This window comes from Lissotriton helveticus, assembly GCF_964261635.1.
Source record: "Lissotriton helveticus chromosome 1_1 unlocalized genomic scaffold, aLisHel1.1 SUPER_1_unloc_19, whole genome shotgun sequence".
Lineage (NCBI taxonomy): Eukaryota > Metazoa > Chordata > Amphibia > Caudata > Salamandridae > Lissotriton > Lissotriton helveticus.
In genome coordinates this window covers 3182224-3254312 of record NW_027611658.1, presented here as the reverse complement: position 1 = coordinate 3254312, position 72089 = coordinate 3182224, and the positions used below count along the sequence as shown (strand labels likewise).

The following is a 72089-nucleotide window of genomic DNA, read 5'->3' as shown; positions in this document are numbered from 1 at the left end:
CTAGGGAGGATTACCTCTCCCCTCTTAGAGCAGTGAGCACAAAAGGTGGGGGCCAGTCAGCCTCCGCTAACAAAATATCATAAGTAGATGTTAAATCTCGCCAAAATACCCCTTTTACAGTACGTTGCATGTCTCCTATGTTAATAACAATCTCAAAAAGCCTTTCAGGGGGTCCTACTCTAGTGTCAGCTGTCTCAACAACAGCAAACTGATCAGTCGCTGTCACCTTCAGTAGTGGACGCAGGCTTACTCAAATTATGGTAATCTCCGCTGTGCTGTCCAACAACGTCAGGGCCCGTGTCAGATTCCGAAGCTGCGTTCTCATTATCTGTGGCATATCTCGCTGTTAAAACTGCGACTTTCTTTTTCTGAAACTGGGGTCTTCTCGGTGTAGAATCGTCCTGCTTGCCTTTCCTGTCTTTCGGGCAGGGCTGGTCGCGATTCTGTGGGCCACCCCGACCTCTTCCGCCGCCTCCACCACCACCGGTTGATGAGGCCAATGTGTCCTGTAAAGAACGAGGAGAATGTTGATCAGCAACTTGAAATCGATCAGATAACTTAATCGTAGTGCGGTCGCGCAAATCATATACTCGTTCAGGTGATGCAGGGTGTGACTCCTGTTTCTGTTGCTTACCCGTTTTTTTGTTTTTAGTCCAATTTTGTTTTTGAGATTTAGGCTGTTCTGAATTATCAGTCAACTAGGAATCCCTGGGTATACACTCACTATCCTTTCATACCACGATAGGTTAACATACACACTTAGGCAGGGAATACTGGTACAGTACACTAAGTAAATATTAATTTCCACAGCAAAATTGGGACGTTCACAGTCTAATTTTAATAAAAACGTGTACATAAAAAAAATATTTTTAGCGCTTTACAACACAATTTAAAATTTTGAAAGAAAGGGCTCTTTGAAAAGGGTAAAATGCGTCGACGCGTTTCGGTGCAGTTCAAAGGATGTTGTGGCACCTTCTTCAGGACTTTCGTTTTTGGGGTTATTCGTTATATGCTCACACATCTTGTTCGTAATAAGTGATATCCAACCATTTCTCTCCCTGTAAACCTGCAGAGAGGGTGTAAGCCACCACGCATTGGAGCGAATAACCCCAAAAACGAAAGTCCTGAAGAAGGTGCCACAACATCCTTTGAACTGCACCGAAACGCGTCCACGCATTTTTTTACACAGAGAATCCAACTAGGTCTAGTGAACAACTGATATACAAGCACTACTGTTACTGTTGTTAATTTTTGTATAAAACTATAGGCCTTTGGATCTATATACGAGTAGTGGCAAAGATAGCAAAGGGCCACAGTTTATTGAGGGGGTTTCTCTTACTTTTACCAATAGGTGTTTGACAAACTGTTTTCATGTGTATTCTTTGATGTGATGAAGTGGTATGTATGTATCTCTCTTTTGCCTCTTAATCTCAATTTGAATTTGACATGTTTATGTAATGAAATGTTATAATTAAATGCTGTAATTTTACCCTTTTCAAAGAGCCCTTTCTTTGAAAATTTTAAATTGTGTTGTAAAGCGCTAAAAATATTTTTTTTATGTACACGTTTTTATTAAAATTAGACTGTGAACGTCCCAATTTTGCTGTGGAAATTAATATTTACTTAGTGTACTGTACCAGTATTCCCTGCCTAAGTGTGTATGTTAACCTATCGTGGTATGAAAGGATAGTGAGTGTATACCCAGGGATTCCTAGTTGACTGACTGTCACTGTACCCTGTTCCCTGGAAGCTAGTGGGGTACCCTCTCTCTTGATACCTGTTCTGAATTATCAGACTTAGCAGCCTGTGTTTGTTTCTTCTCTTTAGTAGCGAAAGGCTTCACACCTAAACTATTACGTCCACGGTCTTATAATCCCCCGTAATTATTCTCGGCAACTGTATGGGTTTGTCGGCGTCTGGAACAGTCTGCAAAGCATTCGCCACTTGAAAGCTTACCGCATCTCCCTTGACATTAGCAAGGACTAGATTGGAAACTACATCAAATGAGCCACAGAGCCTCATCCCCAACTCAACCGCAGCCACAGGTCCATGTTCATCTTGAACACGCTTAATGACAGTTAGCAGGACAGTCCTTGGCGGTGTGCCGAAACACCTCTTATAGACTGCCGCAAAGATTTTACCCCAAGATTCACAGTCACCGGCTTCGGGCACCAATTCCTTGGACAAATATATTGTAAGAATCCTGTGTTTATTTAGTTATTTTTATTTATTTATTGGATTTGTAAGGCGCTCAGCTACCCAAAAAGGGTTTCCCGGCGCCATAACGGACGTGGATCAACATCTCGGGCAAACAGTATGAATTATTGATTAAAAAGCCAGGTCTTAAGTGTTCGGCGAAAGTGGACGTAGTCAGTTTCTTCGCGAATGTTAGTGGGCAAGGCATTCCAGAGAGAGGGGCCAAGGTAAGTAAAGGATCCATCTCCCATTCTGGAGAGTTTAACTCTGGGTACTAAGAAATTGCCCATGCTACTGGACCGTAGGTGACGAGAGGGAAAATGGAGAAGAACAAGCGCTTGAAGGTAGTGAGGGGCAGTGCCGGCCTTGATCTTAAACATGTAGCTCAGGGCTTTAAACTTAATCCGGTTCTCCACCCTGAGCCAGTGAAGGTTGCGAAGATGTCCAGAAATGGGGGAGGCCCTGGGAATTTTGCAGAGAAGTCTGACTGAAGAGTTTTGGACTAACTGAAGTCTCCGGATCACAGCTTTGTTTGAGCCAAGGTAAAGAATCTTGCCGTAGTCAAGTCGAGATGTGACTAGGGCGTGGACCACTGTTTGAGTGTAAACATGTAACATCCATAGTATTTTCCTGAGACATTTTAGGATAGTAAAACAAAGCGCGGTTATTTTGACGGTTTGTTGGTTCATAGAAAGCGTGTCGTCGACAATGACGCCCAAATTCCGAACATGGCTGCTAGGTGTGGGGAGGTTTCCCATCTCTGCCGGCCAGTGAGCACGGCACCAAAGGTCTTTCTGCTTGCCTAGGATGAGGACCTCCGTTTTTTCACCGTTAAGCTTCAGATGATTCTGCGTCATCCAGTTGGAGATACAACTGAGACCATGTTTAAGATCGGAGGGTGCAAGGGGGTCTGAGTTGGTAAGGGAAAAAATAATCTGAGAGTCATCCGCATAGGTGAAGAGGGTTAGACCAGCCTGTTCAGCAGTATTGAGCCCTGAGGCACCCCATACGGGGAGGTGAAGGTTTTAGAGCATGCTACAGTCGAGGTAATTTGAAAGGTACGGTTGTTTAAAAAGGAGGTGATCCAATCCAGGGCAGCACCACATAAGCCAGACAATTTCAGAGTTTGAATAAGTACTTCATGGGAGATGGTATCGAATGCTGCACTGAGGTTTAACAGAATGAGTGCTACAGTTTGTCCGGCATTGAGATTTTGACGAAGCCTCTCAGTGACTCCCAAAAGTGCTGTCTCTGTGGAGAAGCCAGTACGGAAACCTGACTGCGAAGGGTGGAGAGAATTATTGGTTTCAATGTACTGTGAAAGAGTAGCATGAACATGTCTTTCCAGAATTTTGGAAAAGAGGGGCAGAAGGGAGATGGCTCTGTAGTTGGCCAGAACTTTAGGGTCTGCCGTAGGTTTTTTCAGAAGCGGAGTGACCATCGCATTTTTCCAGAGTGATGGCACAGATGAGTTTATCAAAGAGGTATTCAAAGTGCTGAGAATAATCTGCAGATGGGGAGTATCTAACTGTTTCATAATGGAAATAGGGAGGGGATCTCTAGGCGAGCCAGATTTGATGTTACCTAAGATAGTTACTAGTCCTTCCATATTTAATAGAGGCCAGTGGTCGAGATGGGCTGTGGAAGTATAGGTGAGTGCCAAGTTAGGGGGGGTAGAGGTGACAGGTGGGTCACTGGTTGAAGTAGTAAAGGGGTCTTGTTGTGGTCTACTTAAGTTGGTTTTGGCTAATTCCTGCTGAATTTTTTCAATTTTTCCAGTGAAAAAAAGGGTGAGATTATCGCACTGCTGTTGGTTGAGGGGAGGAGGGCTAGCGACTATTTTAGAGCCCGCCAGCTCTTTTACTACACCAAAAAGTGTTTTAGGGTGATTGGTGGCTCCAGTAATTTCTCCACAGGAGACGTATTGGGAAATACTGCTTCCAGCTGATCAAACTTTTCAGCAAGCCAGAAAGGCATATCATCCTTATCCTGGGGACGCTTGCCCATTACTGCATTAACCATCACGGGACTGAGCGTCAAACCGCTCGATCCTACTGGAGGAGCCTGCACACCAGGAGCCCCACCCTGGACGTTGTGGCTAATAAATTGCACTAAGTCCCTAATGACCGCAATTGCGACCGTATGTAGGCGCCTTAACTCAGCTACTGGAATCGCCCCCGCATTAGGATGCAGCGTTAATCCAGCTAAGACAGGCCAGGTTGCATCTGGTATCGATAAAGGACCTAATCTAGGTGCCAATAAAGTGTGGGGTAGGGCGCCATTAAACCAAACTCCGAGCTGCCAAGCATTAATTGGAACTTCCTGCGTCCTATACGGAACATAATCCGCCGCCACGACTGTGAGAGTGTTAGACCTGTCAGCCCTTTGGGTAGTCCCTCCTATTTTTAGGTCTCGCCTGTCGATGCGCATGCGCATCGAGCAAGCGAGACTATAGGGGCTCATCGACTCTTTATCTAACTTGCAAGGAATCGTGGCGATTCCTTGCAGTGCCCGTGACTTTTAAGCTCAATGCGCATGTGCATTGAGCTTAAAAGCGCGTGCACAGCCGCCCGCATTCCTCCGACACCTTTGAAGTGAAGCTTAGCTTCACTTCAAAGGCCCGGCTTCTTCACACCCACATGCCGCTCTGCCCCGCTCCGCCCCCTCCCCTGAGTCATCCTGCCTGCCCCTTCCCGCCGTGTCGCATTTCTCCTCCCCCCTCCCCTCTCTTCCCTCCGTCTTGTTATCCCTCTATTTGGCACCTTCCCTACGCACATTAATTTCCTGCAGATCTGCGTGTGACTCGAATCGCACTGCTTCCCTCGGGGTCACACAGACTTCTCTTTACCCGTCGTAATGTATTATTTAGGTCGGACATCAAACGAGTTTCCTGCTAATATATTTTTTCACAGCTGCTTGGCCGCTATCTTCTCCATCGTTTAACACCCTTGCCGTCTGTTGACCTTGTTTATTTACCCGTGAGTGCCCCCAGGCACCTAGTGAGAGGGGACAGATGCATCTCTCAGTCCTCACCGACGCCCCGCGCTCCCCCCGCGTCGTAGGGTCGTGGCGGGTGCAGGGCGAGGAGCCCCGGGCTTCGTCTTCACCTCCCCAGTGTTTGCGCTTTCAAGCCCCCCCTGGAGAGATTCGGCTGTTTACTCACCTGGTTTGAGCCCAGTCGAAAGTCATGCCAAGAAATAAAGCAAAACACGTAATATTAAAGAAAACAGGCTCTTCTGACTGGGCTCGTTCCAGCCGGTTCCATGAGCAGTCTTTACCGTGTCTGCATCCCTGCCCAGGCAGCATTGGAGGCCATGGGGTTGGCAGCATGCAGTGCCAGTTGTCTTAGAGCCTGGTAACTACTCTTTACCATCCCTGCACTGGAGCATCGGGGGTCAGAGGGCTGGCCGGGTACCTTCCCGCTTGCCTAGTTGTCCAGTAACACCCCTTCACAGTCCGTTTTCAGGCAGGACAGGAGTCCTAGGTTTGCCAGTACACAGTGACGCTTGCCTCGTAGCCCAGTACCGGCGTTTCCTGTCCCGGCCCATCGGTGGTCTGTGAAAACACTGTCACTTGCTCATATCTCAGTACCAACCCCTTACAATCTCTTTATTGGAGTGTATTTAAAACGCTGCACTGGCCATGTAGCCGCAATAACAACCCTGGGGTCGTCTCCATTAGAATGAATGCATAAACATTCAAAGTGTCATTTCACAAGCATTACTGAGTTTCACCTCCACTCCCGCTTTTCCCAAAATCTTGGTCAGGCTTGGAAATACCAAAAACCCTTGCAGTAGAAACAAGCATTTGCAATGCAATAGGTCTCGCTTTCACACGAGTTTGAGCTATTGACATTGCAAATAACAATGCCTTTTATTTCTGTTTTTGTTTTAAAAACATAAATAGAAGGCATTGTCATTTACAATGCCAATAGCTTAAACTCCCGTAAATGCGATTTATTGCGATATATTAGCTGTCCTGTGTGCTTCAGCTTGCTCGTCTCCTGGGCAGACTCATCCACCTCCACCGCCCTGCTTCTTATTTCAAGGAGCGTGCCTTTTAACACTCCAGCTGGCTCGTCTTCTTCGCTACCTACTCCTTCCCCCTGCTTTTATTGCGGTGAATGTGCCTTTCAACAACTTCGAGAAGGGATTGCACACAACTGCGGCTGGCTCGTCTCCTTGGGTGCCTCCTCCCAGTATGTCCAGCACAAAGGAGCAACCTAGCCTGGTGCCATGTGACCTGCAGCCAACCGGGTGTACATGAACTGTGCCAGAGGTTTACGGGTGTAGGAGGGCTAGCAGAGGTTACTGCACTGAGGAACATGCAGAAAAATATTGCCTCCCAGTGGGGTTTAAGGCCAGGTCTCCACACAGTTTAGGCGTCTTTATTTCACGGCTCCGACCCCCCCCCCACCCACCCACTCCAAGTCCCCTCAGATCATGTGAGGTTCCCGCCTCCAGCAGCTCGGCCCCTTCTCTACCAAGACGGCCCCCGGGGTCCGGCGCACATCAAAGGTGCCGCTCCAAATTCCAAGAGCAGGTTTCAAAAGAAGCTCTCGGATTGCAGCTTGGCTCATTAGCACAATAAACCTGTAGATGAAACTGTTCAGCTTCTTTTGAAACATGCTCGTGCAGAAAAGAGTGGGGATAATTATTTGTTTTATCTCTGTGCGCAGAGTGACGTCTTTCAGTTTCACCATTTCAAGAGACAAATAAGCGCTCAGTTTCATCTGTGTATGACCTGCCGGGATCTAGGCGGAATCCTAGCATGTCGTCATAAACATTCATCTTTCCAATGTCGGTACATTGTTCAGGGCTCTCCACTGAATAAGATAAATGTTGAATAAATATGTTTTATGTGAAGAACTTTGGATTACACGATAGTAATGTAGTTGAGCTCCTCCTGTGTGGCAGCATATATCCCGGTTGGTGCAGACTTTGACTGTCGTCATCTGTGCATGCCATGCAGCACCTCTCAGGTTTTCCCCATCTGACTCTCTCCCTCACACACGTTTGCACCCGCCCCCTGTGACGCCACGTCTCACTCTGCAGACTGCAGACCTGCATGGCCAGGCTCCTCTGCTCTTTAAAACTTGACCTTGCTGAAGATGGCATCTGCCAACACCCGCTGAAAGGGGGTGCGCACTCCGAGCAAAGGTATCACTTCATCGCCACTGTTTGCAGCAAATGGACACTTTTTTAAAACTCCAACCCCAGAAGGGAAAAGAAATGCATTTTTTAATCTTATATAGGTCGTGTAACTTCTAAAGAAATGATATAAAAGCTTGTAAAATAGGAAACAAGTAATGCTGGTGTTGATGAAAAATTAGAACATAGCTGCAAGCGCATTCACCCTCACTCTCACTCACCCTCACTCACCCTCACCCTCACTCACCCTCAACCCCTCACCCTCACACAGTGCAATAGGTCTCGGAGCATTTGAGTTAGAGCTTTTAGATTTGTTTATGGCTTTTTTTCTTTGTAATTCTTTAGCATTGCCTACAGGAAACAAAAATGCTAAAGATTTAAAAAAAAAAACCCATAAACAATTCTAAAAGCACTAACTCTAATGCTGCGAGACCTATTGCATTTCCAATGCTTGTTCCTTTTTGCCTCCTAATTTTTATTTTTATTTTTTGTGTCCACTACAATTTTTGGTGTTGTTCTTAGAGCTCTGGGTGCCTTATTATTGTTTTTTACACCATGAAGGGGCACAGGTGCTCTTTTAAAATGGAGGTGATGGAGTTGATCTTTTACAAAATGGTGCCTGCCAACTGCCAAGTGCTACCTCAGGGCTTGGGGCCATTGGGTAATATGAGTCCACTCTAGACCCTCTGGTCCTAGGTTATAAATATTGGAATGTTGTGCGGCCATGATGTACCGGGTCTTAGCTTTGATGAGGACGCAATAGCTGAAGCCCTTAGGGCAGCCCCTAGCATTCTCACCACCTCGGCTACCTCTGCCTCTGGTACCTCCAATGATGACTGGGTCATATTAACTGAGATGAAGAAAGAACTGATAAGGATCACGATACATGGGACAATGATGACTGAATATTTGAGAAGTAACATTGCCCCACAGGGCCTAATTATCAACATCATACCCAGACTCTTCTTGGAAGATAAACAATTTAAAGTTGATTGGGTCCAGGTATCCTGGAAGTGCACCAAAGAAAAGACTTGCTCTTTTTAATTGTGCAAACCTCGAAACGATTGTCCGATGCCCTAATGGAGAAAATTACAGCCATAGAAGCGACAATGAGGAGCGCAGTCAACAAGAACAATAAGTCTAACTTCACCACGAAATTAGCTGATATCAATCAGGAAATGGCTGACCACCATGAATACCTTCTGAATCTTAAAACAACCAAACTACAGAAAGATATCGCAAAATTCGAAAAGGAGAAAGTATACCCATACTTGAAGGATGGCTATAAGAATAAAAAGACCAGCTACTCCTCGGATGAAAACTCGGACAACAACAGTAGACGAGGCTCCAACAGCAGTGATTCCAGTGGTGGATATAATCCAAAGAACAATCGGGTCCCACAATGCCCCAACTGGCAACCTGGCTACCACCAAGGACCCGACTTCCATGGGCCCCCACATATGGCACCCCCGTGGCAGTACCCCTTTTTCCAACAGGGTCCACCACAATTTTTCCCTCTGAACCAGCCACCTTTTCAAGGCAGAGGTTGGGGCAGAGGAAGAGTGCGAAAGCGAGGCGGACAGAAAGGGGTCCAGTGGCAAGACCAGCCAACACCACAGACCACTGTGGAAACCAGGAGCACAACCAGAGGGAGAAGAGTCTGACGGTGAACCTCTCGAAAAGGACTTTGACCCCCAGTGAAAACAAAGTCTTAGAAAAAGGACTTGGCTTTGCCCCAACCCCAACTCCAGATAACTTTCAAGAAATGATTGAAATCAAGCAGCTCTTTAGAAAAATACGCCCGCGAGCTTACTTCGATGACAAACCTGAAACAGAAACTCTAGACACAGGATTACGGAAACCCTCTACTTTTACTCCGACGGATGGGATGGTCCCCCCGGAGATTCTGGCTTTTGAGAGAGCTGTCTTAACCGGCCTCACAAAGAAACCGTACATCAACCAATTCAATAACTTGACCAAAGCAGAGAGACAAGCCGCTCAAGCCTTAGGCAATGACAACACGATCGTCATTAAACAGGCGGATAAGGGAGGAGCCATGGTCATCCAAGACTATGAGGAATACGACCGGGAATGTAGACGACAACTATCAAACAGCACTCACTACAGACCCCTCACTATAGATCCTACCAAACGTTTGACGACTACCATCATGAATCTCGTGATTGAGGGGGAAACTAATGAATGGCTAACAAAGAAGGAAGCAGAATTCCTCATTACAGCAGAGCCGGTGACCCCCTACTTTTACACACTACCAAAGATCCACAAGGGAGTCACTCCGGTGCCAGGCAGGCCCATTGTTTCTGGAGTAGGATCCTTGTTGGAACCCCTATCCCAATTCTGCGATGTATTCCTAAAACCGATAGTAAAGAAAATTCCATCCTTTTTACAGGACACTAGAGATGTCCTACGTTTGCTTGATGATATGGATGGCAGGGAAAATGTAGATCTCATACTGACATTGGATGTGGAAGCTCTATTCACGAATATTCCACAGCAAGCAACTCTGGAAGCAGTAGAGTCTGCCTTGAGGACGGAGGAATGGACATCACCCATCCCCATCTCATTTATCATGGCTTTAGCAAGTATACCTCTGACGGAGAACTTTTTCAGATGTGAGTCACAGATGTACCATCAGATTCGTGGGACATCTATGGGTTCTAATTTCGCGCCAAGCCTGGCATGTATTTACATGGCCACTTTTGAGGAGCTCTGCATTTACTCCGCGGAGACCAATCCTTTCCTTGAACATCTGACCCTATGGCGTTGCTATATCGACGATATTTTGGTCCTCTGGCATGGAGACCGGGCCAGTTGTGAAGCCTTTTGCTTCTGGATTAATCTCCAGATCCCATTCCTCAAATTCACAGGTACCATTTCCGAACAATCTCTCCCCTTCCTCGACCTTACCATCAGGTTGGACCCTACAGAGATCACCACCACTCTCTACAAAAAAGAGACTGATAGAAACAGTCTCCTCCTTTACCAGAGTCACCACACCAGGGCTTTGAGAGAGAACCTACCCTTTGGACAATTCCTGCGGATTCGCAGGAATTGTACGTCAGTATCTGACTACAAACAAGAGGCCAATTAATCAGAAGGAGGGATAAGGGATCGGGATCTCCGTTTCATTCCCCAAGGTTCGTTACTTAGTTATCAAAAAGGAAACGGACACTAGTTACACCTTATGACCATTAGCATAAGAAATAAAGGTCAGAGTAGCCTCAAAAAACTCTAAGTAATGGTTGGAAAAGGTGCGGTATATCTGATTCATCCGCCCCACATTAGAGTTGTGGCAGTTATCATAGGCTACTCCGAAGTAGTGAATTTGCCGGCCTCACCCGAGGCGCCTCTGGTCTAGGGTGCAGTGTCCAGAGAATTCAAGTGAAATAAGGGGAGTGTAAAGAAACTGTGCAAAAAAGGAAAAAATTGTTAAAAATGGCAAACGACCCAGAAGTTCTTTAATGAGGGTTAGTTTTTACCACGTTAAAAAATGGTGATACGATTTTTAGACCGAGTTATTGGGTCCAATAGTATAATTAATAAGGTACGTCGACATGTTTCAGCTCCTTGGGCCTGGAGGGGTCTATGGAGCTTTAGTCAGGACTAACAAACATCAAATAAATTGTACTTACACAATTTGTGTAGTGGTATTTCACATATAGGTACTCTTATTTTGGTTATATGATTCGGATATTCTCCTTCAAAATCTGCAATGAGACGAGATAATGTACACAGATTGCACACACACACACACCTTTCTTATCTTCTTATAACATATCATTAATTATGATCTTGTCTGGTTAAACGACATTTTCCTTTTACCAAAACATCTTCGCTTTTCTTATATATAAGGCAATACACATGGAGAGTGGTAATGCTGGTATTGTTAGAGGTTAAAAGATACTGGTCTACGGCGCAGGTTTGAGTTTCATTTACAAATGTACAGAATTTAATGGCTTGTAGATCTCATATTACACAAAGCCATCCACAACATTACAGGGATCAGAAGCCTGTAATACTCATATTGTTTACATAAACGTTAGGACGCGCTGAGCTATTTGTAATATGCCGCATTATCAAGTATTCTAATGCAGTTGAAAAGAAAGAAAGAAAATTGTAGTGCTTATGATTCCTCAGTCGCTCGAAAGTCGTATTTTGTTCAGATTACATACATCCAAGCGTTTTTTACAAGTATGCTCCGGCGTTTGTTAGAGTGGGAGGGAGAGAGGTGCTGGCAAACGCATTAAGCTGTGCAACAATAAGTAGAGATATGCAACGATCGTTTATCGCCTACCTGAAACCAAGAGCACTCCTACTTCACCAGGGTCTCGCTTGCAGTATCAAGCACAGAGCTGTTTGTAAAGGAGATTCCATTAGGCTACTGAAAGGCGTTCATCTTACCGGAATTACAGGAGCTCAAGGGTGCCGGCGCCATTACCCGCGTGTATGGAGGATTCCTGCCTTGTGCTGGCTCTGCCCCCGGGGTGTGGCTCAGGTTGTGAGCCCTGATCTTTAAAGGGCCATGGGCAGCCGTAAAAAAGTGACGTGTTTTTTCTTCTTTTTTTCATATTTTCAACAGCGTCTAGTTAACTTTATTTGTCCATCTCAGGCATTTTGACTAAGGGGAGTATACTTGTGGGCTCAATTAGCGTTGTGAATATGAATTAGGGCAGATATGAGACAGGCACCAAAGGTATATACAGTTATGCATAGTCTTATTATGGTTCATAAGGATACAAGGTTACACACAGTTATTTCCATGAGAGTCAGTTAGCAAATCGGTGCCAAGGGATGGCATCGTTCAACCCCTGGTCGCATGTTTTAAGGCGGTCCACCCACCTTTGTTCTTTTTCGAACAACCTGCGTTCACAGTTATTGTTTTTTTCGGCAAGCATTTCGAGTACTGTCCAGTGGAGCTCTTCGCAGGAGTGGCCTATCTCTACAAAGTGGGCACAAAGTTTGGTGGTATTTTTCTTCAGCCTGATGTTACTTTTATGCTCACCAATCCTGAGCTTAATTTTGCGACAAGTCATCCCGATATATTTCTTGTTGCATGGGCAACTGACCATGTAGATGACGTGTGTGGAGTTGCAATTCGTATGCTGGCGCTGTGTCCATACCAGTGTGTCCGTCAGCTGCAATGTTTTTGATGCTGTAGTGGTTTTACAGGCTACACAGGAGCCACAGGGGTAATGGCCAGTCACGGGGTTCATGGTCACATCCCTCGTGGTTAAATGTTGTTGTTTCCTCACTGGGCGAGTATGGACCAAAACGTCCTTGAAGTTCTTCGTTCTGCGATTTGCAAATCCAGGCTTGGGCCAGTTGAAGACTCCAGTATTCAGGATATGCCAGTTTTTTTTGATCATTTTGTTTACCTCATATGTTGATGGGCAAAAGGTGGTGACACAGGTAGTCAGATCTTGTATTTGTGTCTTGGGATAACTTTGTAAGAGGCACTCCCTGGGTTGATTGCTTGCTCTGTTTTTTACAGTACTTCACTGTTTTGGCGGTGTAGTTCCTTTGTAGCAGCTTATGACTTAGATCTTGTGCTTGAGTCAGATCATCTTCATTTCTGCTGCAGTTACGCTTCAGCCTCAGAAACTGGCTGAAGGGAAGATTGTCCCTTAAAGGCTTGGGATGGTAGCTCTGATATGAAAGCAAACTGTTCTTGGCAGTGGGGTTTGTGTAAGTTTTTGTCTGGAGGGTGTTATTTTCCACAAATATTGTAAGGTCCAAAAAGTCTAAGCTGTTGTTGCTTGAAGAGTGGGTGAATTTCAGCCAGGGGTCAAGATGGTTAAGCCAGTGTATGAAATGTTCCAGATCGTCTGTGGTGTCCCAAATCAGGATCACGTCATCTATATATCTCTTCCAGTAAAGGATACTGGAAGAGAAGGTGGTCGCTGCGTTGTGGATAAACTGGCGCTCGAAATTGCTCACATACAACCCCGCTACCGACGGGGCAAAGGCACTGCCCATCGATGTGCCGTGTGTTTGGAGATAGAGGTCTTGCTCATAAGCGAAAAAGTTCTCTTTCAAAGCTAGTTTGCAGCACTCGAGGATGAAATGTCTCGGAGTATTGTATTGCCACTCTTCAGAATAAAGGATATCTTCCAAAACTTGCAGTGTGTCATCTTGCGGCAAACTAGTAAACAATGATTCCACATCCAAGCCCACTAGGAGCATTGTTCCTGGATCAAATTTTTTGGCTTGGATCTGTACCAACAAGTCTCGGGTATCCTTTAAATATGAGGGCGTTTGTTGTACTAGAGGTTTTAAAAATTCGTCCGCAAATTTTGAAAGCGGCTCAAGGACTGACCCTATTCCAGACACTATAGGTCTCCCCGGAGGAGGGGACCTATTCTTGTGAGTTTTCGGAAGGGAATAGAAGTAGGGGATTTTTGGTTCTGGCGTGATCAAGTAATCAGCTTCTTTTTTGGTTACCCATCTCTTAGTCTCTGCTTCATGGACCATAATCGATATTGTATTTTGCAATCTTTGTGTAGGATCAGTACTGAGTTTTCTGTAGAATCTTGTATCTGACAGGAGGGTAAGGCATTGATCATTATAACCGTCTTTACTTAAGATTACAATGCCCCCCCCCTTGTCGGCAGGTTTTACCACTATTGACTCATTCTGTCTCAAAGAGTCAAGGGCTGCACGCTCCTTTTTGGATAGATTTTGAAAGGTTTTTTTTATCCTTATCAAGTTGGTCCACTCCTTTTATTAGGGATTGCTCAAAAGTGTGGAATTCTGGAGGGACACTAGCATGTGGTGGATTAAAAGTAGATTTTCTACGTAATGTAGTGTCTCCTTCAATTTGGCTGTTAGTAGTATTGTGAAAGAATGCTTTCAGCTTGAGTGTCCTACAGAATTCTGCTAGCTCACTTTTCAGTTTAAAAGTATCCAGTCGAGGTGTTGGCACAAAACTTAGGCCTTTATTCAGGATTCCTATTTGGTCTTCATTCAATTGTAACTCAGAGAGGTTCACTATGAGGGATTGGTCTTGCTTGTTGATGGTTGAGTTGCTGCCATGCTTCGGGTCTGGACGTTTCTCTGTTGATCCTGCCACCTTAACGACTTTTTTCGGCCCCTTGGTTGGTTTTGGCCCCTGGATAAAAAAGGCGGCTCTTGTTGGTGCATCCACCCTCCTCCATATTGTGGTACAAACGGCGGATAGAAAGGCATGTTAAAGCCTGGATAAAACGACCTTTTTATCCAGGCTTTAACATGCCTTTCTATCCGCCGTTTGTACCACAATATGGAGGAGGGTGGATGGACCCTTTCAATCATGGCATACAACAAATGCCTCAGCTGGGAGAACAACAAATGGCAGCAAACCCCAACATGCACCAACAAGAGCCGCCTTTTTTATCCAGGGGCCAAAACCAACCAAGGGGCCGAAAAAAGTCGTTAAGGTGGCAGGATCAACAGAGAAACGTCCAGACCCGAAGCATGGCAGCAACTCAACCATCAACAAGCAAGACCAATCCCTCATAGTGAACCTCTCTGAGTTACAATTGAATGAAGACCAAATAGGAATCCTGAATAAAGGCCTAAGTTTTGTGCCAACACCTCGACTGGATACTTTTAAACTGAAAAGTGAGCTAGCAGAATTCTGTAGGACACTCAAGCTGAAAGCATTCTTTCACAATACTACTAACAGCCAAATTGAAGGAGACACTACATTACGTAGAAAATCTACTTTTAATCCACCACATGCTAGTGTCCCTCCAGAATTCCACACTTTTGAGCAATCCCTAATGAAAGGAGTGGACCAACTTGATAAGGATAAAAAAACCTTTCAAAATCTCTCCAAAAAGGAGCGTGCAGCCCTTGACTCTTTGAGACAGAATGAGTCAATAGTGGTAAAACCTGCCGACAAGGGGGGGGGCATTGTAATCTTAAGTAAAGACGGTTATAATGATCAATGCCTTACCCTCCTGTCAGATACAAGATTCTACAGAAAACTCAGTACTGATCCTACACAAAGATTGCAAAATACAATATCGATTATGGTCCATGAAGCAGAGACTAAGAGATGGGTAACCAAAAAAGAAGCTGATTACTTGATCACGCCAGAACCAAAAATCCCCTACTTCTATTCCCTTCCGAAAACTCACAAGAATAGGTCCCCTCCTCCGGGGAGACCTATAGTGTCTAGAATAGGGTCAGTCCTTGAGCCGCTTTCAAAATTTGCGGACGAATTTTTAAAACCTCTAGTACAACAAACGCCCTCATATTTAAAGGATACCCGAGACTTGTTGGTACAGATCCAAGCCAAAACATTTGATCCAGGAACAATGCTCCTAGTGGGCTTGGATGTGGAATCATTGTTTACTAGTTTGCCGCAAGATGACACACTGCAAGTTTTGGAAGATATCCTTTATTCTGAAGAGTGGCAATACAATACTCCGAGACATTTCATCCTCGAGTGCTGCAAACTAGCTTTGAAAGAGAACTTTTTCGCTTATGAGCAAGACCTCTATCTCCAAACACACGGCACATCGATGGGCAGTGCCTTTGCCCCGTCGGTAGCGGGGTTGTATGTGAGCAATTTCGAGCGCCAGTTTATCCACAACGCAGCGAACACCTTCTCTTCCAGTATCCTTTACTGGAAGAGATATATAGATGACGTGATCCTGATTTGGGACACCACAGACGATCTGGAACATTTCATACACTGGCTTAACCATCTTGACCCTTGGCTGAAATTCACCCACTCTTCAAGCAACAACAGCTTAGACTTTTTGGACCTTACAATATTTGTGGAAAATAACACCTCCAGACAAAACCTTACACAAACCCCACTGCCAAGAACAGTTTGCTTTCATATCAGAGCTACCATCCCAAGCCTTTAAGGGACAATCTTCCCTTCAGCCAGTTTCTGAGGCTGAAGCGTAACTGCAGCAGAAATGAAGATGATCTGACTCAAGCACAAGATCTAAGTCATAAGCTGCTACAAAGGAACTACACCGCCAAAACAGTGAAGTACTGTAAAAAACAGAGCAAGCAATCAACCCAGGGAGTGCCTCTTACAAAGTTATCCCAAGACACAAATACAAGATCTGACTACCTGTGTCACCACCTTTTGCCCATCAACATATGAGGTAAACAAAATGATAAAAAAAAACTGGCATATCCTGAATACTGGAGTCTTCAACTGGCCCAAGCCTGGATTTGCAAATCGCAGAACGAAGAACTTCAAGGACGTTTTGGTCCATACTCGCCCAGTGAGGAAACAACAACATTTAACCACGAGGGATGTGACCATGAACCCCGTGACTGGCCATTACCCCTGTGGCTCCTGTGTAGCCTGTAAAACCACTACAGCATCAAAAACATTGCAGCTGACGGACACACTGGTATGGACACAGCGCCAGCATACGAATTGCAACTCCACACACGTTATCTACATGGTCAGTTGCCCATGCAACAAGAAATATATCGGGATGACTTGTCGCAAAATTAAGCTCAGGATTGGTGAGCATAAAAGTAACATCAGGCTGAAGAAAAACACCACCAAACTTTGTGCCCACTTTGTAGAGATAGGCCACTCCTGCGAAGAGCTCCACTGGACAGTACTCGAAATGCTTGCCGAAAAAAACAATAACTGTGAACGCAGGTTGTTCGAAAAAGAACAAAGGTGGGTGGACCGCCTTAAAACATGCGACCAGGGGTTGAACGATGCCATCCCTTGGCACCGATTTGCTAACTGACTCTCATGGAAATAACTGTGTGTAACCTTGTATCTTTATGAACCATAATAAGACTATGCATAACTGTATATACCTTTGGTGCCTGTCTCATATCTGCCCTAATTCATATTCACAACGCTAATTGAGCCCACAAGTATACTCCCCTTAGTCAAAATGCCTGAGATGGACAAATAAAGTTAACTAGACGCTGTTGAAAATATGAAAAAAAGAAGAAAAAACACGTCACGTTTTTACGGCTGCCCATGGCCCTTTAAAGATCAGGGCTCACAACCTGAGCCACACCCCGGGGGCAGAGCCAGCACAAGGCAGGAATCCTCCATACACGCGGGTAATGGCGCCGGCACCCTTGAGCTCCTGTAATTCCGGTAAGATGAACGCCTTTCAGTAGCCTAATGGAATCTCCTTTACAAACAGCTCTGTGCTTGATACTGCAAGCGAGACCCTGGTGAAGTAGGAGTGCTCTTGGTTTCAGGTAGGCGATAAACGATCGTTGCATATCTCTACTTATTGTTGCACAGCTTAATGCGTTTGCCAGCACCTCTCTCCCTCCCACTCTAACAAACGCCGGAGCATACTTGTAAAAAACGCTCGGATGTATGTAATCTGAACAAAATACGACTTTCGAGCGACTGAGGAATCATAAGCACTACAATTTTCTTTCTTTCTTTTCAACTGCATTAGAATACTTGATAATGCGGCATATTACAAATAGCTCAGCGCGTCCTAACGTTTATATAAACAATATGAGTATTACAGGCTTCTGATCCCTGTAATGTTGTGGATGGCTTTGTGTAATATGAGATCTACAAGCCATTAAATTCTGTACATTTGTAAATGAAACTCAAACCTGCGCCGTAGACCAGTATCTTTTAACCTCTAACAATACCAGCATTACCACTCTCCATGTGTATTGCCTTATATATAAGAAAAGCGAAGATGTTTTGGTAAAAGGAAAATGTCGTTTAACCAGACAAGATCATAATTAATGATATGTTATAAGAAGATAAGAAAGGTGTGTGTGTGTGTGTGCAATCTGTGTACATTATCTCGTCTCATTGCAGATTTTGAAGGAGAATATCCGAATCATATAACCAAAATAAGAGTACCTATATGTGAAATACCACTACACAAATTGTGTAAGTACAATTTATTTGATGTTTGTTAGTCCTGACGAAAGCTCCATAGACCCCTCCAGGCCCAAGGAGCTGAAACATGTCGACGTACCTTATTAATTATACTATTGGACCCAATAACTCGGTCTAAAAATCGTATCACCATTTTTTAACGTGGTAAAAACTAACCCTCATTAAAGAACTTCTGGGTCGTTTGCCATTTTTAACAATTTTTTCCTTTTTTGCACAGTTTCTTTACACTCCCCTTATTTCACTTGAATTCTCTGGACACTGCACCCTAGACCAGAGGCGCCTCGGGTGAGGCCGGCAAATTCACTACTTCGGAGTAGCCTATGATAACTGCCACAACTCTAATGTGGGGCGGATGAATCAGATATACCGCACCTTTTCCAACCATTACTTAGAGTTTTTTGAGGCTACTCTGACCTTTATTCCTTATGCCAATGGTCATAAGGTGTAACTAGTGTCCGTTTCCTTTTTGATAACTAAGTGTACAAACAAGAGGCATCCACCCTGCAACATAAACTTCAAGAAAGAGGCTATCCGACGAGACTCCTCAAACAGTCAGCTAAAAGAGCACTTAACAACAACAGAGAAGCCCTTCTGGAGACACACACAAAGGCTACAGATGATGTCATTACCTGCGTAACTACCTACACCAAAAATTCAACCTTCATCAAAAAAACGGTAAATTCACACTGGGGAATCATCACTTCCGCTGGCTTGGAGATTCCACGGCCACGATTTGCCTTCAAAAGAACTGCCAACTTGAAGGATACTTTGATCCATACTCGACCCAAAAAGACAAGCACCTTGCCTCCAAATACACTTTGGGATTTACCACCAGTCGTGGGCCACTTCCGTTGCGGAAATTGCACCCGTTTGTCCCCAGTCTTTACAAAGTAAAACCATCAGGCTATCCGATACCTTTACTTGGCACCTCAACAAACATACCAACTGCAATAGCAGTAGATGCATCTACATGTTCACATGCCCCTGTGGGCTTAACTACATAGGCATGACGATGCGCACTGTCAAAGTGCGCATCATTGAACATAACAGCAACATTCGCTGTGGAAAGACACACACGCGACTTTACGATCATTGTAAGCAAACTGGCCACACAGCAGAGAGCATGAAATGGGTGGTGTTGGAGTGCCACCCCTCCATTAATCAACAAGCCCTCTTTAGAATGGAACAAAGGTGGGTGCACCGACTACAACTAGACACCTGTGGGCTCAACGACTCAGTTCCTTGGAACCAAATACCACGATAAGTACTATAGTACCCACATCTTACCTGCTGAGTCTCCTTCAAATCCCTTGTAGCGTTGCTGCTGCTACTACATAGCATCCAATAGTTATACCCGATAGAATCAGGTAGATTCCATCATTTAAAGCGCAGGCTCCATCCCCTGAGCGTAGGGCACCCTGCGGGCTTATTACCTCCAAGACTGACGTTACCCGCCTATCCATGGGTTAAATTAGGCCAACTCCACTTGACTCCTTATCCACCGATATCCCCAATAAAACTCTGCACCTCCGGTGATGTATCATACTTCTTGCATTAGAGAGGTGCCTTTTCATAGAGCTGTCATCTGGTTCATTCAGAATCCCAAATCACGAATTGTTGGGACCCGGGTGCCTTAAGGTGAAAACAACCTTCCAACTTTGCTCCCAGTCCCTCAGATTTTATGGAGACTATTGGCTCCCACTCGCCTGATACCAGTGGCCTCACTGGCCGATTTACGAGTGATGTCATCAGGACACGCCCCCCCCCGCACCACAACGGAGACTGACACGCATTATATTTTAATCAGAATCCCACACTACGTGTCATTGGGACCCAGATACCGCAGAGTTACAACATCTTGCCACCCCGCTCTAGTGAGGCACTTTGCCCTCACTCCCTAACATTGCAGGCAGCCTATCGACCTCCACTCGGGATTGCCTGACACCCGAGGCACCTCATTGGCCGGTCCACGAGCAACGTCATCTGTACACGCCCCCCTATAGAGACGCTAACGCCGTATACTTAATGGCGGCGGTCTCTACAACACATCACCGGCTGTTCCGCGTGTCAAGTACACGCCGAAGTGTGGGGGTAGGTTCTGACCGGCAGTGGCCTCGCGCCTCTAAGGTAAGCCCCGTGGTCGGGTTCAGGACTCCAACCCTGATGAGTGTTGGACTCCCGAGCGAGACCATATGGGTCTCGGTCCTCCGCCGGGCTGCAGCCTCTTGGAGGCTGCCCTTGCCTGGCCCCTCGGCGCTGGTTGTTGGATGGTTAGCGCTACCAACTGGGACCCTCGCCTACCAGTTGCCGGCACAATTGAGCCCCCCTACGATCCCAGTGTGGATATGCGGCAGCTGCGGGCAGCGTCGTGGGCCATGGCGCGCGGCATGTCTTTCCGGACGGGGCAGCCTGGTGGGACAGTGCTCCATGTGGCTTGCTGGCTGTACCTTTACAAAGTTCTTTTTAAAATTCCTTTCTCAGTATCCAGGCTCCAATTGATCCCTGATTCGTACATCCCTTAGGTAATTACCGCAAAGCGCAGGCCCCACAGGAACGAGCCGCGTGGTCCTACTGAGGGTTTACAATGGTAAGCCACAATATTCTCTAGGCAGTAGTCTATTGTCTTTTCTCCTTCCTAACCCGGGGGTAATTGGCTCCTCAGTGAAAGCATAACAATGATCTAACCTTAGAAGTCCTTGTATTACTTAGGAAACAGACTTCCTCTAAGAGTTAGTTCTCCATTATGTTCCCGAAAACATTTTGTTTTCACATATTCACTTAAGTCACTCACAACATCTCTCTCTCTTTCACATTTTCACCTCTGTATCAATGAGCACAATAGATACCACTGATGCTCGGGTGTTATATATATCTAAACTTGGGAAGGCAGCAACATACAAATTACTTGGAATGTAAACAGATTGTTTCTAATGCCTCTATTCCTTCCCTAGGTCTGACAGGAACGCAGGACTACCAGCTTGCCCCAGCAATAGACCTACCAGGTTGTATACTATATACACTAAAGCCCTTTCCCGGGCCCCTGATTAGTATATGAGCACTACTAGGTCCTGAAGAATTGCCCTTAGGGCATGAAACATGTTGACCACACTTGAGGGTTGAACCGAGACCAACCTAATTCTTTTTTGGATCTCCATACCCCTCATTGCACTTTTTATTAGGGTGGCTTACCACATGAATAAAGGTTACTTAGTGGACTAACCAACCCTTTTTAAAACTCACTCTACGCTCACTACCACTTTTTTAAGTCCCTCACACATCATCAAGCCACGGCAAGGAACAAAAGATCTCCACAAAAGTGTAACACTTGCTGTTACCCGTCAGGCATTGCAGCGCCAGCTTGACGCAGGAGCAGGAAGCCGATGATGATACAACACCACAAGGGCTTAATGAAATAAGTCATCTAGCCTATTAGTTGTGTGAGGTTTCTTAGTTCCGACAAGGGACCTGACTGGTCCCCTGAATACCGGCTACATCAGTCAACCTAGAGAGAGAGATACCCCCCCCCCCCCTTTTATAAGATGCTTCCCAGGGGAACTTTGTACAACTCTTTGGTTACATGTTGTTAGGACAGGTACACTGGACCCCTTTAAATATTGTCCCCATTCTGTCCCCCTTTGTTGTATACGTAATATGAGGGGTTCCAGAACTTTCTGGTCCACTCTAGACCCTCTGGTCCTAGGTTATAAATATTGGAATGTTGTGCGGCCATTTTGTAGAGAGAGCTGAGCTGAGGAGAGGTGGTACTCAGGTCAAGGGCGAGCTGGAGTCCAGACTGAGGAGCGAGGAGGTGGGCTCGCGGTAGAGGGTCTAACAGACTCTGGGGGCTGCTTCCTCTTTACTGTCTGATACCCCCCCTCAACCGTGGATCTGACCCGGCAGAGCCGTCTCCTCACGACATACCTGAGGTACCAGAGAAGAGAGACTTTCCCCCAGTAAGGATCGCTAGAAAAGATCTATGTAGATCTGAAAAGTAAGCGTGTCTGGGACTGCCTTATATCGGGGATTACCACAAAAAGAACTCCCGTGTAGTCAATTCCCTACCTGGTGGTTTCTAAAGGCAGGGCATAGAGATTCCCCTCAGCGACTGTGAGCCTGGCCAGAATCTGCCCCCCCTCTCTCCGTGGCTGTAGACTTACCAAGGCCGACCTGAGCTCCCAGTGAGAGCCGTAGGTGAAGTAGCCGAGGGCGGGTGAGAGACGGCCCCGTGCGAGACTTGATCTCCGACGGAGAGAAGCCTTCGAGTCCGCAGGATGTTCTGTCATCGGAGCTGACCCGGCGCTGAGGATTTGAGCCCGGAAGGGGAAAGGCAAGAGTGGGAGAGGCCGGGAAGGGAGGAGCCCGGACCTCCGAGGGGCGTGGAGAGGAAGGGACTCACAAGCACTGAGGCACTCCAGTTACCACGGACTCTCCCTGTATGGATGTGGCCGCCTTTAGCATACCGGGCCAGAATTAACCCCTACACTCCCCGGTTTGTCGCCGTGATCCCTCAGACTGCTGGCATCGGCCGGATGGTCCGGTTGTAAAGTAAGCAGGGTAGCAGGCTGGGAAACAGAGGGTATTGAATCCTCTCTGAGAACTCTCCCTTCACGCATAGCAGGCCGGAAAACTGAGGGAGAACTGTGGCATCATCATAACACAGTGTTAGTTAGGGAAAAAGAACTGAATGTAGCAGTGCTTTCAAGGGAGGAGGGTTAACACCTTTGAATGTACACTAACTTTGACAACCCTCTCCCTACGCTTATGTGAAAGTGAGAAGAAGGTGAAACTAAAAGGGAAACTGCATTGAGGGTGCCATGTTGTTGCAATCCACTAATGTCATTGGGGACTTTTCTTTGATGTATGCTAGCGGCTAATATTTACTGACTTTGGCTATGGTGCTTTAGCAATGGACAGTGACGAAATCTCCCACTAGCCTGAGTCAAACTTGAGTAAGCCAATACTTGTATGGGATGTGGTTGGAACCGTTTTGCCCTGACGTAAAACAAGGGCTAAAGGGAGATTCTTAGTAAAATGAAAGTTGGAACATGGGGTGTAAACTCAGAGTCAAGTACACTATGAGTAAAATGGTGAGATGTTAATGTAAAATAACTGCTGGAAGCCTGAAGTGCCAAGAGTTTCCCTGAGTTCTTTTGTATTTGGTGAATAAGTGTAACATGTAAGACAAAACAAAGTGGTGCTCTATTTATGCAAATAAGTAAAGGTGGAAGTGCTTAATGCATTATAAGGTTGAACTACTGAAGGAGTAAACCTATCAAAAGATTTCTATAAAGCATTTCTATTTTTCTAACAAGGTGTGGTGTCTTCTTTCAGTGGATGGGCGCTGGGTTACTGTGATAAGTGCGACGCAAGCATAACACGATTGCCTTTGAGATAAGTCCTTTCACTCTGTGCCAGGCTACCCTATGTGGACTGGTGACCCCAGGTCCAACATATTGGTGTTCAGTGGTAGGATAGAGCTTATGCTTGCATCCACTTAGCAGTAGCCTAGTGTGCTCCACAAACCTACACCTTGAGTTTTCTCCTAGCGGACTCCCTAATTACAGTTTTGCTTTTCCAAATTCTTTCCTGGTGGTGGGTGGAGGAAGCCCTCACGTGATACCCTTCCTTGAATTCTTATAAGTGGCTGTTTGATACCCTGTTGGCAAAATGGAATTTGATTTGGAAGAGTTGGAGACCTATACTGCGGCACAACTCAGAGAATTGTGTCAGAGAAAGGGGGTGTTTTTCAAGCGAGGTGCGAAAAAGAGTGAACTTCAAACTAGCTTGAGGGCATGGGTGGAAGCACATTCAGATGGGAAGAAGGAGGAGGAAGAGGGGGATTGGGACACTGTCATCGGAGTGGATGAATTGTACCAAACCGAAAGGGGGAACCTACTGCAAGGTCCTAGGACACTTTCGAGGGAGGTCAGCAGTGTCTCTGTGAGGAGCTTAACCGAAGCAGAATTAGCTGACCGAAGAGAGGAAAGGCAGTTGAAGTGGGAGTTAGCTAAGATGGAGAAGGAGAGGGAGGAACAGAGGCTGGCTCATGAATTGAGTTCAAAGGAGTTATACCTCAAGGCCCTGCAAATAGGGACTCCTAGTGCTCTTGTTGGTGGCAGCGAACCCAAAGAGATAGCCAGGGAACCCCGACCCTATTTGCCAAAAGACGTAGTCGCCAGCTACAGTGCAGGGGACGACATTGCGAAATGGTTGGCTGCCTATGAGGTCTCGCTAAGAGCCCATGGGATATTGGAAAGACACACGGGATGGCCTGTATAAATATATGCCTCCCGCAGGAAGGGATGCGCTTCTGGCCCTAGAACCGGAGGAGCAGACTAACTACCCCACCATGAAAGTGGCACTGATAAGAAAGTTTGGGCTGACCCCTGAGAAGTACCGACAAAAATTCAGGAACAGCCACAAACTGGCTACACAGAATTGGGTGGATTTCCTAGATTATGCCAAAAAGGCCTTAGAGGGTTGGGTGCAAGGCAGAGAGGTGGGGGACTACGAGGGGTTGTATGATCTAATCTTAAAAGAGCACCTACTCGAAAAATGTTTTCCAGAGCTGAGTCACTTTAGTGTCCCTGGGAGATCGGGAGATGGTTCCTAAGATCCAGGTGCCCTCAAATACCACCAAGTATGGGCAGTGGGTCACCATCAATGGCCAAAGAGGGGAAGCTCTGAGAGACACAGGAGCCAGTATGACTATGGTAAGGAGTCATCTGGTGTCTCCAGAGCAGGTGATCCAACATGTACTCCACCCGCCGCGATGGCTGACGGTAGAATGGGTCACTACCCGGTGGCCGAGGTTCCATTTGAGTGGGAAGGGGTTGCAGGTCTACTTCGAGTTGCTGTAAGCCCTGCCGTGCCAGTTGATTGTCTGTTGGGGAATAATATGGAGCACAATGCTTGGAAGAAGGTGGAATACCGGACTCATTCTGAGATGCTGGGTACACCTGACTGGGCCTGTGCCAGCACAAGGTCCGTGACTACCCGGAGGGGGAGTTCGCTTGGGCTGGAGCCTGGGACAAAGGCACAGCCAGCTGCCAGAAAGGGAAAGATTCGGGGACAAGAGAAGCCTGCCTCGGCATCCACGCCCGTGAGACGGATAGGCCACCTGCGGTGATGGACCAGGAGTCCGCGGAGGGGGAGGTTGTCTCCCTGGAGAACCTACCTATCCCTGCCGAGTGGCATGTGGAAGGAGGACCTACCAGGGAGGAGTTTTGTCAGGGCCAGAAGGAGTGCCTTACCCTTGAGGAACTGAGGCGACAGGCCGCAGCCCAGGCAGCGGGTAACACTACGGGGAACTACCATATTTACTGGGAGGATGGTCTCCTCTACAGTGAGCCAAAGGCACCAGTGCACGGTTCGTCACGGGCCTTGGTTGTCCCTCAACGTTACCGAGCCTTTCTTTTAGAACTGGCTCATGAGATACCCATGGCAGGACACTTGGGTCAGGACAAGACCTTTGCCTGGCTTGTCCCCCACTTTTATTGGCCTCAGATGAAGGTGGCGTCCGACACTTACTGCCGGACATGTGTGTCGAGCCAAGCCAGTGGGAAAACAGGGGTAAAGCTGAAAGCTCCCCTGGAACCACTTCCTGTCGTTAGCGCCCCCTTTGAAAGGGTGGGCATCGACATTGTGGGGCCATTGGATCCACCAACTTCCGCTGGTCACAGGTTTATCCTGGTTCTGGTGGATCACGCCACACGGTACCCAGAGGCAATCCGTCTGAGGACCATTACTGCACCTGCAGTGGCGAGGGCCCTGATCGGGATCTTTACCCGAGTGGGTTTCCCCAAGGAAGTTGTGTCCGACAGGGGGACCGACTTCATGTCAGCTTACATGCGGGCTATGTGGAAGGAGTGTGGGGTTACCTACCGGTTCACCACTCCTTACCACCCACAGACCAATGGCCTAGTGGAAAGGTTCAACAAAACCTTGAAAGGCATGATCAGAAGTCTGCCTGAGAGCCTGCGTAGGAAATGGGACGTCCTCCTACCCTGTCTGTTGTTTTCCAACAGGAAGTGCCACAGAAGGGAGTGGGCTTCAGGCCCTTCGAACTTCTGTATGGGCACCCTGTGCGTGGACCTCTCAGCCTGGTGAAAGACGGATGGGAAAAGACTCCCAGGAAGCTTCCCCAGGATGTGGTGAGCTACATGCTGGCCTTCCGGAGGCAAATGGCTAAGTTGTGGAAGCAAGCTTCTGACAACTTGGAAGCCAGCCAAGCAGTGATGAAGGAGTGGTATGACCACGATGCTCACCCTGTGGAGTTGGAGCCTGGCCAGAAAGTGTGGGTGATGGAACCTGGAGAGCTTAGTGCCCTCCAGGATCGCTGGGCAGGCCCCTTTGAGGTGATGGAGAAGGCAACTTACTCAGTGGATATGAAGACCCCCGGCAGCCCCTGCGGAGGCTCCATGCTAATCACCTCAAACCCCACCATGAGAGGCCCAAGGGCATTTTAATGATGGTGACCGATGGAGCAGAGGAAGAGGAGAGTGAGCCTCTCCCTGATCTATTTTCGTCTCAGGAAAAGGATGGGTCGGCGGAGGGAGTGATTCTCTCCCCATCCCTAACTCCTGAACAGCGGGAGGACTGCCGCCAGGTCCTGGAGCAGTACTCCTCGCTGTTCTCCCTTATCCCGGGAAGGACCCACCTGTGTACCCATGATGTGGACACAGGAGACCGCCCACCTGTGAAGTCTAAGACCTACCGGCTGTCAGATAAGGTAAAGGCCAGCATCCACAGTGAAGTCACTAAGATGTTGGAGCTAGGAGTAATTGAACCTTCGAGTAGCCCCTGGTCCAGTCCGGTGGTTCTGGTACCAAAAGCTGCCCCACCGGGCACCACTCCAGAACTAAGGTTCTGTGTGGATTACCGGGGGACTGAATTCAGTGACCAAAACTGATGCTCATCCGATCCCTAGGGCGGATGAACTCATTGACCGGCTGGGAGCTGCCCAATATTTGAGTACCTTTGACCTCACTTCCGGGTACTGGCAGATCTCCCTTACAGATGGAGCAAAGGAAAGGTCAGCCTTCTCCATGCCTGAGGGCCACTACCAGTTCTGTGTAATGCCCTTTGGGCTCAAGAATGCTCCTGCCACCTTTCAGCGGCTGGTGAACCAGGTCCTCTCCGGGATGGAGGCCTTCTCCGCTGCTTATCTGGATGACATTGCCGTCTTCAGCAGCGGTGGGAGGACCATTTGTGTCATCTACAAGCTGTTCTCCAGGCCCTGAAACAGGCTGGCTTGACAATCAAGGCCAGTAAATATCAGATCGGGCAGGGGTCGGTGGTGTACCTAGGCCACTTGGTGGGCAGGGGAATGGTGCAGCCCCTCCAGGCGAAGATTGAGGCTATCATGGCCTGGGAGCCCCCAAGACCCAAACGGAGGTCCGAGCTTTCCTGGGCCTCACAGGTTACTACCGTCGCTTTGTAAAAGGGTATGGCACCATTGTGGCACCCTTAACTGAACTCACTTCCAAGAAGCAACCCCGACGGGTAGTCTGGACAGTGGCTTGTCAGCAAACCTTTGACACCTTGAAACCAGCAATGTGTGCTGCTCCAGTCCTCAGGGCTCCTGATTTTTCCAAGGTATTCATTGTCCCAACAGACGCATCAGAACATGGCATTGGGGCAGTGTTATTGCAGCTCAATGAAGAGGGTCTGGATCAACCTGTTGTCTTCTTGTCCAGGAGGCTGCTTCCCCAAGAATAGAGGTAGAGTGCAATTGAGAGGGAAGCCTTTGCGGGGGTATGGGCTCTGAAGAAGCTGCGGCCATACCTGTTTGGCTCGCACTTCCTTGTGCAGACCGACCACCGACCTCTTCGTTGGCTGATGCAAATGAAGGGAGAAAATCCCAAGCTGTTGAGATGGTCCATCTCCCTACAGGGAATGGACTTCCGGGCGGAACATCGGCCTGGAGTGGACCACGCCAATGCAGACGGTCTCTCTAGGTATTTCCGCCTTAGTGAAGAGAACTCCCAAAGGGTTGGGTAGCTCTCCCCACTTTCAGCTGGGGGGGACGCGTGTTAGACCGGTCAGCCCTTTGGGTAGTCCCTCCTATTTTTCCTTTTTGCCTCCTAATTTTTATTTTTTGTGTCCACTACAATTTTTGGTGTTGTTCTTAGAGCTCTGGGTGCCTTATTATTGTTTTTTTACACCATGAAGGGGCACAGGTGCTCTTTTAAAATGGAGGTGTTGGAGTTGATCTTTTACAAAATGGTGCCTGCCAACTGCCAAGTGCTACCTCAGGGCTTGGGGCCATTGGGTAATATGAGTCCACTCTAGACCCTCTGGTCCTAGGTTATAAATATTGGAATGTTGTGCGGCCATGATGTACCGAGTCTTAGCTGTGATGAGGACGCAATAGCTGAAGCCCTTAGGGCAGCCCCTAGCATTCTCACCACCTCGGCTACCTCTGCCTCTGGTACCTCCAATGATGACTGGGTCATATTAACTGAGATGAAGAAAGAACTGATAAGGATCACGATACATGGGACAATGATGACTGAATATTTGAGAAGTAACATTGCCCCACAGGGCCTAATTATCAACATCATACCCAGACTCTTCTTGGAAGATAAACAATTTAAAGTTGATTGGGTCCAGGTATCCTGGAAGTGCACCAAAGAAAAGACTTGCTCTTTTTAATTGTGCAAACAGCGAAACGATTGTCCGATGCCCTAATGGAGAAAATTACAGCCATAGAAGCGACAATGAGGAGCGCAGTCAACAAGAACAATAAGGCTAACTTCACCACGAAATTAGCTGATATCAATCAGGAAATGGCTGACCACCATGAATACCTTCTGAATCTTAAAACAACCAAACTACAGAAAGATATCGCAAAATTCGAAAAGGAGAAAGTATACCCATACTTGAAGGATGGCTATAAGAATAAAAAGACCAGCTACTCCTCGGATGAAAACTCGGACAACAACAGTAGACGAGGCTCCAACAGCAGTGATTCCAGTGGTGGATATAATCCAAAGAACAATCGGGCCCCACAATGCCCCAACTGGCAACCTGGCTACCACCAAGGACCCGACTTCCATGGGCCCCCACATATGGCACCCCCGTGGCAGTACCCCTTTTTCCAACAGGGTCCACCACAATTTTTCCCTCTGAACCAGCCACCTTTTCAAGGCAGAGGTTGGGGCAGAGGAAGAGTGCGAAAGCGAGGCGGACAGAAAGGGGTCCAGTGGCAAGACCAGCCAACACCACAGACCACAGTGGAAACCAGGAGCACAACCAGAGGGAGAAGAGTCTGACGGTGAACCTCTCGAAAAGGACTTTGACCCCCAGTGAAAACAAAGTCTTAGAAAAAGGATTTGGCTTTGCCCCAACCCCAACTCCAGATAACTTTCAAGAAATGATTGAAATCAAGCAGCTCTTTAGAAAAATACGCCCGCGAGCTTACTTCGATGACAAACCTGAAACAGAAACTCTAGACACAGGATTACGGAAACCCTCTACTTTTACTCCGACGGATGGGATGGTCCCCCCGGAGATTCTGGCTTTTGAGAGAGCTGTCTTAACCGGCCTCACAAAGAAACCGTACATCAACCAATTCAATAACTTGACCAAAGCAGAGAGACAAGCCGCTCAAGCCTTAGGCAATGACAATACGATCGTCATTAAACAGGCGGATAAGGGAGGAGCCATGGTCATCCAAGACTATGAGGAATACGATCGGGAATGTAGACGACAACTATCAAACAGCACTCACTATAGACCCCTCACTATAGATCCTACCAAACGTTTGACGACTACCATCATGAATCTCGTGATTGAGGGGGAAACTAATGAATGGCTAACAAAGAAGGAAGCAGAATTCCTCATTACAGCAGAGCCGGTGACCCCCTACTTTTACACACTACCAAAGATCCACAAGGGAGTCACTCCGGTGCCAGGCAGGCCCATTGTTTCTGGAGTAGGATCCTTGTTGGAACCCCTATCCCAATTCTGCGATGTATTCCTAAAACCGATAGTAAAGAAAATTCCATCCTTTTTACAGGACACTAGAGATGTCCTACGTTTGCTTGATGATATGGATGGCAGGGAAAATGTAGATCTCATACTGATATTGGATGTGGAAGCTCTATTCACGAATATTCCACAGCAAGCAACTCTGGAAGCAGTAGAGTCTGCCTTGAGGACGGAGGAATGGACATCACCCACCCCCATCTCATTTATCATGGCTTTAGCAAGTATAGCTCTGACGGAGAACTTTTTCAGATGTGAGTCACAGATGTACCATAAGATTCGTGGGACATCTATGGGTTCTACTTTCGCGCCAAGCCTGGCATGTATTTACATGGCCACTTTTGAGGAGCTCTGCATTTACTCCGCGGAGACCAATCCTTTCCTTGAACATCTGACCCTATGGCGTTGCTATATCGACGATATTTTGGTCCTCTGGCATGGAGACCGGGCCAGTTGTGAAGCCTTTTGCTTCTGGATTAATCTCCAGATCCCATTCCTCAAATTCACAGGTACCATTTCCGAACAATCTCTCCCCTTCCTCGACCTTACCATCAGGTTGGACCCTACAGAGATCACCACCACTCTCTACAAAAAAGAGACTGACAGAAACAGTCTCCTCCTTTACCAGAGTCACCACACCAGGGCTTTGAGAGAGAACCTACCCTTTGGACAATTCCTGCGGATTCGCAGGAATTGTACGTCAGTGTCTGACTACAAACAAGAGGCATCCACCCTGCAACATAAACTTCAAGAAAGAGGCTATCCGACGAGACTCCTCAAACAGTCAGCTAAAAGAGCACTTAACAACAACAGAGAAGCCCTTCTGGAGACACACACAAAGGCTAGAGATGATGTCATTACCTGCGTAACTACCTACACCAAAAATTCAACCTTCATAAAAAAAACGGTAAATTCACACTGGGGAATCATCACTTCCGCTGGCTTGGAGATTCCACGGCCACGATTTGCCTTCAAAAGAACTGCCAACTTGAAGGATACTTTGATCCATACTCGACCCAAAAAGACAAGCACCTTGCCTCCAAATACACTTTGGGATTTACCACCAGTCGTGGGCCATTTCCGTTGCGGAAATTGCACCCGTTTGTCCCCAGTCTTTACAAAGTAAAACCATCAGGCTATCCGATACCTTTACTTGGCTCCTCAACAAGCATACCAACTGCAATAGCAGTAGATGCATCTACATGCTCACATGCCCCTGTGGGCTTAACTACATAGGCATGACGATGCGCACTGTCAAAGTGCGCATCATTGAACATAACAGCAACATTCGCTGTGGAAAGACACACACGCGACTTTACGATCATTGTAAGCAAACTGGCCACACAGCAGAGAGCATGAAATGGGTGGTGTTGGAGTGCCACCCCTCCATTAATCAACAAGCCCTCTTTAGAATGGAACAAAGGTGGGTGCACCGACTACAACTAGACACCTGTGGGCTCAACGACTCAGTTCCTTGGAACCAAATACCACGATAAGTACTATAGTACCCACATCTTACCTGCTGAGTCTCCTTCAAATCCCTTGTAGCGTTGCTGCTGCTACTACATAGCATCCAATAGTTATACCCGATAGAATCAGGTAGATTCCATCATTTAAAGCGCAGGCTCCATCCCCTGAGCGTAGGGCACCCTGCGGGCTTATTACCTCCAAGACTGACGTTACCCGCCTATCCATGGGTTAAATTAGGCCAACTCCACTTGACTCCTTATCCACCGATATCCCCAATAAAACTCTGCACCTCCGGTGATGTATCATACTTCTTGCATTAGAGAGGTGCCTTTTCATAGAGCTGTCATCTGGTTCATTCAGAATCCCAAATCACGAATTATTGGGACCCGGGTGCCTTAAGGTGAAAACAACCTTCCAACTTTGCTCCCAGTCCCTCAGATTTTATGGAGACTATTGGCTCCCACTCGCCTGATACCAGTGGCCTCACTGGCCGATTTACGAGTGACGTCATCAGGACACGCCCCCCCGCACCACAACGGAGACTGACACGCATTATATTTTAATCAGAATCCCACACTACGTGTCATTGGGACCCAGATACCGCAGAGTTACAACATCTTGCCACCCCACTCTAGTGAGGCACTTTGCCCTCACTCCCTAACATTGCAGGCAGCCTATCGACCTCCACTCGGGATGGCCTGACACCCGAGGCACCTCATTGGCCGGTCCACGAGCAACGTCATCTGTACACGCCCCCCTATAGAGACGCTAACGCCGTATACTTAATGGCGGCGGTCTCTACAACACATCACCGGCTGTTCCGCGTGTCAAGTACACGCCGAAGTGTGGGGGTAGGTTCTGACCGGCAGTGGCCTCGCGCCTCTAAGGTAAGCCCTGTTGTCGGGTTCAGGACTCCAACCCTGATGAGTGTCGGACTCCCTAGCGAGACCATATGGGTCTCGGTCCTCCGCCGGGCTGCAGCCTCTTGGAGGCTGCCCTTGCCTGGCCCCTCGGCGCTGGTTGTTGGATGGTTAGCGCTACCAACTGGGACCCTCGCCTACCAGTTGCCGGCACAATTGAGCCCCCCTACGATCCCAGTGTGGATACGCGGCAGCTGCGGGCAGCGTCGTGGGCCATGGCGCGCGGCATGTCTTTCCGGACGGGGCAGCCTGGTGGGACAGTGCTCCATGTGGCTTGCTGGCTGTACCTTTACAAAGTTCTTTTTAAAATTCCTTTCTCAGTATCCAGGCTCCAATTGATCCCTGATTCGTACATCCCTTAGGTAATTACCGCAAAGCGCAGGCCCCACAGGAACGAGCCGCGTGGTCCTACTGAGGGTTTACAATGGTAAGCCACAATATTCTCTAGGCAGTAGTCTATTGTCTTTTCTCCTTCCTAACCCGGGGGTAATTGGCTCCTCAGTGAAAGCATAACAATGATCTAACCTTAGAAGTCCTTGTATTACTTAGGAAACAGACTTCCTCTAAGAGTTAGTTCTCCATTATGTTCCCGAAAACATTTTGTTTTCACATATTCACTTAAGTCACTCACAACATCTCTCTCTCATTCACATTTTCACCTCTGTATCAATGAGCACAATAGATACCACTGATGCTCGGGTGGTATATATATCTAAACTTGGGAAGGCAGCAACATACAAATTACTTGGAATGTAAACAGATTGTTTCTAATGCCTCTATTCCTTCCCTAGGTCTGACGGGAACGCAGGACTACCAGCTTGCCCCAGCAATAGACCTACCAGGTTGTATACTATATACACTAAAGCCCTTTCCCGGGCCCCTGATTAGTATATGAGCACTACTAGGTCCTGAAGAATTGCCCTTAGGGCATGAAACATGTTGACCACACTTGAGGGTTGAACCGAGACCAACCTAATTCTTTTTTGGATCTCCATACCCCTCATTGCACTTTTTATTAGGGTGGCTTACCACATGAATAAAGGTTACTTAGTGGACTAACCAACCCTTTTTAAAACTCACTCTACGCTCACTACCACTTTTTAAAGTCCCTCACACATCATCAAGCCACGGCAAGGAACAAAAGATCTCCACAAAAGTGTAACACTTGCTGTTACCCGTCAGGCATTGCAGCGCCAGCTTGACGCAGGAGCAGGAAGCCGATGATGATACAACACCACAAGGGCTTAATGAAATAAGTCATCTAGCCTATTAGTTATGTGAGGTTTCTTAGTTCCGACAAGGGACCTGACTGGTCCCCTGAATACTGGCTACATCAGTCAACCTAGAGAGAGAGATACCCCCCCCCCCCTTTTATAAGATGCTTCCCAGGGGAACTTTGTACAACTCTTTGGTTACATGTTGTTAGGACAGGTACACTGGACCCCTTTAAATATTGTCCCCATTCTGTCCCCCTTTGTTGTATACGTAATATGAGGGGTTCCAGAACTTTCTGGTCCACTCTAGACCCTCTGGTCCTAGGTTATAAATATTGGAATGTTGTGCGGCCATTTTGTAGAGAGAGCTGAGCTGAGGTGGTACTCAGGTCAAGGGCGAGCTGGAGTCCAGGCTGAGGAGCGAGGAGGTGGGCGCGCGGTAGAGGGTCTAACAGACTCTGGGGGCTGCTTCCTCTTTACTGTCTGATACCCCCCCTCAACCGTGGATCTGACCCGGCAGAGCCGTCTCCTCACGACATACCTGAGGTACCAGAGAAGAGAGACTTTCCCCCAGTAAGGATCGCTAGAAAAGATCTATGTAGATCTGAAAAGTAAGCGTGTCTGGGACTGCCTTATATCGGGGATTACCACAAAAAGAACTCCCGTGTAGTCAATTCCCTACCTGGTGGTTTCTAAAGGCAGGGCATAGAGATTCCCCTCAGCGACTGTGAGCCTGGCCAGAATCTGCCCCCCCTCTCTCTTCGTGGCTGTAGACTTACCAAGGCCGACCTGAGCTCCCAGTGAGAGCCGTAGGTGAAGTAGCCGAGGGCGGGTTAGAGACGGCCCCGTGCGAGACTTGATCTCCGACGGAAAGAAGCCTTCGAGTCCGCAGGATGTTCTGTCATCGGAGCTGACCCGGCGCTGAGGATTTGAGCCCGGAAGGGGAAAGGCAAGAGTGGGAGAGGCCGGGAAGGGAGGAGCCCGGACCTCCGAGGGGCGTGGAGAGGAAGGGACTCACAAGCACTGAGGCACTCCAGTTACCACGGACTCTCCCTGTATGGATGTGGCCGCCTTTAGCATACCGGGCCAGAATTAACCCCTACACTCCCCGGTTTGTCGCCATGATCCCTCAGACTGCTGACATTGGCCGGATGGTCCGGTTGTAAAGTAAGCAGGGTAGCAGGCTGGGAAACAGAGGATATTGAATCCTCTCTGAGAACTCTCCCTTCACGCATAGCAGGCCGGAAAACTGAGGGAGAACTGTGGCATCATCATAACACAGTGTTAGTTAGGGAAAAAGAACTGAATGTAGCAGTGCTTTCAAGGGAGGAGGGTTAACACCTTTGAATGTACGCTAACTTTGACAACCCTCTCCCTACGCTTATGTGAAAGTGAGAAGAAGGTGAAACTAAATGGGAAACTGCATTTAGGGTGCCATGTTGTTGCAATCCACTAATGTCATTGGGGACTTTTCTTTGATGTATGCTAGCGGCTAATATTTACTGACTTTGGCTATGGTGCTTTAGCAATGGACAGTGACGAAATCTCCCACTAGCCTGAGTCAAATTTGAGTAAGCCAATACTTGTATGGGATGTGGTTGGAACCTTTTTGCCCTGACGTAAAACAAGGGCTAAAGGGAGATTCTTAGTAAAATGAAAGTTGGAACATGGGGTGTAAACTCAGAGTCAAGTACACTATGAGTAAAATGGTGAGATGTTAATGTAAAATAACTGCTGGAAGCCTGAAGTGCCAAGAGTTTCCCTGAGTTCTTTTGTTTTTGGTGAATAAGTGTAACATGTAAGACAAAACAAAGTGGTGCTCTATTTATGCAAATAAGTAAAGGTGGAAGTGCTTAATGCATTATAAGGTTGAACTACTGAAGGAGTAAACCTATCAAAAGATTTCTATAAAGCATTTCTATTTTTCTAACAAGGTGTGGTGTCTTCTTTCAGTGGATGGGCGCTGGGTTACTGTGATAAGTGCGACGCAAGCATAACACGATTGCCTTTGAGATAAGTCCTTTCACTCTGTGCCAGGCTACCCTATGTGGACTGGTGACCCCAGGTCCAACAGAGAGTATATGTATGAAACACATTAGAAGAAGCATCTACTGCAGGAAAAGTAACCCAAGAGTAAAAGATCTCAAATGGGTAAGCTACCTCCGCACTCACCACAAAAATTACCGCCATGCCCTCCAAAGGGACGGTATACGTTTGCAAATGATTGCGTACCGCAATGCGACTATGCAGCGTATATCCACTGCGTCTGCCATTACGAAACAGAAAAGTCCGGTTCTAGACCAAACTGCGTAGCACAACTGGGTAGTAGTTCGAAAAGAAAACCGTTTTGATAGATTCAAGCTTAAAAAGACCTATGTAACTATAGGTAGGTTTATCCGTCACCACCGTTATCCGGAAACAATGGTGAAGGCGTTAAGGACTGATAGTAGCGGGGGCGTGGCTTGGCCGCTGAGCGTAATGGCTGCTTGAATCTGCAGCTCTGCCAGCCGAGCTGAATATCCGACATAAATCCGACCCTAACACGGTACACCTCGGCTCCACCAGATGGGTGAGACTGTGTGGGCGCCCGGCAGCCGCTGTAGGTAAAATCAGGACAGCACAGGAAGATCTGGAGATGTGGCGGCGAACAAGGGCTGGATCTGGAAGTGAGGCCTGGACGAGCGGCTGAAGCCGGGCCCTCAAGTAGCGGAGCCGGCTGTGGAGGGGGAGCAGCGGCTTGGGCGCTGCCCACTTGGCGCTGCGGGATGTGAGGTGGTGGACGCACGTAGCATCAAGCAGCGTGTTAAAGGCATCTGGCTCCACTCTGCACTGGCGGAAAAGACGGCTCGACAAGCGGAGGGAGAATCAGAAACTAGATGGTGGAGGGAAGACAAGGTGAGACGAGGGCCGATAGCATCTGAGGAGCTGCAAGCGTGTAAAAGTGATTTTGCTTTCTGGGTGACGACGCGACCTGTATGTGGGACCTGACAGAGTGAGACGGCTGGTTCGGGAAAGTTTGGATTAATGAGACGTGAGGAGCACCGCGCCAATACAGAGATCGTCTGAGGAGAGGGCGGCCGCCATTTTGTATTCCCGGTGCTGCGGATCTACTGTGGTCCGAGGAAAAGGCAGCGGAAATAAATAAGTAAGGGTGCAGGAGGCGACTGCAGACATTTCGGTTTGGATTGCAGGGGAACACGCGCTCCTGGTAACTCATAACACCCATCAGACTAATGTTGTGCTCTGCATGCGCCCCGCAGAGTAGTCACGTTGAGGGGACTGCACAGCGCTAGTGGATCCGAACAAGTGTTGACGGCGTGCAAACACTGTGCAGTGAGCTGGGACAGGTCTGGGACCCTAACAGACAACCCGGGAAGAGAGAAGGTACTCTGAGGAGCTGCACAGTGATACACTGACCCCTCCAAGCGAACCTGATTGGGCCCCCGGTCATTCATTTATTGGCGATCTGTGAGGCGTGAGAGACGGCGGCTACTGCCACAGACCACCATCAGGGGAGCCCAGGAAGAGAGTTGTGCCATTTGTGCGGGCTGTGTGGCGACGACGATTTGTGCATGAGAGGTGAGCTCTGGGCATTGGTACTGCCACTGCTGCGCAGGTTGTACTCTGTGTGCTGGGGAGGTTAAGGAACTACCACCATTGCGGCTGAGAGCGGCCTTGCTCCGACCTACAATCCTTGTGACCCACACAGGGTCCTGAGCCAGCCTAAGGGAGAGACTGTGTCACACTGCTGAGCCGCTATACTAGGTTGGAGGGCGCTCCAGCGCTTGTTCACAATGGGGAAGCTGGAAACTAGACAGCCAAAAATAACGTTTGAAAAGAAGACGAATAAACAACAAGATGCGGGGGCAGCGGAGCGTGAACAGGGAGAGGACGGAGTGCAGGATCAGATGCCGGCTGACTATGTGAAAATTGCAAAAAACACAGTTGATGGACAGAAGAAAAGTGCAAAAAACACAGTTGATGACGATGTGAAACACATGTTTCAGGAACTAAAGGCTGGGCTGCAGGGCATCGATTCTAAAATGGACACTTTGCGGAGCGCATGGATAGGATCACGCAAGGAATGGACAAGCAGCAAGGGAAGAGGCGGTGTCCTGGAGACAAGAGTCACAGAAACTGAGGAGGGTCACACGGAGATAGAGAAGAAAGTGAAAGGCATGGACAAAGTTTTAGCCTTGATTCAACAGAAGAATGAGGACTTGGAAGCGAGATCAAGACGTAACAACATACGTATAACAGGCATTGCAGAATCAACAGACATTCCAAACATGGCGCAATATGTGGAAACTATGTTTAAGGGCATGTTTGGGACCGATTTGTCCACCATGTTCCTCATAGAAAGGGCTCACAGGTCGTTGGGTCCTAGGCCCAAGCCAGGCGCAATGGAACAACCCATATTGGCACGAGTGCTAAACAACAGGGACCGTGACACAATCTTACGCTTGGCCAGAGAAAAGGGAGCAATTCAATATAACGGAAATAACGTAGCGTTTTATCCAGATTTCACCCTACAGGTACAAACAGCTCACAGGGAATTCATCCCGGCGAAAAGGATTTTCCAGCAGATCGGCACGAAATACGCCTTGCTATATCTGGCCAAATTGAGGGGCCAAGGTCCAGGCAGACCCACCTTCTTTGTTGACCCTGGTGCTGCACTTGCATATGCTAAGCAACAAGTGAAAGAACACCGCAATCAGACGAACTCGGACAACGCCACATCTGGAAACAGACTGAGTGACATTGAATGACTTGGTACAATATGAATAATACAGCAGATACTAGGCATGTGTACACCTGTGCCAAGTCATGCCCAAAAGGGAGCTGATTCAAAATGGGAGGGTGAGTGGGGTGCCCATTTCAGGAGGACATTCAGAAATTTCACCGAACATCACTCGGGAACTATGATTAAGGATGGGGCCTTGAGGGGTATACGTGGTGCGAGCAGCTCGGCCACCCCGTCAAGAGTACGGGGGAGAACGGCGGTCACTCTGCATGCCCCAAGGGATGAGTCCCATGTACCAATACATGATGCTATGGAATGTATGGTTTGGGGAATTGGGGGGACAACACAACCTGATTGGGAGGTTGGTGTGGGTGGGGGGGAGGGGATGTTGGGACACGAATTCACAAGATAAGGATAATTGGGGTGGATAATGCTCAGCCAGTTCGGGGGGACAGAGCGGCAGGGATACACGATGTTTGGTTATGTTTGCTGCCTGATTGGCCTCACAGTTACACTAGCTCGAAACTTCAGATCAAGTGCAATACCACACATAGGTCTTCCGGGGTCTGGCTGTAGTCACTCTGAGAGAATGTATGACCTGGCTCGCTGCTGCATACGGAAATGGCTGACTGAGTTGGGCGGCCTAATTGTAGCTTGTTTTACGTATGATGGGGTCCCCCAATAAGACAGTTAATTGTCTATCCTGGAATATCCGAGGGCTGAACGACAGAAGGAAAGCGAGATTAATTCACTCATACCTGATGCGCCATGAGGTAGATATCTGTTTATTGCAGGAAACTCATTTGGCCTCTACCACCACTAACATGCTTAAACACTACAGATGGGGTGAGATTGTTGAAGCACCTTTTTCTAACTATACTAGAGGGGTCGCCATCCCCATACGCAGAGGTTTACAATGGAAAACTCAAACGTCCATAATAGATAAGGAGGGTAGATATATTTTACTGCTAGGAACACTGTGTGCTACTCCGGTACTGATTGTCAATGTGTATGGGCCAAATGTGGATAGTCCGAGTTTCTTCAGCACACTGTGGCAAAAGGTCCAGTCATGTGGCCAGGCGGCGATATGATGGGGCGGAGACCTGAATGTGGTCCTATCCTCCGAGGTGGACAGACAGGGTACGGCCCGTGAGCACCACCCTAGAGCTGCAGGCTTTCTGAGAGATCTGATGATTGAAGAATGGCTGGTGGATGCCTGGAGAGCTCTACACCCGGATGGACGCGAGGGCACGTGTGTGACTGCTCATAGAAATGCATGGTCCAGGATTGATTATTGGTTGATGTCCAGAGATCTACATGCACGTCTGGCAGTGGCAGAACATCTGCCAAGGTCCTTTTCTGATCATGCGCCTGTGTGTGTACGCTTGAAGATTCCTCCACAATACATACGTCCTTTTAGCTGGAGATTTCCCTCGGGAGCATTGCTGGACCAAGTGTTTAGGGAAGAACTGAGGGCAAAACTGTCTGAATACTTTGAATTAAATGAAGGCACGGTGGACTCACCAGGTGTCCTGTGGGAGGCGTTCAAGGTGGTGACCCGAGGCAGCTGCATGGCGCTAAAAACAGGGGTGCTTAGATCTATACAGAACACATTGAGTAGCCTAGAGAAGGATATTGCGAATCTAGAGAGAAGTAATAGGGAAAGTCCATATCCGTTCACTCAAGCAGAAATTAGAATCAAACTAACAGCCTTCCAAGAAGAAGCTGAAAGGGAAACAGCGTACCTTAATAAATACGCACAAGCTAGGAGGTATGGGGAGGGGGACAGAGCAGGGAAGACATTAGCCGCATTGCTACAAGCGCCACGCGGGGCAGAATATATAACAGAATTACAAGGATCGAGCGGCGAGACGGTGAGAGAACCACAGGCCATATTGCATACAATGACGGAATACTACAGAATGTTATACACCACTCGCACAAATGCTAATGAGACTGACATAGCAGATTATCTGGACACGATAGCGTTGGCCTTGTTTAATGATGGAGCCAGACGATACATGGACCAGTCTTTCACAATAGAGGATGTTAGAGAAGTGATTGCTGGAATGCCGGCTGACAAAGCCCCGGGTCCGGATGGACTGACGGCTGCGTTCTACAAAGAGTATATAGACATAGTTGCTCCAAGACTGCATCAGGTGTATAAGGAGGCCACCTACACTCAGAGAAGCCATGATAATTACTCTTCAAACCTGATAAAGACCCGATGTACCCAGAGTCCTACCGCCCCCTCTCCTTAATTAATCTGGATGCGAAAATATACGGCAAATTGCTGGTAGAAAGACTGAAACCCAGGCTACCGCAGATAGCGCTCTCGGATTAGTCGGGATTTGTGCCTGGTCGCGCCACATCACATAATTTGAGAGTTCTCTTCGGCCTACTCCATTATTTAGACCCTAGTGTGCAGGCAGCTGCCGCTTTACTGGATGCCACTAAGGCATTTGATTCCCTAGAGTGGAAGTTTTTATTTGCTCTGTTTTCCCGCATGGGGTTTAGCACGATATTTATTCAACAGATCACGCTCCTCTATGCGTCTCCTACGGCACGGCTGACAGTCAACGGTCAGATTTCGGAACCGTTTGGAATAACCAGGGGCACGAGACAGGGCTGTCCTCTGTTGCCGCTGCTCCTCGCCATAGCCACAGAACCCCTTGCGCGCGGCTGCGACAACACCACACTCATCGCAGTATTGGCTTCACCTCTAGAGGACTGCTCGTCTCGATGTACGCAGACGACATGACCATTTATATGACTAAGCCTGCAGAACACTTTGACCCACTGATGAGGGAATTCATACGGTATGGGGGCCTCTCAGGCATAGAGGTCAATTGGACCAAATCTGTAATGATGCCCTTGACTGATGGCATCACTAGGTGCAGTACAGAATTTCCCATAGCCTGGACAGACGACAGTGTTAAGTATTTGGGGATTTGGTTCAGTAGATCAGTACAGGAAATATGGTTAGCAAATTATGGAAAAGTGGTGAACTGGATGGAGGGAAAAGTGCAGAGATGGAAAAATGTGCCTCTCTCCCTGACGGGTCGAATAGCTATAAGTAAAATGGTAATTCTACCCAAACTGTTATATTTATTCGTGAATATCCCTATTCCCCTCAACGCCCACTTTTTTAAACGGCGGCGAACTGTGTTTCTGGAGCTAGTTTGGGCAGGACGTCAACCTAGAGTTTCATGGAAGCTATTGACACTACCATTCAGCCAGGGTGGGCTTGCTGCTCCAGACTTTGAACTATATGCGTTCAGTGCTCAGGCGCAGTTCTTGCATTTTTGGCAGCACCCCATCCCATACCAACCGCATGTAGCGATTGAGATTGACATTGCTTCTCCAACCCCACTGAATACGACGGCTTACCACCCTTACAAGAAATCCCCATCGGACATAAACACAGTCGAAGTGACTAGATGGGCCTGGTCGAAAATAGCACACAGGACGGTTGTGTCGGAGCTTTATGCTCCGTCGATGCCGCTGGGAGGTAATCCTCTGCTGAGACCTCTAACGGACAAAGCGGTGACGGAGAGAGCGCGTAATCATGGCTTAAAACTTGCAGGAGACTTATACCCTGCTGATTAATTTCTGACACTGCAACAGATGTACGCAGCGGAGGAACCGACGGCCTCGGACATGTTGCTCTATTACCAGCTGAGGGCCGCATGAAAAGCTAGATACCCAGAGTTCCCGAAGGCGCCTCCCCCGTTACCGGCGCTGGAAGATGTATTGTCTAATAGCTCTCCTCGAAAACTGATCACTCGTATTTACAGGAACACACAGGAGCACTCACCAATATTTGTGTGCACATCCAGTACTGAGTGGGAAAGGGAATCAGGCACGGCAATTAGTGAAAAGCAGTGGGCATTTTGTTGCTGGCAGCTTGAGAACCTGTCTCCTAATTATAGGCTGAGGCTAATACATTTTAACTTTTTGCATAGAACTTACCGCACGCCTAAACAGCTTCATCGAATGGGTCTTCAGGCTGATGCGAATTGTTGGAGATGTGGAGCTGCCGATGCGAACTTCTTCCATCTGACATGGGGGTGTAGGCATATTGCGCTCTATTGGGAGGAAATCTTAGGATACATCGGGAGGATTATAGAAGTGGACTTGAGGCCGAGTCCATTGCTGGCACTGTTGGGTTTTGTTCTGGAGATGCCACGAGGGTCTCGTAAGCTGACCGCTTTGCTGCTGCTGCCGGCTAAACGACAGGTAGCTTTACATTGGAAGAAAGCAGCTCCTCCTGCAGTGGCAAGATGGATCCAATCGGTCACATACTGTAGGGACCAACTGACTAATTATTGGGAACTTATGCCAGCCAGAACACGGCCTCTGGACATTTGGGAACCATTTGCGGAATGGCTGGGTCGTGGTGGCGCGGAACAGTGAGCATGTTCGATTGAATGGGAGTGCTTGTCTGTGGGATGTGAGTAGTGTAATGTGCAAAAGACATGAATCTGGCGCGGATGTGAGTACTTGTGGACTATCAATAGGGGGAGGGTTGAGGGAAGTCTGAGACTGGGAGGATTGATCGCAGCTAGAGCCAGAGGACTTATTTAGATATGATGGAGAACCAAATGGGTAATTTGCAGCCAGGCTTGGATGTGGTATTAAGTATTAAGCATTAGTGACAGTTCACAGCTTCACCTGAACAATATTAACATGCGTTTACGCACAGGCAGAAGATACAGTATGGTAACACCTCAGATTCGCCTCCGGACTGCACTGGTTGTCGGAAATATGGCTGTGTTAACGCACCTAAATGCTTGGATATGTCATGCTGCCGGCCTGCGGGTTGTAGGCTACAAAAGCTGTGTGAGTTGTGACATTGGCAATAAAGGTTTTTAAAAAAAAGAAGAAGAAAAAAGGACTGATAGTAGCACTACTCAAGCGCCTCGTATATACGACCAAACGTTGGGCGCCATGTTGCAGGGATTCCGTTCCTATACAGAACTGTGCATAGAGACCTAGGACCTCAGTGAATTAGGGTACACCAAACTCACCTTAGTACCTAACATCCCCTACCAGACTAGCATCAGTGACTCATCGGTTCTTCGTCCTATAGTGAAAACCCCAATGATTAGTCAACCCAGAACATGAAACTTAGGATTCCTCAGGTAAGGTGGAAACAAGAACACTCTTTCATTATACTATCATATCAGTCCAAAACAAGGAGTAAATGAGACACAAATAAGTTTGAAATGTTTATTTCTAACAACGTGTTCTAATGAGCAGCATCTTTGCTAGTATAAGTAAACGTATTATAAAAAGCAAGGTTGTCAGCATTGTTACTGCTCCATAAAATACAAAGGGAGAAAGCATGTTATAATGCTAAAGGGAAACAGGTTATACATATACCTATATTTCGCCCTCCCTAGATAGCAAGTTATTTTATAACTAATTAAGGTCTCACAGGTTTACATGGGTGGCCCCATACCTCTGGTAATCAGCAGGAGTGGATCACATCATATTCTCCTCAAGCTCTCAGCACACGAATGTTCTCCAAGTGTGTCTATTCATGCCCACCCAGTGCATTATTAAACGTGCCGAACCTCAGAGGTGGCCACAGCTGCATACATGTGATGGATAGAACATGCGCTGATCAGTTAGAACAACAACCTCAGTGTCTAAGATAACCTTGACGGTGTCAGCGCATACTGTGCAGACTAAACTATCGAAGCAGGCAAGAAATGCAGCAAAACAAGTTATTCTCATGTGAAGCAAAGCATCTATCGTTTCTCTAAACACCAGCGCAGAGTATGTCATGTGCAAAGCAGAGCAGGCAAGGAAAAATGGTGTTTAAACTTCTAATAAGCTCATGCTAACTTAACACTATATAAATGTACGGGTCATCTCCACGACACTTTGTTGAACTAAAACACTGTGGTGTTTCTGTCTAACTCACTCCAAAGTTAGACTGCTGAAAAGACTCGAGGCCAACTATCTACAAACAACCCAAATCAACGTAAGTTTCTACACTTTTTAGTTTTACTGGAGCAATATATATTTAATGGCCGAATATCAATCAATACTGAGACAAGATGTCCGTGTCTCTACCCGTTTTTTCCACTACAGGCCCAGCCTTAAAGTTCTTGAGAAACCTGACTGAGTCTCTTTACTGATAAAGGTACTTCACCCACTACAATAGTTAATAGTCTCAATAGCGAGAAAGAGCCCATATTTATTTGTCCATTCTATTAAACCAACAGGTTACACCGTGCCCAGCCCTGACGAAAATCCAGCGACATAACAATGGGATTGGAAACATAACAACTTTTCCTTTTCATTCACAAAGGGACATTCACTAGTCCATGTCTAACTAGTTTTCTGAGGACGCCTTCACCTAAAGATTTAGCCCCACAGAAAAACTGCCCTTGTGACAGCAGTCCTAACTAAGGCGTTAAGTAGCAGGCTTCAGGATTGCTTGTTGTAGCTGATTATGTTGGTGTAATTATTACATGTTATTTAATTTTAGTAACATTATTTTTGTAGCTTGAAGAATTCATGTCTATTCTTCAACTGTTAATTGTTTAAAAATATTGGATGTAAACGGATTGTGTTGCGCTCAGACATATGTACTTGTAAAAAAGCATTTAAGTACATAAAAAATGTATGTGATAAAAGTCAAATTTGGCTATGAACAGTATGGTCAAGACACTAAGTCTGCTTAAATAAATAGCAGCATTCTAAAGTAGTACCTAGGGGATCTTCTTTCTTTCTAAATACTTTCTAAAAGTGGCATTTGCAAAAGCGCAATTTAAAAACCATCTTTAGTAAAATATGTGTTATTAAATTATGAGTTCAGAGAGCCTAAATTTTATTTTTCCATCTTATCCCTATGGGAAGATATGCTTAAGAATGTTACAAAGCATTCCTCATTCTGTCCTATGGGGCAAGCTAGCCTTTCAATAGTGAAAAACGAAATTGGCAGTATTTCACTATCAGGACATGTTACACACATCAGTACATGTCCTACCTTTCACATACACTACACCTTGCCCGGGGGGTACCTTGAGCCAACCATAAGAGTGTCCTATATGTAAGAAAAGGGAAGGTTAGGGCCTGGCAAGTGTGTGCACTTGCCACGGCGACATGGCACTTAGCAGACTGCGCACAGGCATTGCAGTGGCAGGCCTGAGACATCTTTTTAGGGCTACTCATGTGGGTGGCAGAATCAGTGCTGCACTAGTAGTATTTGATTTACCAGCACCGGCACACCCAGTGCATTTTACTAGGTACTGACCAGTAAATCCAAACCTGCCAATCAGGGAGATCCAATCATATTAACAATTTACACAGAGAGCATATGCACTTATGCACGGATTAGCAGTGGTAAAGTGCCCAGAGTCCTAAAACCAAGAACAACAGATCATGAAAAAAATAGGAGGTGGAAGCAAAATGTTTGGGGATAACCCTGCAAAAAGGGCCACATCCAACAACCCTCAAGACCTGGGTGTTCGAATAAGCCTACAGGACCTGCAAGCGCCTGGATAACCTATTGGGCGATTAGCCGGGCTTTATAAATCCTGCTCGATTGAAGCCTTGATCACTGTGGAATTAACAGTTAACCTTTCATAAACAAGCAAAGCGAAGCGACCAGTTTTTTTATAGCCTCTATCCAAGTATCGATGTCTTCAAGATGGTGACACACTGACCTATCAATTGCTCCTACTGTCCATTCAAGGACTGAGGATTTAACTTCGTATTCTCCCCGCTGCGTTTCTTTGGTCACCAGATGGGTCCGTACAGTTCAGTAGTTTTATGTTTTTTATGTTATTTGGTGGGAGTCCAGTTGGAGAGGAGTGTGGTACAGCACTGTTGAATTTGTCATGACAGTTTATTATAGTAGACTCTGGAACAGGAAAAGGGCTTTGTCATGCTGCTTAGTGACAATGAGTCAGCTTTGTAAACAGGACACATCACTGGATGTGTTATCTCGTCAACACACCCATAAGTGACATTGTAGACCACATCAATCTACGTATGCGGGCATAGAGTTGATAAAATTGATACAAGGTCTCTTGTCTTGTGTTGATGGTTTAAAATTTGTCTTGTGCTTATATACATAACCAAAAGACACACAAATTATGGACGGAATTCGGAATAATTCAAACATTCACCCCCAGTCAAGTGATCTGGGTTAAATCCATTGTTCTTTTGCTCACCATGCCAAGCCAGTTAAGACTTAACCATATTCAAATCATTGGCCCTGCTCCTCATGGGTACAGTCCAGCTTGAACTTTCAAGGCAGGTCCTCCCTGGACCAGAAACAAGCATACTGGGACCGGTTTAGGGTATCACCCCTCATCAGTCATCTTGAATCCAGTGTACAGGGAGCCCGGGACCCACGTCTAGGCATACCCGTGGCCCTTTATATGGTTTCTCCCCAGGGTGGGCTTTCCCATGATACATTGGCTGTGAGGTGCCTTTCTAATAAATGCCTTGTCACTTTCTGTACATTCATACAGATACTTCATTAAAAACACTTTGTCACATTCTCCAGGAACTCGCCCAGAGATCTGCAAAGCCATCCGTTACTTCATCACCTAGCTCGCCATTGCCTCTGAACACTACATATTCATAGCAGATCTCAGCTTCCACAAGGAAGACCTTAGCGACGTCAGCACTGCCAACCTAATAGAAAGCATGAGCAACATCAGCCTCATCCAACTCGTCATCGACCCAACACACATCGTTGGGCACACGCTTGACTCCATCCTCATCTCCAGCGAACCAATCAAGTACCACCATGTCACAGAACTCACCTGGACCGACCAACTCCATTGTCCACTTCACCATCACAGGGCACAATACTACGGCAACCAAAGCCAAACAACCCAGCGCAACTGGAAAACGTTCTCAGATGAGAACTGAAACACTCGCCATGCCAACTGACTGGACACAGCTCTAGACCTTAAACAGGCCCTCAGGAACTTCACAGACTGGATCACCGACTATGCCACCCCGACCAAGATCAGAGAATCGGCAAAGAGTGTCAACTTCTTTACCCTTGAACTTCAGACCTCTAAATGAAACTGTTGTTGGCTAGAAAGAAGATAGCGTACCAATAAGGATCCAGTGCACTACACCACCTTCAGGACATCGATCAACCACTACCACCTCCTCAAAGAAGAGAGCGCTCACATGCTGGATAAAGATCAGATCAAACCACAGCAATGAGCTCTTTACCATCATGGAATTCAGCAACCCTGCAGCCACAGAGAATATCATAACTCCCTCCTAGGATCTGTGCTACACACTTGCTGACTACTTTCATAAGAAGATCGCGGTCATCTACAGGGACTTTGAACCTCAGCTGTCTGCAAGTGACAGCCTCGCCCTCCTCACACCCACTGATACTAACTCTGACCTCGGGCCACTTCCTGGGATACCCTCATTGCACAAGACACCACCTCTATAATGAACACAATGCACTCTGGGGTACCCGCTGATCCATGCCCCACCATATCTTTAACCTCAGGAGCAAGGTGATCAGATTAGAGCTCACAAACCCACATAACAGATCGATCGCCTTGGCCCCCTCTGCAGAAGAGTGGTAACATGTAGAAGTGAAACCCCTCCTAAAAAACATTCAGCAGACCTAGAGCAGCTGAAGAACTCCTGACTGATACCCCTGCTCTCGTTCCTGGCCATAGTCTTTGAGAGGACAATCAAGAGTACGCTGACCAGACACCTGGAGCACAACAACCTCCTGGACTCCTCCCATTCAGGCTTCCATGCCAATCAAAGCACAGAGACTGCCCTGATAGCAGCCACAGATGATATCAAAGCCCACCTGGACCTCAGTCAAAATACAGCCCCATCCTCCTCGACCTCTCGGCTGCCTTTGACATGGTCTCCCACCAGATCCTGATCGACAAGCTCCACCACATCGGAATCCAAGGAAATGCCCTGAAATGGATCGCCTCCTACCTCACCAGAAAAACTCTGAAAATCAGACTCCTGCCCTACTCCTGAGCCCAAGGACATCATCTGTGGTACCCCACAAGGATCCTCAATTATTCCCACCTTCTTCTACACTAACATGATACCCCCAGCCAACATTATTAGATCACACAGACTGAAAGTCATCTTCTACACCCACCTCACCAACTCCAGAGACAACTTACATAGGTGCCCGGCCAACATCACCGACTGGATGAAGCACAACTGCCTAAAACTGAACACAGACAAGACGGAAGTCCTCATCTTCAGTTACCAGGCATCTCCGTGGAGCGACGCATGGTGGTCAGCAGTCCCCTCCCTTACAGACCATGCCATGACTCACAATGCACATGTGCTGTAAGATCTTTAGATCTTGCAGCTCCCCATCAGCACCAGACAAATGATCACCCAAGCCCTGGTGACTAACTGGCTTGGCTACCTAAAAACTCTGTATGTAGGAATCAACACTAACCTCCAGAGACAACTGCAGACAATACAGAACTCAGCAGCAATACTAATCCTCAACCTCCTGAAGCAGACCCACATCACTCCCCACCTCAGTAAACTCAACTGGCTCCCAGTCTAGAAAAGAGGCAAGATACCGACCCATGCTTGTAAGGCACTCCACAACGAAGGATCGTCCTACATCAGCCAAAGTTTATTCTTTAACCAGCCCGCCAGACACCTGCATTCCACCTCCCTCTTTCTTGCTCACGTTCCCAGTGTCAAACCAGGCACGGAGGCTGCTCTTTCTCCCACCTGGCTGTAAAGACCTGGAATGAACTTCCCCTGCACTGGAGATCCGACTCATCAGTGAATCTGGAAAGAACTCAAGATCTGGCTGTTCAACTGATCAGCCCCTCCGGACAGCAACTCCTCCCCTGCGGCTTGAGAATCTCACAGATGATTTGCCGTGCTTAATAAATACCGATTGATTGATTTGAGTGCGCACATTAATATAGATTTTTCCCAGTGGGGACTTTGATGTTGTTTAGCTCTCCCTTGCTAACAAATGCCTTGCTACAATCAGTGCAGTCTTCAGGGTGGACTTTTGATGCTGCGTTAGCTTTCCATTTATGAATCAATGGTCACATTCAATACATTTATAGAGTTTCTGTCCTGTGTGAACATTCTGATATATTACATTTTGTTTTGTAATCAATCCCATGCCACGTTATATTTATTAATAGTGTTTCTCCCTAGTGTGGATTTGTTGATGTTAGCTTATTCTTCCTTGGAAGACTTTATTACACTCTAAATACATAGGATTTTTTTGCCATGTAGATTTTCAGACATCGCTTCAGTTGTCCATTTATTATGAATGCTTTGTGGTATTCAATACATACATTTTCTCTCGTGTGAACTTCTTGATTTTGTATTAAATTTTGCTTTGTGATGAATGCCTTGTCACATTCTGTAAATTCATGTGGTTTCTCCCCACAGTGGACTTGATATTGTTTTAAATCTCCCTTTATAATGAATAGCTTGTCACATTCAGTGAGGTTGAATGGTCTCTTTCCATTTGGTATAAGTTCTTTGTCACATTTTGTACAATGATATAGTTTCTCTCATGTGGGAACTTTCTGGTGTATTTTTAAACTTTGCTTTGTAATAACTGCTAAATCGCATTCAGTACAGCCATATCGTTTCTAACCAGTGTGGAATTTCTCATGTACTATTATGTACATTCATAGGGTTTCTCCCCTGTGTAGATTATCTGATGTTGCATAACAAGTGACTTTCTAATAAATGCCTTCTCACATTCAGTGCAGTTGAATGGTTTCTCCCCAATGTGGATTTTCTAATGTCGCTTCAGCTCTCCATTTGTTATAAATGCCTTGCCACATTCAGTGCATTCATACGGATTCTCCCCCAGTGTGGACCTTTTGATGTTGCTTTAGCTGTTTGTATTTTATAAATGCCTTGCCACATTCTGTACGTTCATACAGTTTCTCCCCAGAGTGGACATTTTGATGTCGCTTCAGCTCTCCATTTGTTATAAATGCTTTGTCACATTCGGTACATTGATATGGTCTCTCTCCAGTGTGGACTTTTTCATGTCGCTCCAGCCCTCCATTTGTTATAAATGCTTTGTCACATTCAGTACATTGATATGGTCTCTCTCCAGTGTGGACTTTTTGATGTCCCTTCAGCTCTCCATTTGTTGTAAATGCTTTGTCACATTCTGTACATTGATATGGTTTCTCCCCAGTGTGGACTCTCTGATGTTCCATTAGGTGTGACTTTCTAATGAATGCTTTGTCACATTCGGTACATTGATATGGTCTCTCTCCAGTGTGGACTTTTTCATGTCGCTTCAGCTCTCCATTTGTTATAAATGCTTTGTCACATTCGGTACATTGATATGGTCTCTCTCCAGTGTGGAGTTTTTGATGTCCCTTCAGCCCTCCATTTGTTTTAAATGCTTTGTCACATTCTGTACATTGATATGGTTTCGCTCCAGTGTGGGTTTTCTGATGTTCCAGTAAATGGTATTTTCTAATGTATGCCTTGTCACATTCTGTACATTTATATGGTTTCTCCCCAGTGTGGATTTTCTGATGTCGTTTTAGGTCTTCATTTGTCATAAATGCCTTGTCACATTCTGTACATGCATACAGTTTCTCCCCAGTGTGGATTTTCTGATGTAGCTTTAGAGCTCTATTTCTTATAAATGCCTTGTCACATTCTGTACATTGATATGGTTTCTCTCCAGTGTGGACTTTCTGATGTTTTATTAGATGCGACTTTCTAGTGTATGTCAGGCAACATTCTGTACATTGATATGGTCTCTCTCCAGTGTGGAGTTTTTGATGTCGTTTTAGCTCTCCATTTGTTATAAATGCTTTGTCACATTCTGTACATTGATGTGGTTTCTCCCCAGTGTGGATTTTCTGATGTTGCTTCAGCTGTACATTTCTTATAAATGATTTGTCACATTCTGTACATTGATATGGTTTCTCTCCAGTGTGGGTTTTCTGATGTTCCAGTAAAAGGTGTTTTCTACTGTATGCCTTGTCACATTCTGTACATTTATATGGTTTCTCCCCAGTGTGGATTTTCTGATGTCGTTTTAGGTCTTCATTTGTCATAAATGCCTTGTCACATTCTGTACATGCATACGGTTTCTCCCCAGTGTGGATTTTCTGATGTAGCTTTAGAGCTCTATTTCTTATAAATGCCTTGTCACATTCTGAACATTGGTATGGTTTCTCCCCAGTGTGGATTTTCTGATGTCGTTTTAGATGTTTATTTGTTATAAATTCCTTGTCACATTCTGTACATTGATATGGTTTCTCTCCAGTGTGGACTTTCTGATGTTTTATTAGATGCGACTTTCTAATGTATGTCAGGCAACATTCTGTACATTGGTATGGTTTCTCCCCAGTGTGGATTTTCTGATGTCGTTTTAGCTCTCCATTTGTTATAAATGCTTTGTCACATTCTGTACATTGATGTGGTTTCTCCCCAGTGTGGATTTTCTGATGTCGTTTTATCTCTCCATTTGTTATAAATGCCTTGTCACATTCTGTACATGCATACAGTTTCTCCCCAGTGTGGGTTTTCTGATGTTGTGTTAACTGTCCATTTGTTATAAATGCTTTGTCACATTCTGTACATTGATGTGATTTCTCCCCAGTGTGGATTTTCTGATGTTGTTTTAGCTCTCCATTTGTTATAAATGCTTTGTCACATTCTGTACATTGATATGGTTTCTCCCCAGTGTGGATTTTATGATGTTTCATTAGATGTGACTTTCTAATGAATGCCACGTCACATTCTGTACATTGGTACGGTTTCTCCCCAGTGTGGATTTTCTGATGTTGTGTTAGCTTTTCATTTGTTATAAATGCTTTGTCACATTCTGTACATTCATACGGTTTCTCCCCAGTGTGGATCATTTGATGCCGCTTTAGACTCTCCTTCCATCTGAACAATTTATTACATTCTGTACATTTATATGGTTTCTCCTCTACGTGGACACGCTGATGCTGCACTGGGTCTTTCATTGCAAAGAACACGTTTTCACAGTCAGTCCATCTATCTGGTTTTTCTCCAGTATGAAGTTTCTTATGTCGCACTTGCTGTTTTTTGGCCTAATAAATGTTTTGTCACATTCTAGAAATTCATATGGTTTTTCTCATGTGTGTTCTTTCTGATACCAGGTTATCTCTTCCTTCGTAATCAGCACCTTAGACTTGCTTCAGTATGTCAGTGTGTTGTGTCTCCAATGTCTATCAGCTGATATCTAAGAGCCAAGTACAGACCTCATTGGGCATCTTGGGTTTTCTGCTGTAGAAAAAGACTTTGGCGAGGCATTAGCCTTCAAGGGAAGAGTTTTTGAGGCACACTGTTTTTACATCACTCCCCACACCAGTGATGTTTAATAGCTTTACTTTTGACATTCATTACTGCATTTATTTCACCTGTTAGATTAAGAAAAAGAAACAATCATTAAGCTTAAATGCAAAACCCATCAGAAAAACTCATTGGCATTTAATGATGCATTTAAGTGTTCATATAGACAAGTGCGTTGAAGAAATCCTAGATTCCACTTTCAATGTAAAGATGCAATAGGCAGAGTAAGGGCATACGATCTTTTTGTGATCCCCTTCTATTGAGGAGTGTGGACTCAAGGAGTAACCAAGAGACCAGAGACTGTTGCTTGTTCAGTGAGTGAGATCTTCTCCCAAGAGACACTACAATGTTAAATCCACAGCAACAAGATGCCGCCCTTCTTAGCCAGGGAACGGTTCCTATTATCAAACGGCCTAACGAATAATGCAAGATGGAACCGGTTAGAAAACAGGTCTTTGGTTGGCAGAGGTATGCACCATGTCCAAGTAGGGCCAGCAATCCTAGTCAGGGTAAGTCACAAAACAATTGCAAATTATTCTGTGCTCACCCCCTGGTAGCTGGGCACAGAGCAGGCATGCTTAAAAGGCAATGTTTAAAGGGTTTGTGCAATAACTCATGCAACAACACAGTGAATACCTCACAAAAAGACTCAGTTTAGAAATATAGAGAACATGTATCTGAGTAAAACAAGTCCAAAACGATAAAAATCAATCAAGTAGAAGCTGCTATATTGAATGTTGAAGAAAAAAAAGGTAATAAAACAATTGAAAGCAGGTAACACTAAAAAAGGTTATTTCAGATTGGTCAAGAGGGACCGGTGCAAATTCAAAGTGCAGGCCGACTACAATGGAGCGCAGAAAGACTGCAGGGACCCATTTGGGCCCACTGAACACAGTACCTTGGAGCTTGGGGTGCAGTGTGCGTGGGGAGGCCTTGTGCCATCTAGCGGAAGAAACTTTGCAGGGCTTTGTGCTGCGTCACATCAGATTTGGCAGAGACTCAGCTGTAGAAACCACTTCTGAGGTCCAGAACTTGGAGAGGGCACCTCAGACACGGATAGGAAGGGAGAGTCCAGCAGCATCAGCAGAACTGCAGGAAGTCCTTTGTGTCTCTGACACTTGAGAAACAGGAGGCAAGCTAAAAAGCCCTTGGAGCACACTTTGGAGTGAAGACAGAGTCTAGCTCTCCTTCCAGGAGTCAGAGAGCTGCACTCCACAGGGCAACACACAGAAAAGCAGTTCTTCGTCAAAAACAATCCAATTGAGTCTTTTCTGCAGCACCCCAGTTCTTCTGACAGCGGTTCTGTGTAGATCCAGAAGTGACGGAGTTGACGGGGCCAGAGACTTAGCACTTACGTCCAAATGTGCCAATGATCTGAGGGAAACTCCAAAGAGTGGTTTTGAAGTGCACCAGTATCTCTTTCAATCCCAGCACTCACTCCAGACTACCAAAGGGAGTTATCAGTAATTTGTATGGGCCAGTTCACTACCCTGTGATGTGTAAGGGTGGGCCCCTTCCTCCCATCTTCCCAGGAAGACCCATCAGAATACAGATGGATGCAGATGGGTGCTAAATCACACCCAACCCCTGCACTGTCTGTGGCTGTCTAGACGGAATGCACAAAGGGGTCGGTCACCTAGCCCAGACGTGTATTAGAGACAGGGTATAAGGCACAAAGAGCAGTACAAGCATAAAAACGTCCACTTTCTAAAAGTAGCATTTTTAAAATAGGAATGTTAAATCAGTCTTTACCAGTAAAGAGGATTTATCATTACTATTCCAAAGATATGAAATATGAAATATGAAACATGAAACGGCTACTCCTTTCCAATCAGGAATTACAGCTTATAGGTATTCTAAGGAATTCCCAGTTCTAGCCAATGAAAGTCGGCATTACAGCAGTGAAAACTGAATTTAGCTGTTTGTCACTACCAGGACATGTAAAACACAGAGTATATGTTCCAACTTTTACTTACATAGCACTCTCGTGTTGGTTTACCAAGGGCCATCCTTAGGGGCGACTAATATGTAAAGAAAGGAGATTTGAAGGCTTGGCAAGTAGTTTTAAATGTAAAGTTGATGTGGCAGTAAACTGCACACACACAGGCACTGCAGTGGAAGGCCTGAGACATGGTTTCAGGCTGCATATGTGGGTAGCACAATCAGTGCTGCAGACCTCTAGTAGCAAATAATTTGCAGACCCTGGGCACATGTAGTAACATAGATCTGAGTGACGCTGCAGGAATGCACCACAGCAGACACTCAATCTCCAACAAGGTATCCCCACCCCAGTTCTTTTAATACTTGATTTTTAATAAAATATTGCCCAAGGCATCAGCTGCGTGCCAGGTTTCCCAATGTACACCAAGCCAAACATAACAGCATTTAGACCAGAAGGAACGCATAGAGTAGCCTGTCCACATGTTGACAGAGTGCACACTATACGTCTACCTGCTACAATTAGGTTAATAAACAAGCATTGGCACAACCAATAGGTCTCGCTTTTGGGACCTTATAAGTGTTTAGCAATGAAACAGTTTCTGTTTTTGCACCAAGGATACTGTGCTGCATAACTAAATACTTATAAGGTCCCAAAAGTGAGACATATTGGCTATGCTAATGCTTGTTTGCAGCGGTGGTTGAATGTGTAGGCAGAGCCTGACACTACGAAGGTTGCTGATTTTACAAGCGATGCCTGGGCTCACAGTTAGCACCAATTTATCTCAAGAATGGAACAAAGATAAAAAATGATGAATTATTTGAAATTCTCACATTCCAGTGGCAGGAAGGAACATTGAATATTGATTGTAGGCATACATGTGTGCCAAAATGAAGAAAAAAAACGACAATAGATTTAAAGTGGCCCTTAAAAATGTCAAACTCATTCAGAGGACAGTATGTGCTGAAATGTGACCACGTACCGAGGGATGTTTTCCAGCAGCCGCAATGGATGTCACCTGATAACAGACCGTCAGACCTTATAATAAAATCCCAAACTCTAGTCTGTGAAAGGCAAAGCCAATATGAAAAGCAGCCGCTGGCTACTATGGCAACATATAGGCTAGACGTTCCACTGCATGTATTTCAAAGCCTCGTGAGTAGAAACATATCAGACGTTGCTCTTTTGTAGCGCCGAGCGCTGGTTCTCAGGCTGTGCAGGCGCTTTTTAAAAGCTGCATTTTGTTTGGAACAACATGAAAGAAATATTCATTATTGCGATGTATTCATATGGCCTTTACCCGATTGGAGAGGAATTTGAATAACTCAGATAACAAGTTAACATGGTCAAAGACGCGCTTAGCGGTGAGGGAGGGGGAGGGAGTTGAAGCGAGGGCGGGCTGAAAGTGAAAATACACACGATCTTGCGGTGAGGGAGGGAGGTGGAGTTGAAGGGCGGCCGGGCTGAAAGTGAAAAGACGCGTAAAAGAAGTGGGCACCTCAAGTGTGTGAAAAGAAGCCCGGGAGTTGAGTGCACAAGCGCCGCAAATGTGATAGCGATCGGATTCACGCGATTAAGCCACATGGCAGCTGTGGCCGCAGCAATGGACTGCAGGAAAGGACTGCAGCAATGGACGACTGCAGCAATGGACTGCAGCAATGGACAACTGCAGCAATGGACCGCAGCAATGGACCGCAGCAATGGACTGAAGCAATGGACTGAAGCAATGGACGACTGCAGCAATGGACCTCAGCAATGGACTGAAGCAATGGACGACTGCAGCAATGGACTGCAGAAATGGACAACTGCAGCAATGGACCGCAGCAAAGGACGACTGCAGCAATGGACTGCAGCAATGGGCTACTGCAAAGGAAGGCAGCAATGGACTGCAGCAATGGACTGCAGCAATGGACGACTGAAGCAATGGACTGCCACAATGGACTGCAGCAATGGACTGCAGCAATGGACTGCAGCAGTGGAGTATAGCAGTGGACTGCAGCAATGCACAACTGCAGCAATGGACGACTGCAGCAATGGACGACTGCAGCAATGGACTGCAGCAATGAACTGCAGCAAAGGACTTCAGTATAGGACTGCGGCAATGGACAGCTGCAGCAATGGATGACTGCAGCAAAATAGAGTCCTGAACAATGCTCGGAGACTCTCTGCAGGAGACGCATTAACCCACAGAGCTATCCATTTAAAATATAGTCCTGTAATATGCTGGCAGACTCTCTGCAGGATGCGCATTAACCCACTGAGCTATCCATATAAAATAGAGTCCTGAAATATGCTAGCAGACTCAGCAGAGGGCGCATTAACCAACTGAGCTATCCATATAAAATGCAGGCCTGTAATATGCTGGCAGACTCTCTGCAGGAGGAGCATTTACCCACTGAGCTATCCATATAAAATACAGTCCTGTAATATGCTGGCAGACTATCTGCAGGAGGCGCATCAACCCACTGAGCTATCCATATAAAATAGAGTCCTGTAGTATGCTGACAGACTCTTTGCAGGAGGCGCATTAACCCACTGAGCTATCCATATAAAATACAGCTCTGTAATATGCTGGCAGACTCTGCAGGAGGCGCATCATCCCACCGAACTATCCATATAAAATACAGCTCTGTAATGTGCTGGCAGACTCTCTGCAGGAGGCACATCATCCCACCGAACTATCCATATAAAATACAGCCCTGTAATATGCTGGCAGACTCTCTGCAGGAAGCGCATCAACCCACTGAACTATCGATATAAAATACAGCCCTTCAATATGCTGGCAGACTTTCTGCAGGAGGAGCATTTACCCACTGAGCTATCGATATAATATAGAGTCCTGTAATATGCTGACAGACTCTCTGCACGAGGTGCATTTAACCCACTGAACTATCGATATAAAATACAGTCCTGTAATATGCAGCAGACTCTCTGCAGGAGGCGCATTAACCCACTGAACTATCGATATAAAATACAGTCCTGTAATATGCTGACAGACTCTCTGCAGGAGGCGTATTAACCCACTGAACTATCGATATAAAATACAGTCCTGTGATATGCTGGCAGACTCTCTGCAGGAGGCGCATTAACCCACTGAACTATCGATATAAAATACAGTCCTTTAATATGCCGACAGACTCTTTGCAGGAGGTGTATTAACCCAATGAGCTATCCAAATGAAATACAGTCCTGTAAAATGCTGACAGTTTCTAATAATCCAAATCTGACCTGCACTGTGGTACTCCCATTGGCATGGTCCAATCACAGTGCCATTTTATTTGAACTGAAAGAGTCAAACGGCCTTCAACCCAGACCTGAACAAATAAGGAAGATTACAAAAAGAGACAGGAAAAATGCAGATTGTTTAGAATTAGAAGGGGCACTGAAGAGAACCTTGCGCCCGCTCCCCTCTGGGGGGACGAGGCTACGTCAGCCTATACAGATTGGATAGACGCGGCATGCAATAAATTAGTTCCGGTGAAACATTGAACCCTTACACGGGCCCAACCCTCAGACCCCTGGTACTCAGAGGATTTTAAAAAACCTGAAACAGCCTGTAAAATATTAAATGGGCATGGAGGAAAGGGTATAAAAGTAAGGATATAGAAATGTATAAGCAGAGTCTCAGAATCTATAAGGAACTATTGCTGGAAACAAAAAAGAAGTTTTTACAGAACAAATTTCTCAAGCTAAGTCCAATCTCAAAGAACTCTTTAAAACGATTACTAAACTTGCCGCACCAGCCCCGAAGAGCTTAAGTAGTCCTGAATTGTGCGAAAAAATTTCTACTTTTTTCCAACAAAAGGTGGAATGTATTTTTTCTACATTCACTTTAGCCCAAAAAGGTGAAAGAGTGCAGCCACCTAAAATAGAACCTAATAGACCCAACCCTACACCAGTTTTAGATAAATTCTCATTGCTAGAAACATCAGAGTCAATCAAACTTTTGAACTCTATTCGATCAGGGTCTTCCATGGACCCATGTCCGGCGTTTGTATTGAAATTAATTCCGGAAGTCAAAGGGTAAGCTCTTACCCCTTTGCTCAACACCATATTCACCACCGGCATATTTCCCAGGGACTGGAAGAAGGCCTCTATCCTCCCTCTATTAAAACAAGCATTTACAATGCAATGGTTTTGCCTTTGACAAAGTTAGAGCGATTGGCGTTGTCAATGACAATTTTTTTATTTATGTGTTGGTTTTGAAAATAGATAAATTAATGCCATTGTCATTTACAATGCCAATAGCGTAATCTCACGCAAATGGACGATGGTTACAAAAAATTTTGAAAAGTGCTCTATAGAATCAGGAGGAGTCGGGGAGGGATAATGAATAGAGATAGAGCCAAGAAGGAAAAACAAATTAGGGTGAGAGAGAGTGGTGCATTGGAGAGAGTTAGCAGTGTGTTGAAGGGAGAGTGAGTGACGGGATGAGAGAATGAGCAGAAGAAAGAGAGGCAGTGAGAGAAGGAGAGTGTGGTAAAAGGGAAGAGTGAGTGACGGGATGAGAGTAAGAGCAGAAGAGAGAGAGGCGGTGAGAGAAGAAGAGTGTGGTGAAAGGGAAGAGTGAGTGACGGGATGAGAGTATGAGCAGAAGAGAGGGAGGCGGTGAGAGAAGGAGAGTGTGGTGAAAGGGAAGAGTGAGTGACGGGATGAGAGTAAGAGCAGAAGAGAGAGAGGCAGTGAGAGAAGGAGAGTGTGGTGAAAGGGAAGAGTGAGTGACGGGATGAGAGAATGAGCAGAAAGAGGCAGTGAGAGAAGGAGAGTGTGGTGAAAGGGAAGAGTGAGTGACGGGATGAGAGTAAGAGCAGAAGAGAGAGAGGCAGTGAGAGAAGGAGAGTGTGATGAAAGGGAAGAGTGAGTGACGGGATGAGAGTATGAGCAGAAGATAGAGGCAGTGAGAGAAGGAGAGTGTGGTGAAAGGGAAGAGTGAGTGACGGGATGAGAGTATGAGCAGAAGAGAGAGAGGCGGTGAGAGAAGGAGAGTGTGGTGAAAGGGAAGAGTGAGTGACGGAATGAGAGTAAAAGCAGAAGAGAGAGAGGGAGTGAGAGAAGGAGAGTGTGGTGAAAGGGAAGAGTGAGTGACGGGATGAGAGTATGAGCAGAAGATAGAGGCAGTGAGAGAAGGAGAGTGTGGTGAAAGGGAAGAGTGAGTGACGGGATGAGAGTAAGAGCAGAAGAGAGAGGCAGTGAGAGAAGGAGAGTGTGGTGAAAGGGAAGAGTGAGTGATGGGATGAGAGAATGAGCAGAAGAAAGAGAGGCAGTGAGAGAAGGAGAGTGTGGTGAAAGGGAAGAGTGAGTGACGGGATGAGAGTAAGAGCAGGAGAGAGAGGCGGTGAGAGAAGGAGAGTGTGGTGAAAGGGAAGAGTGAGTGACGGGATGAGAGTATGAGCAGAAGGGAGAGAGGCGGTGAGAGAAGGAGAGTGTGGTGAAAGGGAAGAGTGAGTGACGGGATGAGAGTAAGAGCAGAAGAGAGAGAGGCAGTGAGAGAAGGAGAGTGTGGTGAAAGGGAAGAGTGAGTGACGGGAGGAGAGTATGAGCAGAAGATAGAGGCAGTGAGAGAAGGAGAGTGTGGTGAAAGGGAAGAGTGAGTGACGGGATGAGAGTAAGAGCAGAAGAGAGAGAGGCAGTGAGAGAAGGAGAGTGTGATGAAAGGGAAGAGTGAGTGACGGGATGAGAGTATGAGCAGAAGATAGAGGCAGTGAGAGAAGGAGAGTGTGGTGAAAGGGAAGAGTGAGTGACGGGATGAGAGTATGAGCAGAAGAGAGAGAGGCGGTGAGAGAAGGAGAGTGTGGTGAAAGGGAAGAGTGAGTGACGGAATGAGAGTAAAAGCAGAAGAGAGAGAGGGAGTGAGAGAAGGAGAGTGTGGTGAAAGGGAAGAGTGAGTGACGGGATGAGAGTATGAGCAGAAGAGAGAGAGGCGGTGAGAGAAGGAGAGTGTGGTGAAAGGGAAGAGTGAGTGACGGAATGAGAGTAAAAGCAGAAGAGAGAGAGGGAGTGAGAGAAGGAGAGTGTGGTGAAAGGGAAGAGTGAGTGACGGGATGAGAGTATGAGCAGAAGAGAGAGAGGCGGTGAGAGAAGGAGAGTGTGGTGAAAGGGAAGAGTGAGTGACGGAATGAGAGTAAAAGCAGAAGAGAGAGAGGGAGTGAGAGAAGGAGAGTGTGGTGAAAGGGAAGAGTGAGTGACGGGATGAGAGTATGAGCAGAAGATAGAGGCAGTGAGAGAAGGAGAGTGTGGTGAAAGGGAAGAGTGAGTGACGGGATGAGAGTAAGAGCAGAAGAGAGAGGCAGTGAGAGAAGGAGAGTGTGGTGAAAGGGAAGAGTGAGTGACGGGATGAGAGAATGAGCAGAAGAAAGAGAGGCAGTGAGAGAAGGAGAGTGTGGTGAAAGGGAAGAGTGAGTGACGGGATGAGAGTAAGAGCAGGAGAGAGAGGCGGTGAGAGAAGGAGAGTGTGGTGAAAGGGAAGAGTGAGTGACGGGATGAGAGTATGAGCAGAAGGGAGAGAGGCGGTGAGAGAAGGAGAGTGTGGTGAAAGGGAAGAGTGAGTGACGGGATGAGAGTAAGAGCAGAAGAGAGAGAGGCAGTGAGAGAAGGAGAGTGTGGTGAAAGGGAAGAGTGAGTGACGGGAGGAGAGTATGAGCAGAAGATAGAGGCAGTGAGAGAAGGAGAGTGGTGAAAGGGAAGAGTGAGTGACGGGATGAGAGTATGAGCAGAAGTCCTGCATCCTGGGAGCTGCATGACTGCAGAGCCAGGACCTGCCGGTGGCACCGCTGACCCCTTGCCACTCCTCGGGTTCCCCGCAAAGCTCAGCCTGGGATGCGGCCCCACCGGTCGGCACTGCTGCTGCTGGCAGCGATGTTCCTGCATTGCGAGGCAAAGTTCGGAGAGAGGAGCGAGTCCCGAGGGAGGAGACGGTGTAATACTTGACTTGACTGGGCAATGGAAGGGACAAACTCAAGCTGAACAGTCCAAATAAAAGCAAGAAAATGTGAGGTACAAAGCCACTGGCAAGCAATGGGTGAAATGCATTCTCATGGCCGCTTTCCGAAGGTCCAAAAGATGTAGGCTTCGACCAAAAAAAAAAAAAATAACACAAAAGGTACGCCTATCAAAGACACTCACCTAGCCAACAGAAAGCGTGTGGGGCCACAACACACAGGGCCTCTTGGTAGTTGTGTGACTACTGTTCGAAACAGAATGAGGGCATTCACACCCACCTTTCACTGCTGCTCTCTTCCTTTGAGCCTGTACACTGCTCTGCTGTCTTTTGGGAATGTTTGCGCCATGCAAACACAACACATGTACACACAGTAAAAGTGGCACACAGTAATGTACTCCATTTAGGGTTGAATTTATAAATAAGTGCAGGGGCCTAAAGAATTTTTAAGAGCCCGCCACTGGCACTTACAAATGCCATGTTAGAAAAATACCAAGGCTGTCTAAACTGGATTCCACCTCACACCTTTCTTCCAGCAAGCCACACTGCCTGTCTCTTCATCTCACTTCGCAGTTTCTTTTCCGTCCATGCTTTCTCATTTATCACAATTTCCCTATTTTTTCTCTTCCTCCTTTCTTCCTCTCCTTCCGGTCTCTCCTACTCTAGATGAAGTCCGAGGATGAAAAACAAGCCTTGGTCCTTAAAAATGACCCGTTTAAAAAAAAAAAACCTGCACAAACTCCTTCTTTTGAAATAGTGGGTTCAACTTGCTCCTGCTTAAGCCCTGCCCATAGCCTCACAGTGCACGAGACAGCGCTCCACATAATTATTACATTCATTGTCCAGGACTTTCTATTGTACTCACCCTGCATCAAAGGTCAGCCAACAAGTGGTAACTGGGTGTCCCAACCTCCAGCCTTACTGTCTACTCTGCCAACACATTTGGCCACTATTTACTTTGGCACAAGTGAATCAGGTGAAAGGCAACCCGATTCTCTTATACACTCATTCCTACTATTGAAATGCAGAAACAAATATACAGGATAGCTCTATAGATACATGATCGATCCTTAGTTCTTTTTTTTGCATATTGAGAGGAACCTTAAAACGAATCTTCTGTGTATAGTATATTTAAGAGCATCTGCCTAACTTTCTTCACGCAACAGCCGGCTTGGCTTGAATACCTTATTTCGAGAACTGAGAAATTGATAATTTGAAGTTAACTCAATTAGATGGGATGTAGTGATATTGTCTTTACGGTTGCTAGGCTTTGTGGCCACCCACAAACTGTGGAAAGGCATGACCAATCGGAACAGAAAACATGACGCATAGTGTATACCCCGGGGGACCGCACAGTGCATTCCGAAGAGAAGCACTCTAGTAGGCCCCTGCTTGTGCCCCAGGGGCACTTAAAGGTCACGCAATGGAAACAAAGTGAAGCGAGGAGAGGTGGCGTAACACATAAGGCTGCCGACCTTGGAGGTGGAGAGCAGAGTTCGATCCTCAGCTTAGGCTGTATTAGTTCTAAATAATTAAAAGAAGATCCCTGGCTGGGCTGTATATTAAATAAACCCATCAGTAAAATTTCTGTCTAGCAGACTTAGACTATAACCGGACCAAAGAGCCTTATCTATCATAGGCACTCTCCCCCTTCTCTGCCCCACAAGTTCTCACGTTATCCCTGTGGCCCAAAGAAGAAGAGAGTGGGGCTTTTAATTAATATGTAATGCTTCAACCTAGCAGTGCCACTCGTGAACACAAAGAGGCACTTTTGAATAAACACCTCGGTAAAATAGTGAGCTACGGAGCTTCTCCCACACGGTGGAGTTAATAAGGGCGTGAAGAGTATGCTGCCACCCGTCCGCCGGAGGGCCCCCCCCCGCTCCCGATGCCACTGCTAAGCAGTACACATTAAAGCTTTTTTTTAAAAAGTTGTATATAGCGCTAACGAGACCCGAAGGGGTTAGAGCGCTTTACATGAGCACATGTTGAGTTAGGACACATTCATGTTGTTTAGAAGTTCACATATTTTTAGACACATTTTATCCATGCGTGAATTCAACTTCTACAGAAAAGCCTTATTTATGCCTGCTTAGGGTTTGGGCTACCTGCGCACACAAGGCGATCGCTGGTTCTTTACCGCGTCTTAAAAAGTATACAATTCACTTTGCACATTAGTTATGCAATATAGTGCCTATATGGCATCCGGGTCCATTTGTATTTGCTGAGTTCCTTATGTTTCCATATCCGTCCATCCACCACGCGACTCTGTTCTCGATATCAGGGGTTTCCTTTCTGTCTGACATCTGATCGTGTACAGGAGCAGTGACCCACCGATATACGTGTCAATCTCAGAGCATCATGTATTCTCATTATGGGCGACGTCTCGGGACCGCGGGCGGGTCGAAGGTTTTGTGCTGCTGTTTGAGGGGGTCTTCCTCTGCACGAGGTCAGAATGCGCGCCCTCCTTGCCGGGTGCAGGGGGCCAGCGCCCTTTGGGCCCCCCCCACCCTCCATCCCTGCCGGGTACAGGGCGTCAGCGCCCTTTGGGTTTTGCCCCCCCCCTCCCTTGCCGAGTGCAGGGCACCAGTACCCTTTGGGTTTTGCCCCCCCCACCCCATCCTCCATCCCTGCAGGGTGCAGGGCGCCAGCGCCCTTTGGGTTTTGCAGAGGGCTTTACTCAGGCTATATTTGGGAACGCCCTGAGCCGCCGGCATCTGGTGCTATATAAACCCTCCCCAGACGCGCACAATTTTCTTTCCTCTAGCTTCCCGGCGCAGCTGCTTCGGCGCATCCCCGTAAGTATGAGCGTCGATGTAAACACGGCTTGCGCCGTCACAACAAGCAGCAAGCCGGGCTTGTTTTTCGCATAATAGGTCAGAACAGAAACTGCTAATCTTTACAAGAGAAGCTGCAGTTAATATATAGTGCTGGTTATGAGTTAGCATCCTCGCTGCTAGCTCTGACAAACAAGCACCACGAGCACACGGACAGCGGGAGGGGGGGCGGGAAAGGAACAGAGAGCGGGAGGGGGGGCGGGAACGGACAGCGGGAGGGGAGGGTCGGGGACGGGATCAAAACAAACATACGTAAACATACAAAGTGAAAACATATTTATAAAGAAAATGCTCCTTACCTGATCGCTTCGTGGGAACTCAAATCTTGCAGCCAACTCCAACAACAAACACTTGGAAAAAGAAGAAAACAGGCCGACTCGAAAAAAAAAAATAACACACACCCACCGCCGCGTTGACGATCAGAAGTGGGTGGAGAGAGAAAAAAATCTCGGGAACGCCCCCGAATCTGGTCCGGGATTGACGGACAGAGCCGTCTCCCAATGGCTAGCCTCCATTTATGGAGCTAGCCAATGGGAGGAGGGGGCGGATACCCGACCCCACAGAGGAAAACATAAGATTTTGCTAGCGCATGCGTACTTCGTACGCATTGGCTACGCAAAACCTAAAAAACGACTCTGGTTCCTAAGGTCCCAAGTAGTTATAGGCCAATTTCATGGCTTCCGCTTCTTGCAAAAAATGCTGAAAAAGCTATGAATACCCAGCTCGATTTATTTCTTCGAACCAATAATCTACTCGACCAGTCTCAGTACTGGTTTAGAGGCAAACACAGCACGGAGCTGGCTTGAATTAAATCTACAGAGGAAGTGAGGGAGGCCTTGGACTGTGGAGGCAAGGCAATACTGATTATGCTAGATTTGTCAGCGGCCTTTGACACGGTCCATCATGAAGCTCTGATGGACCGGCTGTCTGAAGCAGGGGTACAGGGTGCTGCTTGGAACCTCCTGCAGTCCTTTCTATCTGAAAGAACACAAACAGTTGATCTGGACGACAACAACATGTCAAAGCCGTTTTCCCTCTCTTGTGGGGTGCCTCAGGGCTCATCGTTAAGCCAGACACTTTTTTATTGTGTACCTGATAACTCTGGCATGTTTAATAAGATCCTTTGGCTTCCAACTCACCTCCTATGCGGACGACACTCAAATTGTCTTATCTCTTAGAGATGGGGAGAAAAAGGAAACTGGGGCATGTTTTCATGATTGTCTGAAATCCATCTCAGGGTGGATGTCGACCAACTGCTTGAAACTAAATTCGAGCAAAACAGAAGTCATCATATTCGGGAATAACCCACACCTATGGACACCAGACTGGTGACCAGAAGATTTTGGTATTTGCCCTGCCCCCACCGGGAAAGCAACAAATCTGTGGGTGTTGGTGCATAACAAACTTAGGTTTAGTGACCACCTAAGCACGGTGGTGTCAGCTTGTTTTCTGATACTCAGAATCATAAGAAAAATAAAGCTTTATCTTCCAGAAGAAAGTCTCAGGACGGTGGTCACGGCACTTGTTATGGCACATCTGGATTATTGCAACAGCCTCTGTCCGAATGCCCAAAAACAGCACATTAACAGGCTTCAGATCACACAAAACACGGCGGCCAGGTTGTTAACAGGGACACCTACATTTTGTCAAAAAAGAACTAATACAACTACACTGGCTCCCTGTGAAATAAAGGGTACGCTTTATGGGCCTCTGTATGGCATTTAAAGCCCTCAATGGAATTGGCCCGACCATCTGAGTCAAAGATTCGAATGATATGTTCCCTGAAGGACTCTTCGGTCCACAGTAGCAAAACAAGTCCTAGTTCCTATATTTAAACAAGCATTTACAATGCAATAGGTCTCGCATTTGCAAAAGTTAGAGCTAATGGCATTTTAAATGACAAACCTTTTATTTATGTGTTGGTTTTGAAACCAAAACAGATAAATAAAAGGCATTGTCATTTACAATGCAAATAGCTTAATCTCTCGCAAATGCGAGACCTATTGCATTTGCAATGCAATAGGTCTTGTATTTAGGCGTGTGTGAGCTATTGACATTGCAAATCACAATGCGTTTTATTTATGTTTCAAAAACCAAAACATAAATAAAAGGCATTCTCATTTACAATGCCAATAGCTCAAACTTGTGTAAATGCGAGACCTGTTGCTGCTCTGTCAACCGCTGATAAACTTTAGTTGTATTGCCCTTAAAATGATAACAGTGAGCGTGCATTACAATCAAATCTCTGATATGCAAATTGGGTAAAGACTGTCACAGCAGACACCTCCTGCTCAAGTATTTTCTGACACTGGTATTTGTGAACTATCCATAAAAATAATCTCTGCAAAACCGGCATTAACCCAATGAGCTGACTTGAAAGGACTTAAACCAACACATTACAGATCTTCGCAGCTCACATATTTTTGATACGGGAACCGAGAATAGCAGAAGTCGATATGTGCAAAGCAGGCGCATTAGCCCCACTAACATCCTTTCTAGGATTATAATCTTCACCCTCCTCATGACACATACTTTGCAGCCCAAACACCCCTGCTTCCTTACCCTACATTGATTTTGAGCCTCCACTTCAGACAGAATTTTCTAAAGTATGCACATTAGCCCACTGAGCTACATTACTATACACTGCATTGATGGGTCATGCTCAGGCAACTTGATGATTCACTGAGCAGTTTATGGTAAACTACTACTCGGCAAAGATGCATTCATGCCACTGATTAGGCCATGTACGAACTGAGTTGCAATCCGCCGCTTTAAGTTAACACATTCAGCTTTGTTCTTCTGAAGGACACGTGTTTAACTATAATCTTCCACAAACTCGGTTAACCAAGATAAAAACAAGAGATTAAAGCAATTTGGCAGAACGTGAAAAGAGCAGCAGAGCTAAAACAACCGAACATCATCGGAATGAAAACTTGCCGGTTGAATGGGCCTCTTGTTATTTGGGTCTCTGCAAATGACTTCCTCCTTTCCTGGCACTTATTGTTTGCAATTATATCTTTCACTTGTGACAGCAGCTCCTGTTGCTTCACCTGTGGCAGCAGCTCCTGTTCTAGAGACTGCCTCCAAATTGTCCAGGGTTGCCACTTTAGAGGTGGAAGAATGTTTTTCTGGGTTGCACATGTGCCAGAAACAGATAAAAAAAACTGGCTTTGAAGTTGTGCAGAGCAACAATGCTTTGATATTCACTTATATTTTCAATAGGTGATGGTGATGCACATAACATGGACCCTCTTGACGGGTGCGTCTACAGTGAAGTGTTTAGAGAGAATTACTTCGCGAACGTTCTGTTCAAGCTCGGAACTCGTATTTCAAAAAAATAGAAATACATTTTTGCTCGACAGAAAACCGTGTGCATTGTTTGCGAGTGGCTGCGGGTTGATTTCTGGGGGTGGGCTGGTGCATATAATTAAAGCTACATGGCACGGCACACTTGAAGTATTTAAGGCATGTCCTGTTCACGCTCGGAACTTGTATTAGTGGGGTCAAAGTTATTTCAACATTCATTAGATAAGTGACATGTTCACTCGGGAATCATGAAAACAATTAAAGGAAAATAATATAAAAATATACTCGTGGATATGTACGTTGGCTATCACTATTATAAAAGCGTGTTAGTAACTTAAGACTTTGTGTCCAAGTGGTCGCATGCCACGGCAATGCCACTACGACCATTTCTAAAATTTACATTTTGACGCTACAAGTCACAGAATGGAACATACGGTTTGGGGAAGAGGTCATGAAAGAGCCTGACGCAAGGTGAAGCACATAACATGGGGCCTCTTGACGGGTGTGTTTACAGTGAAGTGTTTAGAGACAATTGAAAGAGTTCTCCATCGCCAGCCTCGGCCAGACCCACACGGGAGGAGGAATGAGGGGCCATCACATGCTGGAATAGAAAGAAGCGCGAACGCCGTTATGATAGCCCACAAAAATATTCAGTGAGTGAAATCACCTGGGAGAGAACCAGGCACCGAAAGGAGGGGCATTTACAACAAGCGCAGCAGCGAAACCCCGAAAGTTAAACCATTTGTAACCGGACACAACACAGATGGCAGGCTGCGTGCGCTGCTGACTTTGGAGCTGGAGAACAGGGTTCCGATACTCGGCGTGGGCTGCATTATTTACTTATTAAAAAATAAACAAGAATCTCGGAGGGGGGTGGGGAGAGATAAATAGAAAAAAATAATACACATGGAGACAGATACAATTTTTAAAAAGCACGGTTGAGAGGGACAAATGTACCATCTGAAACCAAATACAACAAACGGTGCATAGAGGTGGCTCAATAATAACGCTGCTGACTTTGGAGCAGGAAAACAGGGTTCGAGCCTCTTCATGGGCAGCATCATTTAAGCCTGATTAAGTTATGAATAAATTAAAGGTAAATAAATAAACAGGTTTAGGTAAGTGCAGGAAGCTGCCACATGTGGCAATGCCACAAGAAAAAAAGTAGTCCCTAAATAAAGAGATAACAGCCAGCAGCGTAAGTTAACTGTATTTGGCCCATGCTGCTTCCTCCAGAAACCAAAGAAAAAGGAAGTGATGTATCGGACCACAAGCCAACAATGCGCAAGATAAGAACAGCAATGCCAGATTCCACCAATGGCAAGCGACAATACAAAGACAAATGCAATGGGTGGAGTTTCAGTAGTAATACCGATTACTTGATGCCTCGCAGAGGCAGCGCTTGCGCTGCCCTATACGAGACCTAAAAAGCCAGTTGGGGAGCTAGGAGTTTCATCACCTGGAATGATCTGCCGTTCCATTTGAGAAATTCAGCAGATCTCCTCTCTTTTACAAGGGGCTGAAAACATGGCTGTTTACTCAGTGACATCATTTCTCCTGATATGCAGTGCATAGCGCCAGGACACCTCAGGGTAACCGTTGCACTCTAAAAGTTTAATTAACATAACATGTACTTGCTGCCTTTCCTTTCTAACTAGAGCTCGGCTGATTGTGGGCCTTTTGAAAGTATTTATGTTAATCACAGTGCCCGTCAAGGGCTGCACTTAACAAATACTTTCAAAAGGCATACAATCAACCCCAAAGCTGTGCTCTATTTAGAAAAGAAATGCAACAAGTCTACAAACATGAGGTGCGCTTTCAGAATCATCTGAAAGAACAAGTACGTGCTTTTAAACTTGATGCATTTATTTTCTAAATACAGCTCAGCGGTGTGGCTTATTGTGTGCCTTTTGAAAGTATTTATGCTAAATGCAGCCCTTGACGGACGCTGTGATTAACATAAATACTTTCAAAAGGCCCGCAATCAGCCCTGCAGCCGTGCTGCTTTAAGAAAAGAAATGCGGGATGTTTAAAAGCACAATGTGTGCTTTCAGATGATCCTGGATGTTGGTGAGTGATAGTGATGGAATTCATGGCGAAGAAGGAGAAGGGGCGCCAAGAAAGACTGTTCCACAGTGTGCAACGCGTGCTAGGGCTATCACTGGGTGGGAGTGTTAGCCCCCTCCCGAAGGTTGGGTCTAGTTGCTCCCCTGATCACAGCGTACGTCATGGGCTGCATTTTACATAAATTCTTTCAACAGGCAAACCATCAGCCCCGCATTTAGAAAAGAAATGTAGCAAGTTTTATATAGTGGGAACTCAACCCAAAGGTATTGGAGCGATTTACTGGATTTTTTTATTTATATGCCTGGGGAGATTCACTGATTTGCAGAAAATCACAGAATGTTAGTCTGACTCGAGACAGAAAACCCATCTCCCAAGTTGGCAGCTCGAGCATTAAGCCACAACCTCTACCACAAGACCGGAAGCATTTACAATATGATATACAACTTTATGCAACGAACAACCATTGACAAAGCCAATAATCCTGGCTTCTTGTAGGTGTAAAGATACTTGTATTATATATTTGGATGCAATGACAGAAGAAGCGAAATATCAGTCGGGTGGCACACTATGCTAAACTATCTTAATTGCTTTGTAAGCCACGTCCTTAAATGCATTGCTCAGGCTTTTTGAGAGACACCCTAGTTTTTTTATCTCACTTAAAGCTCTGGTCTACATGCGTGGCCAGGTTCTTGATATAGCCTTGGCTGCAGCACACAGAGACCTTACTCTCTCGCACACAAAGGATAAAAATAGAGGGAATATTGCTTGCGTGGTATTGTAGTTAAATGAGTGACTGTGTTTATGAAATCATCTCCACATTTCCCAGGTGTTGGATGCCCTGGAGTAATATTGCAGCTAACGCTCCTTGCATCGTCACTAAAAACATTAACAAAGCTGAATAGCTCTCAGATAACATGAGAGGTATTTGGCTTTGTCAATGCTTATTTAGACATACTGCAAAGCACGCAAACTGCTGTGCAACATGGCTTAAAGAATAACAAAGTCCAAGGCCGCGGTGCACTCTGGGGTGTCACAGCGCTTTGCTCTGTTTGACTTTACTTTGAGCTGCATTCACAGCAGCCGCAGTGCTGTGCAGCATGGCTAAACAAACATTGGCAAAGCCAAGAGACTTTGCATGGGTGAAATCTCTTGGCTTTGCCAATGATTGTTCAGGACTTGTGCTCTGAGGGCATAGATACAGCATTCACGAATGGTTGATAGAAATGCAGATCATAAACTGAGGCTTGTAAAGGCCCCGGGCCTCGAGGAGGAGTCGACACAGGGTCTGAGGGGTCCATGCTGAGGGACGATGACAGAGATGAACCCCCCCCTCTCACCCCTCCCCCCTCCTCCCTCCTCACCCCCCTCTCTCCCTCCCTCCTCCTCACCCCCCCCTCCTCACCCCCCCCTCCTCAGCCTCCCCTCTGACTCACCAGCCTCACAGCGCCTGGAGATGAAGCCTCTGCTTCGAGGCGCCCCCGGGGCTGCAGCTCCACTGTCTGCGATCAGCACTTCTCCTGGCTGCAGCCACGGAGGACGTCACTTCCGGAGGTACTGAGTGTAGATCTGCGCATGCGCTGAACTCGGATTACGTGTTTGTGAAAAGATCGATTGTTTACAACTGCGCAAGCGCGGACCTTCAGCTACTAGTTGGGATCAAGACTGGGTTTAGGGGTCTGCGCATGCGCGGCGCGACCAGTGTGCAACCATGACAGCTGCCCGCCAGGGTCTGCGCATGCGCAAAGGGACCGGTATAGTACCCCTGACCCTAGGGTTTGCCGCAGACAGAGCAGGATCCCCGGTGCAGGGGTGAGTGCAGCGTCATCACTGTTTGTGTTTATGGGATTTCAGAGCACCAGAGAGAGCTGAACCAGACCCAGACTGAGGGGGGTCACTGGACACGGGGGGGGGGGGGGGGGGGACACAGGAGGTGAAGGATTCTATGGACCCCCTGGGGGGGAGGGGCAGGAGGTGAAGGATTCTATGGACCCCCTGGGGGGGAGGGGCAGGAGGTGAAGGATTCTATGGGGCCCAGGGGAGGAGGGGCAGGAGGTGAAGGGTTCTATGGGGCCCCCTGGGGGGGGAGGGGCAGGAGGTGAAGGGTT

The 72089-nt window shown here is 46.6% G+C and overlaps 1 protein-coding gene across 1 annotated transcript; it reads right to left on the bottom strand.

Annotated features, from left to right (window-relative positions):
- Window positions 1-43785: 43785 nt before the first annotated feature.
- On the bottom strand, window positions 43786-52958 carry LOC144805687 (uncharacterized). The gene is given in 3 exon segments (XM_078672195.1): window positions 43786-50036; window positions 50222-50412; window positions 50414-52958. Coding segments are annotated over 3 exon segments (2577 nt in total). The 5' UTR covers window positions 52550-52958; the 3' UTR covers window positions 43786-49786.
- Window positions 52959-72089: the final 19131 nt, after the last annotated feature.